General features: G+C 52.0%; 2 long non-coding RNA genes and 1 other non-coding gene across 4 annotated transcripts; 2 read left to right on the forward strand and 1 right to left on the reverse strand.

Moving 5' to 3' along the window:
- The first annotated feature begins 7,394 nt into the window (after positions 1 to 7,394).
- On the forward strand, positions 7,395 to 30,736 carry LOC149124460 (uncharacterized). Its single transcript, XR_016214433.1, has 3 exons — positions 7,395 to 7,538; positions 20,097 to 24,446; positions 24,834 to 30,736. It is a non-coding gene; the product is annotated as an uncharacterized LOC149124460 (long non-coding RNA).
- Positions 30,737 to 34,068: 3,332 nt separating this feature from the next.
- LOC127487226 (uncharacterized) lies at positions 34,069 to 56,376 on the forward strand. Of its 2 annotated transcripts, none has more exons than XR_016214434.1 (4): positions 34,069 to 34,259; positions 50,824 to 51,061; positions 52,266 to 52,316; positions 56,153 to 56,376. It is a non-coding gene; the product is annotated as an uncharacterized LOC127487226 (long non-coding RNA). The 2 variants fall into 2 exon arrangements; XR_016214435.1 differs by having other exon boundaries at positions 50,890 to 51,061.
- Positions 46,530 to 46,638, reverse strand: LOC127487229 (small nucleolar RNA SNORA72). The gene has a single exon (XR_007913836.3). It is a non-coding gene; the product is annotated as a small nucleolar RNA SNORA72 (small nucleolar RNA).
- Positions 56,377 to 70,234: the final 13,858 nt, after the last annotated feature.

Raw genomic sequence — 70,234 nt, forward strand, 5'->3', positions numbered from 1 at the left:
TCTGCGTGCTTCTTCTTCTTCTTCTTTTTTTTTTTTGACAGGCAGAGTGGACAGTGAGAGAGAGAGACAGAGAGAAAGAGAAAGGTCTTCCTTTGCCGTTGGTTCACCCTCCAATGGCCGCCGCGGCCGGTGCACTGCACTGATCCGATGGCAGGAGCCAGGTACTTATCCTGGTCTCCCATGGGGTGCAGGACCCAAGGACTTGGGCCATCCTCTACTGCACTCCCTGGCCACAGCAGAGAGCTGGCCTGGAAGAGGGGTAACTGGGACAGAATCTGGCGCCCCGACCGGGACTAGAACCTGGTGTGCCGGCACCGCAAGGCGGAGGATTAGCCTAGTGAGCCGCGGCGTCAGCCTGCATGCTTCTTGACAGCACGGTGTGTGTGCGTGTGCGTGTGCATGTGTGCACGCTCTTCCTCCTTATGGCCTAGTGCTGAGCATGGAGCCTTGAGCCTATATGGCGGAGGAGCCACCTTGTCCACGGGACCCTTCCCAGCTCCTCACCAGCCCTCTCCATTCTACTGCCTCCCTCTGAAGGCTGACCCCAGTGGGATCTTGTGTCCTTTGGAGCCCTGCTGGGTTTGTCCAATATACAGCTCTGGTCCAGAAATACAGGAAAACAAGAGGGAGATTGAAGGGCGAGATCCAGGTCTTCTTCCTTTGCCCCTTCCCTGTGAGTTGCTTTGGGCAACTCCTCCCTGGCAGTGGCCGTGGCTCATTCAACATTTGCCACTGTTGGACACCGTCCATCCAGGATTCGGGAGCTGTCCCCTCGCATGCCTCTGGCTTGGGGCACTAGTGGCCTCCTTGCTGCTGGTCCCAGAGCTGCCACTACCCATGTGGCTGCCTGATCCTGCTCCTGGTAACCAGCCCTCTGTGAGGGAATCCTCCAAGGAGTATTACTATAGACTGTGTCTTCTGTGTGCTGCTGAGACCCCAACTGATACACTCAACGCCTGACAAAGCAGAGTTCAGTACCCTTTCAGAAATGCTTTTTACCCAAAACAGGGCATATCCGTACTTTCTATTATATAAAATCCTCCAGTGATATGTTTCAAGATGGATGACTTAAACCCCTATTAAGCCTTGTCAAGAAAAATAAGAAATCGAGGGACACATCTGATGATTTATATTCTTGGTTTAGACCTTCATGGAGGGGGTAAGCGGGGGGTTTCCCCACTGGCATTCCTGGTGCGAACAACCCTAGCCCCATACAGAATCCCAGGGACATGTGTATTTGTGAAGAGGGGCAGTGGGTTAATTTATTTTCCAAGTAAATTTTTCAAAATTATAATGCCATAAATTAAAGGCACTGTGAGTTATATTGTGAGCCACATAAATTTGTTTCAGTCTTGACGCGTGTAAATTATACCCTGGTATTTAGAAAGAGAAATATTCCCTGTGGCCATTGATGGGCCCTCATCCTGCAGTTTATAAATCAAAGATACAATTTGAGAATAAAACACTTTTTATGAAATAGAATGTCAAGAGCTCCTTGTTAAATTTGCTGTAGCAATTAAGTTCTCAGGTGAGAAAATGCCTCTTTTGTAGTGTTTTATTAGCTGTGCCACTCGGTGCTCCATTTATAGGAGCCACTCTTCAAAGTAAGTACACATTAGGATGACTTTTCACCCCCATTTAAATGAAAAGCTGGGGACAAGAAATTGGTCGCTGTCCACTTGGCTGGATAGCAGTGGAGACGGGATCTTTGCCAGTTGGCAGAGAGGAAGGGGAGGGGAGGGGCGGGGAGGGAAGGGGAGAGGAGGGGAGGGGAGGGAAGAGGATGCTGGGAAGAGGCGAGGTGGCGTCCCCAGAGGCAGCGTGGCAGTGGGGGCAGTGGCATTTTCTCCTGCACTGTGATGCTGGCTCTTGCTTCCACCCAAGTTTCAGAATCTGATTCATTCTGGTCACCATTTAGGGGTAACGATGGGAAAGTCAGGTTTGGGTTTTTCAAAGCAGGATACAAGGTATGTGAGAGAGGAGAGAGACGGGCGGGGACCCAGCCGGGCTGCTGGGGGTGTGACTGCCTGTGGCTTCTGTCCTCACGCCCAGGAAATACTCCCACGGGCCAGGATGCTTTCCTCGGGAATAAGGAGCTCTAGAGGTGGAATCGGGCAGCTCGAAAGCCAGCGTCCGGCTGTGCACCCCGGTGACCTGTGGGCCGTCCTGTTTCTGCCTGTTGACTGGTGATGCTCAGATACGCAGGGTGAGTGTGAGGTTCGGGGGGTGGCCTTCCCAGTGAATATGTCCATGTCCTCCCACGCCTACCAGGAGCTCATGTCCAGTGGGACCCTTGGCTTCATTTCGGCTTCATTTCTCCCTGTAAGTCAAGAGAATGAGCCCAGCAGGAGCTGTGGGGCCTTTTTAACTTTTATTTAATGAACATAAATTTCCAAAGTACAGAATATGGATTACAGTGCCCCCCCATAACATCCCTCCCACCCGCAACCCTCCCCTTTCCCACTCCCTCTCCCCTTCCATTCACATCAAGATTCATTTTTGATTCTCTTTATATACAGAAGATCAGCTTAGCATACATTAAGTAAAGATTTCATCAGTTTGCACCCACACAGAAACATAAAGTGAAAAATACTGTTTGAGTACTAGTTATAGCATTAAATCTCAATGTACAGCACACTAAGGACAAAGATCCAAATGAGGAGTAAGTGCACAGTGACTCCTGTTGTTGACTTAACAAGTTGACACTCTTGTTGATGGCATCAGTAATCACCCTAGGCTCTTGTCATGAGTTGCCAAGGCTATGGAAGCCCCCTGAGTTCACCGACTCTGATCATATTTAGACAAGGCCATGGTCAAAGTGGAAGTTCTCTCCTCCCTTCAGAGAAAGGTACCTCCTTCTTTGATGACCTGTTCTTTCCACTGGGATCTCACTCGCGGAGATCTTTCATTTAGGGTTTTTTTTTTTTTTTTTTTTTTTTCCTGAGTGTCTTGGCTTTCCACGCCTGAAATACTCTCATGGGCTTTTCAGCTGGATCCGCATGCCTTAAGGGCTGATTCTGAGGCCAGAGTGCTGTTTAGGACATCTGCCATTCTATGGGTCTGCTGTATATTAACCACAGGCGTTCAGCAAGGACAGACAGGTGCGTTGGGCTCTGTCTGGTTGTTTGGGGAAGACAAGGGAAAGCAGGGCTTGGCTCTGGATCGCATGCTGTTGGGCAGGGGGCAACTCCAAGCATGGGCGTCTTTGTAAATCTGGTGTGGAAGGAGGAGAGACGAGAAGGAGCCTAAAGCTGCACAGGGTCACGACGCTGCAGTCACTCACGCTGGTCAGCAGGGGGCCGTCTGGGCATTTCTGTCCCGGACACTGTCCCTGAGTTGTCTGTGTGCAGAGGGGGCTCGTGTGCTCCGTCGTGGTCACGGAGAGGCCTCGACTGATGCTGCCGCTTTGGGACATGGCTCACATGCAGCAGGAGAACCTCCAGGCCCTGCAGGAGTGCCAGGCCGGGTGCTGGTGGCCTCCTTCCACTGCAACTTGGAGAAGCGGCTGCTTTGTATTTGTGACTGCAGACACAGCTGATGCTTCCTGGTGTGTGTGTTGTGTGTGCTTGGGCCTCCGTCGTGCAAGTGGCCACCATTCACCCATGAAAGCACATCTTTTAATCGAGACAGCATTGTGGATCCGTGGCCACACCAGAGATATCCCAGTGTCCTCAGAGAACTTCTCTGTTCCCTCAGGAAAGTGCCCACCCACACACCTGTTGGGAGAGATGCTGTTTGTGTGTGCTGGACTTCTCTGGTCATTTATGACAGCCGAGTGCTTCGGGGCTGGGCCCTGAACTCAGAGTCAGCCAATACACAGGCTAAAGGGCAACCTTGGGCCGTGTGGCTGGCTTGGACCCATCAGGTCACTCTCCCGGAATTGGACAACAAGAGCTGGAACTGGCTAATGATGAGACACATGAGACACTGGCATTGTTAGCTTCTTATAAGAAAGAGAAACAGGAGGCTGGTGCTGTTGCATAGTGGGTAAAGCCACTGCCATGCTGCAGACCTCCCATATGGGTGCCGGTTCGTGCTCTGGTTGCTCCACTTCTGACCCAGCTCCCTGCTAATGGCCTGGGAAAAATGGCAGAGGGTGGCCCAAGTGCTTGGCCCCCTGCCACCCATGTGGGAGACCCAGATGGAGCTCCTGACTCCTAGCTTCGTCCTGGCCCAGCCCTGGCCATTGTGGCCATCTGGGGAGTGAACCAGTGGATGGAAGATCTCTCTTTCTCTCTCCCCCTCCCTCTCTGTAACTCTGAATCTACAATAATAAATAATTCTTCAAGGAATAATAAAAAAGCAACAGATGAGAAGGGGAGAGCTCAATGGACAGAGTAGAATGGGAGCCTGGGGACAAACGGTGGCTTCCTAGCCGAAGGACTGCTGTGGGTGTAAGAGAAATGCAGTGCCCCCTACAGGCTGCCACGAGCTCCCAGGATGGGTGCAAGGTGGCACAGGAAGTGAGCCACATGACCAACTTCAGGGGGTGCCCTCGTGGACACACCCTATGCACGTTGGTCGCATTTGGGGCGAGGCCACCTTCCCAGACGATGTTCAAGCAGCTGGACTTGAGGAGCACTAGAAGGGTCCCCTAAGCTTCCCTGTTGCCTCACCCTACTCTCCTCCTTGCCTTCTGCCAAGCTCATATGAGTTTGCAGATGTTAAATGCTCACACAGCACTCGGTGCACCAACTAGACAGATGGTTCCTACAAAGACATGGAAAGACCCCTGGTTCTGACTCATTTATGCTGGGCTTCTACTCCAGTGGGAGTTGTGATTCATGGCACCCCTAGATTTAACTTAAAACAGCAACCAGAAGACATGAGTGACAGTCCTGGATTGATATTGCCTGGGCTGATACAAATGAAAAATATCTTATACTGGCTTGCAACATGCGTGAGTCCAGTTACCAGCCACAGCAGCTCCTGGCATGGATGCCAACACTGATGTTTTCCAGCCCCGTTTTCCAGATGTGGAACCCCAGACTCAGAGCAGCTGAAGGACACGCAGGGATTTTGGCCTGTAGGGGGCACTGTGAGGACCCGGCATTTCACCCCAGGGAGGAGAGTGTGCCAAGGTGGGGTCAGCTTTCCCAACATCCCCACGCCCAGGAACTGGCAGATGTATTAAGGACATTCTCTTCACTGGGCTAAGGGTGCCGTTCCTCTCTGTTCAGGCTTAACGTCACCACGGACTGCACCCCCACCTTTGCTGTGCACCTGTGTCTGCAGGTGCTGGGGAGGGTGGCGGTGTGAGCCTGGGAGCTCCTTCCTGTTATCAAAGCAGCCCCCACAGTGCAGAGACAGAGACAGGGGAAGGATGGTAGTGTGGTCGTGTGCACTGCAATAGGGTGGCTTGATGGGAAGAGTTTTCCGGAAAGCTTAGGAAATGTGAAGTCCTATATATTCCAGAGAGCCCTCAAAAGGCGTGGGTTCCAGTACATGGAGGCCCGTGGCTGCGGCTGAGCACAGCGAGGTGGTGCAGGGTTTGGGAGCAGGCTGCTTGCCGACCGTGGCCAGCAGCTGGTCCAGTCTCACCGCTGCCCGTTAGGTGGAAGGGGAGCAGCTTCTTTTTTTTTTATTTTTATTTTTATTTTTTTATTTTTTGACAGGCAGAGTGGGCAGTGAGAGAGAGAGAGACAGAGAGAAAGGTCTTCCTTTGCCGTTGGTTCACCCTCCAATGGCTGCCCTGGCTGGTGCACTGTGGCTGGCGCACCGCACTGATCCGAAGGCAGGAGCCAGGTACTTCTGGTCTCCCATGGGGTGCAGGGCCCAAGCACTTGGGCCGTCCTCCACTGCACTCCCTGGCCACAGCAGAGAGCTGGCCTGGAAGAGGGGCAACCAGGACAGAATGCAGCGCCCCGACTGGGACTAGAACCCGGTGTGCCGGCGCCGCTAGGCGGAGGATTAGCCTAGCAAAATGTGGCGCGGGCCGGGAGCAGCTTCTAACAGAATGTCTCTTCAATAAACTTCAAGTGCAGTGAGCACTCTCACTTTCTAAGCTCTCTCATGTTCTGAATCCAACCTCAGGCAGACTCCTAAAGCCGTCCTACTCAAGGCATGTGTTTTTATCAAAGTATTTTCACTCCCATTAAGAGAAGTCCATTACTACTTGGATTTTTGTGCATTTTTCCACTTAAGGCCTCAAGAACTTAAGTGTAAGATAAATTTTTGATTGCTTCTTTATGAACCCAATGCCCAGTTCTTGTATACTCGTTGTTGTATTTAAGCACACACACACACACACACACAGAATTTCTATTAGAATAGAATATGTATTATATTTTAACATTCATAAGGCACATGAAGCATGGCCTTATACCTAGTCTGGTTGGAACTACAGAGCATCCGATGGCTGCCTGTCTGTTAAGGGCCTGTCTTTGTATCGGTGGGACGTGAATTTTAAGTCATGGGGTGTGGCTACTAAGAAAACATTTCTGAGGATATTTTTTTCCTAGAAAAAGTTATTTGAAAATTTCCAAATTTTGCCTGATATATTAATTTCCTCCTGTTTTTGTGGTGCCACAAACCAAGACTTTGCTGTTTCCTTGTGTGTGTGATGCGTGACCTTGCTCGTATCCGTCAGGGTAGAGAGGAACCTGCCCAAGTATTTTTGACTGACTTCACAGTAATGTCAGAACCTGGGCTGCATTTACCTAAGTATCCATTTACGTGCGTGAGTTGCCCCTTCTAGCCTGGTTTATAATCTTTTTTTTTTTTTAAGGTTTTATTTATTTATTTGAAAGAGTTACAGAGAGGCAGAGACAGAGACAGAGACAGAGAGAGAGGTCTTCTGTCTGCTGCTTCACTCCCTAGTTGGCTGCAACAATCGGAGCTGCACCCATCCAAAGCCAGGAGTCAGGAGCTTCCTCCAGGTCTCCCACACGGGTACAGGGGCCCAAAGACTTGGGCCACCTTCTATAGCTTCCACAGACCATAGCAGAGAGCTGGATCAGAAGTGGAGCAGCTGGGACTCAAACCAGCACCCATATGGGATGCCGGCGCTGCAGACGGCGGCTTTACCCGCTATGCCACAGCATCGGCCCCAGTCATTCATCTTTATTTCATGAAATCAAGCCAGGGAGTTAAATGGCACCTCTGTGATATTAACAGTGTAGATTCAGTTCCATTGATCGCTGTGGTCTTTTTTTTTTTTTTTTTTTATAAGCGTGTCTTTATCTGGCCACCGTGACCTTCTGTTCAGCCTGCTATCTTCGGAGGAACAGCCTGTGTTCGTCTTTGGAACTTTCCCTCTCTGTGGCCCACCGTGAATTGCTCATTGTTCAGGCCTTCACTTTGCTGCCGTAGACGTGTAGAAGGTTTTTTTTTTTTGCTAGTCTCAGTGCACTTGCAGAACACAATAGCCATTGTTAGCTCCTCGCTGTTGCGTGTGGAGCAGACAGAAGCTCTCGGGCAGTGTGTGCTCTGTCCCCCAGCCGTCACTCAGGGGACCCCTTTCCTGTGGTTTCACAACAGCGAGGGAGGCTGGAGCTGGACGGAAGCTTCCAAGGAGAGATCAGCAAAACTGAGCTTTGGTGAGACCCTCTGCCCTGGTGGAATGAGCATGAGGCTTGGCAAAAGTCTGCCCTGATGGCCGGTGTCTGGTTGGACATGGCTGCAGTGGGCTGTGCGTTGTGGACAGCATCAGTGTGCGGTGTGGACGGTCTTGGTGTTGTGTGGCCCTGCTTTGGAGAACTTCCCATGATGTGGATCTGCTCTGTCCAAGATGGGAGGCGGACACTCGCTTTCCCAGTGTGCCTTGCTGCTAGGTGCAGTCACGTGAGTTGGGCTTCACCATTAAGATGTGAGCACGGGGGAGATTCTGATGTGGAGGCACAGGAGGGAGCAGCTGGGGTGCAAGGGGTGTTTCTGGTGATGGTGGTGGTGGAGGCGCCTGCGTCTGGGGGACAGTTGATGGGGGAGTGGCTGCCCTTGAACAGCGCCTGATGTTGAACGGACCTGCAGGGTCTGTGTCCAGGAGCAGTGGAAGCTCTGCTGGGGCAGTTCTCCAGTGTGGCTTGGAGTCGTCCAGTGCTGCTCAGCCACCCTGGACGTCTCGACCTGCCAAGTGTCCTCCCCTACGCTCTGCTGTTTCCAAATGATGCTCAGTCCAGCATGGATGGGAGTTCTTTCGTCACTGGCTGAGTGTGATTCTGTAATGGAAAAACGCGTAACGCTGTTGATGTGAGAAGAGTCTAAGCAAGCTCCCGTGGAGTTATCAAGTCATGAACTTGGACATATGTCCAACCGATGATACCAATTCTAACGAAGTCTTTTCACCTGGAGCCAGCACTTTTAAAAATATTGTAGAGACAGAGATAACAGACAGGTAGAGAGGTCCCATCTGCTTGTTCACTTCCCAAATGCCTGTAACTGCTGGGGCTGGGCCATGCGGAAGCCAGGAGTAGGAATTCTGCCCAGGTGTCCCGTGCACGTGGCAGGGGCCCAACTCCTTAAGCTATGGTTGCTGTCTCCCGCGGTCTGCATTAGCAGGAAGCTTGAGTGAGAATCTGGAGACAGGGACTCAGCTCAGCTACTCTGATACTGGGGTGCTGGTGCCTTAATCAGAGTTTCAGGCTCTGGGCTGATGCCTCCCCCTGGGCACAGCCCTTTCACCTTTAGTCTGACTGTGGACTCTTGGGGACCAGGCTTTTCCTGGGTTCTGTCCTGGATCTGCCAGGTTTTTGATTGCTACTGGCCGTCCATGCCTAGAGACAGACAAGTTAGGCGAGGACACTGGGCCATGCTGCCTCTGTGCAAAGTTCGTTTTTCTGGACGATGAGACTTCCTGACTCTCACCACCGGTGCTGCTGCTGTCACCGTGTTTGTCCCCTTGGCTCAAGGCTCTGGAATCTTGGAACACCTGCGGTGTGTCAGTGGCAGATGGAGCCTCAGGCTGCACCGCTCGGCTGTGCTGGGATCTGTGACCCGGTGCTGACTGGCGACGCCGCGTGCCGACCTGCGCTCTGTCTCTGAGCCGCCCACGGGCCGCCTTCCTGGGCCTCTTTCTTTGGTGCATTTTCTGCCGGTGTGTGATTACCAGCACCTGGAAGGCGGGAGCTCTGCCTTGGCCCTTGTTTGGTTTGCAGGTCAAGAACGGTTGTGGCCACCGTCTTGGGACTGAGGGAGGTGTCCCAGGCCCTGCTGCCCCCAGGGGTCCTGGTCTTGGCTGCACGGACTCAGACATTCTGGCATTGTCTGCCACCTCTCTGCTCTTGCTTGTTTCTTGGCCACATTGTTCAGGAACCAGACCTACTGGTCTCTGAGTGAGGCCAGGTTGTATGTCCAGTGTCACATCTGCTCTATGAGAAATCCCGCTCATGGATGGCCTTTTGGCTAAAGGTTCTTTGTGTGTTTAGATGGCTCCTTTGTCCTTGTGGGACATGTATCCTTGTGTGGGTCCCTAAAGAACAACAGGCTCTTTGTATAAATGATTTTTCCCCAATTTCCTCCTTTTCCAAATAGATCCCATTTCTTCTCTGGCTGTGAGGCACTGGACACAGCCGCTGCTCTTAGTAGAATAAAGTCACACTGCATTTTAAACAGTTGCAGTCCCGACAAGCAACATAATTAAACCCAAGGCTTTAAGTCCTGTGAATTTCACCTGTCTGTTCTGAGAGGCTGCATCTGAGTAAAGTGCAGAGAATTGCATGGAAAGTAAAATATCAATTCCGCTGCTCACCTCTGCAAGTACAAGTGTCTGAGTAGTCAGGACGATGCCCAAACCCGGGTATTAAAATGTGAGGGCGAGAAAGGACCTTAAGACTTTTCTCCCAAAGGACTTGTGTCCTGGATTCATAAAGAACTCATGCAACTTAAAAATCAGGAGCGATATTACTGGGTAGAAATGCATTAAACATTCAAACAGATGCTTCAGGACGAAGATAAGCCCAGTGGAATGAGGGCAGACGTGAACAAATGGCCAGGATAATTATTCATTAGGGAAATGCAAGCTAAACTATAGTTTGGTAACAACATACGCATTAAAATGGCCTGAAGTAAGTAGACTGGGCGTGCTTGGCTGTGCTCAGTGGCGAGAGGGCTGCAAGGGAGCTAGAACTCCCAGCGACTCCTAGGAGGGCACAGAAGGAGTGGCCACTTGAGCGAATGTTTGCCACTGCTTTATAACAAAAAGAGTTAAGTGCACACCTGCCATGTGACCCAGCCATTCCACTCCTGGGTGCTAAACCAGGAGCAGTGGAAACTTAGGTCCACACAGACACTTAGACCCATGTTGTCCTGGCATCTTTGTTTCTGATAGCCTGGGTGGTGATGATCGGGTCATCCATTAGCCCATGGTGGTAACACTTACTCATACAGTGCAAAACTACTTGGCAGTAAGTGGATGGCTTTGGAAATCAGTGAGCTGAGTGAAAGGAGGCAGACCAGAGGCTGTGCAAGGTGTGATTTCTTAGAAGCAAAACTCTGGGGACGTGCAGGTCAATCTGTCACTACAGAAGAGAGACTGGTGGTTGCCTGGGGACAGTGGCAGGTGGAGAGAAGAGGTGCAAGAGTGCCCAGGGAAGCTTCTATTATTATTTTCTTTACTGTTTGTATTAGTCTCATGCAGATCACATTTAGCGTCTTTTCCTCTAAGTAGATAATTTCTGAAAATCCACTTCCTGTCTACATTATCCTTGTGTGAGAGAATTACTTGGGCGTTTACTTTTCTTCATGTTTATTGAGTTACTTCTGCCACCCACGCTCAGTAGAGGAGCGACTTGTGTGTGTTTCCTTTCACTCAACCACACTCTGTGTGCCCATTTACTCTGGGTATACTTCATATATATATATATATATATATATATATATATATATATATATAGTATATTTCCTTATAAATGACCCAGAAATTCAATAAAAGTGATGTAGTGAAGAAAAACAGCTTTGTCTGCCCCACAGGAGTCCCCCAATAAAATTATAGCTTTAATTTCCAGCCTGACCTTTCCTCTAATTTGTTTGAAATTTCATGATTTCAAAGGAAATGAATTGCTCACTGAGGAATGAACCGACTCCGTTCCCATGGGGGATTTTGAAAACTGAAGCCCTGAGTCCAATAATCAGGTGGCAGAAGCAACGATGTTGTTTGCTGTCCCTTTCTGTCCCCCTAGAGCTTGGGGCCGGTCATGTGGTCCAACAGTCGTCATTTTCATGCCACTCTGATTGTAAAGGGGACTTGGTACTGCTCAGTGTTTCCTCACGCTTTGCTATATTTATAGATCACGGTGGGGTCTTTTACCAGGCAGGTTCTGCTTTGACTGGCCTGGCATGGGGCCTGAGGTCGGCACTGCTCAGCCACTCAACAGTTGATGCCCGGTGCTGGCCACAAGGGCCTTGCTATCGCCCACATAGACAGAGACCTTGTACCAGTTGAGTTTGCTCTTAAGATAAATCCGTCTCTGTCAAGGACAAGGTAGAAACTCACCTTCAGAGATACTTAAGTTGGAACATGGGAAAGACCGGCCATTCCTCTAGTCTTTCTTGTCCAGAGGTGACCGTGCCCCGTGCTGTCTGATGAAGAGCAAGGCAGTGGAGAGGGGGCGCTGGAGCCTGCACCCTGAGCTGGGTGTGAGCCCTAGGAGTGTGCTGAGTAGCAGAGGGAACAATAGCCCCAGGTTTCCAACCCTCCCTGCAGTACCTCTGCAGCGAAGCACAGTGATCCCATCGGTAGCCTCTGGGCTCGGCTGTGTGACTGGACCGCCTTTAGAAAGTGGGATGGAGGTGGATAGCACACACAGAGGTTCCCTTTGGGCTTGTGTGCCTTGGGCGCAAGGTGCTCAGCTGGACCCCCTGTTCAGGAAGTAGTGACAGGAACACCCCGTGTAGGTCGGCTCACCCACGTCCAGTCTCAGCCAATCAAGAAAAATAAGAAAGATGTTACTTAAGTTTGTACCAGTTTGTTACATAGAAAGAGCTGCATGACTCACTGGAGTAGGATGGCTGATGCTAGCAGTACATGTGAGATTCTGGGCTGGCTCAAGAGGTGGGCATCAGAAAAGTCAAGGACAGATAGAGGAGGTCAAAGCAGGAGCTGGGGGAGGCAGCCCAGGCCAAGGCCGCCGTGGGCTTTAAAATGTTTCTGGTGCACACTTGACGGCTGGGGGAGAAGTCATGAAGCTGAGCTGTGCGTGGACAGAAGGGCTTTGCTTCGTGCCACACGAGACCAGGTCTCCCACAGCTGATTCTGCCATGGGAGGTGGGGAAGAGAACAAGGCTGAGCAATATTTGTCTTTGTTTCAGTGCGCTCGGGGGGCAGGGCTGGCACTGTGGCGTAGTGGGTTAAGCCACCACCTGCGACACTGGCATCCTGGTGGGTGCCACTTTGAGTGCCTGTCATTCCACTTCCCATCCAGCTTCCTGCTAATGTGCCTGGGAAAGCAGCAGAAGACAGCCCAAGTGTTAGGCCCCCTGCACCCATGTGGGAGACCCAGATGAAGCTCCTGGCTCTTGGCTGCAGCCTGGCGCAACCCTGGCCATTGCAGCCATTTGGGGAGTGAACCAGCAGATGGAAGATCTCTCTCTCTCTCTCTCTCTCTATATATATATATATGTGTGTGTGTGTGTGTGTATGTATATGTATATGTATATATTAAACCCTGTCTTTCAAATCAGTCAATAAATTTTGCAAGAACACTCAGCGCTCCTGACCCGTGTGACTGTGAGGAACTCAGGCTGGATGTTTCCCAATAGCCGACGGCAAGGATGTTCTACTGCTCTGGAAGCCATGCCATTTGGAACGAGCTCGGAATGACTTAGACAAGTGCCGGCTGCAATTCTGCTTCCAGGAAACCTTGGGTAAATAGCAAGCAGGGGGAGAACGGCAAAGCCACATTGTTTGCGTTTTCTGCAACACCCTCACTCTTACCGGCAGCCAGAGGCAGTGTGCCCTGAATGTGAGCAGGCGTGGAAGGTACCTGTGCTGCCCCAGTGGGCTCCACCCCTCTCCCCAGGGCCTTCCTCAGTGGGAGAGAGCTTGGCTTTAGCTGTAACAAGCACTCTCACGTATCCCTTTTGCATTGCTTTCTCATCACTAGGGGAAATGTGAATTCTGCCTCCTTGTGCAGTGGAAATTGCAAAGCCTCCCAACTGTTGGTTTTCTCCGAGCCTCTTCCGTCTCAGGGTCTCCGTGGAGCTCATAAGCTGAAAGTGTTCTTTCCAAATGAGCTAGTTGGTAATCACCCTCCACATGACTGTTTCAGATGATTATTATTGTTTCACCTTAATCTAAAGTGATTTATTTGCCAGCAGAAGACAGTCTGCCCAGGAAAGCGCGTGTTAACTGCCTCGTGGCTCATTAGGGTCCATGGGCAACTGGAGACTGGGAAATGCCAGCGCTCACCTCCGGTTCTGCACATTTTAAGCAAACGAGGAGGAGCTGAATTTCCGTTCTTGGAGAGAAAGGGGGCTGCTGGCGCTGAGTGCTTGGAGTGGGCTGTGTCCTGTGCGTTTTGGGAAGATAAGGAATAGGAGGCGAGAGTGAGACCTGAGTGTGTGTCTCCCCCCTCCCCCTGCTCCAGGCTTCAGGGTTAGGACTGGCTTCCCACGGGCTGGGAGCTCTCTCCTGAGTTCCCTCCGCATCCCCGGCACCAGCTTTTGTTCCGATCCGGCTTTTGTTGGAGCAGGCAGCATCTTGCTGAAGAGACCAGGCCACCAGCTCCCTCTGGTGCCTCACTTCACAGCCTGACTCACGCCTGGGACTCCGTAAGCCCTGCCCGCCACCGTCAGCCTCTCCTCACACACAGTGTCTGGTGACGTGGTGCGTTGAGGCCGCCGTCTCCTCGTCTCTGTGCACACTCGTTCTAGCAGTGCGCCTCGGTGTCGGTCAGAGCTTGTTTGCCACCAGCCACAGTTCCCATCCTGAAGTCACGTCCACCTCGTCATAGAGATGACGCGCCCCGTCAGAGTAAGCATACTCTTCAAGAAAGAGGCTGAGAGAGGCTTTGTGGGTCATGTGGTCTGCAGCCACTCCCCTCTGTCATGGTTCCTGCACCTGCTTTCTTTGTAAAATACAGGAACAGGCGTACATCTGCCTCCATCTCCCATTTATTTTGTCATTCTGTTTGGTTGCAAATGCAAAGCTGGAGGGGTGGAAGAGATAGGTGGGGCTGCAGCCAGGTGAGTGGCGGCAGGAGGGCTGCAGGAGAGAAAGGACGTGGCGGCACCCAGGGCCCAGGCGTCTGCGCTGTGGACAGGGTGCTACAGCGTCTGCCACCACTGCTCCTGCCGCTGGTGCTCAAGAGCCCAGAGACACTTGCCCCTGCTGTCACCCCTGCCAGAGACATTGGGTGCTGTGTGGCTGCTGCTGCTGCTGCTGGTGGCCTGGTCTGAGCAGTCCCAGGAGCCCCACGCTCTGCCATGGTAGCCACAGTTTATGGAGGAAGCACGAGACAGTGAAAGAATGTGGCTTCCCAATTCTTGCTTCTGCCTGTCTCCTATCACTGCCTGTTATTGGCTGGATGTAGCCAGTTTTAGCTGCAAGAGAGTCTGGGAAATCCAGTTTGCAAACGTCAGCTCCTTGCTCTGGAGAGTTGAGCCTGCATGGAACAGGGAGGGGCAGAGACAGAGTGAGCTGGGAACCAGCAGGCCCTGTGCGGAGGGATGGCTCCCACCAGTTTTGCCTTTTCCTGGCGGCGTTTTCCCTGTAGCCTGTGTCACCACATCACCGCCTGTGCTCTGTCTGCACGTTCGGTTGTTCCATATCCGTTGTCGCCACCACTTGGGCGGGAAGGCCACGAGGGCAGTGACTGCTCTCACGGTTGTGCTCCTGTGTGTACACAGAGGACAGTCAGTCAGCACTCGTAGGACAGCGGAAGCATCCTTGCACAGGGACCGCTTCTGAAAGGAGTGTGGCTCACTGAGCTGAGACTGACACTTTGCACATCACAGAAAACAAGGGGTGGAAGAGAGCTGGTCAAGCTCCCTTCCCCTCCCCTCCCCTCCCCTCCCCTCCCCTCCCCTCCCCTCCCCTCCCCTCCCCTCCCCTCCCCTCCCTTCCCCTCTCCTAAGTGTGCCTTGTTTGTACCTTCCCCACCAGAAAGCATGTGTTTCCAACACCATTTTCAGCAGGTTTGCTTTCCTGAGACCCCTGCCCTTGGCTTGTCCGTGGCTGTCTTCTCCCAGGGTCTTTACAAGGTTGTCCGTCTGCACCAGTGCCTGTCTGAATCCCTCCTTTGAAGGACACTGGCCATAGCAGGTTAGGATCCATCCTGATGGCTCCATTGCAATTGCATTGTGGCTGTGCGAGTCCTCGCTCCAGTTACCGTCACTCTCCGAGGTGTGGATGCCTGGAACTTCCCAGCAGGAATCTTCGGGGGGACACATGAAACCCAAAGCAGCCCCTCCCCCTTTGGTGCATCGCCACCAGGGTTTCATTTTCACAATTTTTGAGCCAGTGCTTGCACATTTGAAATGGAAACTTTCCCCATTTGCAGCCCGTGTTTATTTTTCTAGCTCCCATCCGAATCATTAGGGCGATAGGGTGTTTACTGCGTTGCTTTTCTGAAGGAGGAGACTTCTCCCCCTGTTTCCAAGGCAGAGGCTGAACAGATTCTTCCTCTGTATGCATTGCACAGGGCTGGCTGGGCAGGCAGGGGCACCCGTGAAGAGGCTGGACTTCAGCCATTGCCTCCAAAGTGTGAGGATTCTGTTGGCAGGGAAGGGAGCTCTCTGCCCCGTCCCACTCTGTGTCCAGTGACAAATGCTGGAACTGCCTGATAAAGCGGGAATGCATAGCCAGGGACACGTGGGCTCACCAGATTACCCAGCACCTCTCGCTGGCAGGGCTGGTCTCCTGTCTCTAAGCCAGCGCTCCATTAGGGAGGACCCTGACTCCAGACCTGATGGACAACCTGCAGCTTCGAGGTGGGGAAGCTCTGGGAAGCAAACATACCCTCTCTGACCTTGACATAAATCGAATCTGTCACGGAACGCGTGGTTGGGCTTTCATCTTGCATGGTCGCAGCCTTGCTCTATGAACAGCCCACTGTTCTCTCCCCGAATATTGAGTGACCTTGGAAACAGCCTGATCTGTCTTGGCAGATTGAAGATAGAGAAAACAAGGGGGTAGCCGGGACTTGCTGCTTCCTGCTATCGATCAGTGGCTTGAATGAGAAGCTCATTATGAGCTGGAGAGATGTGTCTGGCATGGGAGTCAAGGGTGGAAAAACTCAAAATGGAGGCTGGCAGCAGGGAGGAGTGTTTAAAACAACACATGTGTACACACACTCATGCACACGCACACGCATGCCTTTGTTTCCTGCGGGAGTTACATCAGTCCTGGTCCTTTGCTCGCTCGCTCTCACATCACACAGCTCTGGAGTCTGCAAGAAGTGGCAAGGTCTCCCCGGACATCCGCCATCCAGTCTGGTGCACCTGCTCCCTGTAAAGACCGTAAACGGAGGTGCACGGTGGTGGAAGGACTGCCCCGGGCCCCTGCAGGGAGGCGGCCACACAGCTGGGGCTGCTCACGCAGCGCCGATGCAGTGGAAAGCCCAGTTCTTTCTGCCACATTCTTCCTGCCTGACCCCTGAATCTCAGGATGCCAGCGTCAGGCCCTGGGATATCAAGTTCCCGGTTCCAGATGATCAGTACAACACCCAGGAGGGAGCCCAGCCCTGGGGACACGCACTGCTGGATCCAAATCCTGACTCTGGACTTAGTAGACGTGGGGGTGTGGGCCGTGCTGCTCTCCCTCACCAGCCTTCCCGCTGGGGCTCGCTCTCCTTGCTAGTCTGGGTGGGTGCTGGTTTGCACTCAGCCAGCGAACACCCCATAGGCCCTTGCTGCGGGCTGAGTCCCCCCTCACTGGTCACTGGCAGGACTGCTGTGGCCAGAAAGAGCCCATCACGTTGTCCTGGGGGCCGGGCCCCGAGCTGCACCTGTGCGATTTGGAGGAGGGGCAGGGTGTGAGTCACACACCTCCAGTGACCCCGCGCAGTGAGACACACGTCTGAGAGCTCGCAGAAAGTCTGTAGAATGATGGAATGATGAGGCTTATCTTGGTGCCGATTTTGAAATCTTTGATTCGTTTCTCATAATATGCATTTTCACCGTCCTGTCGAAGACCTCTTTCTGGCCTGGGTTTCCAGAAGTTTCTGCTCCAGAATAAAGTTAGCTTTCTGTTCCAATTTCTACCGACATTTGAAGTATCCTTGGGTGTGTCCGTGTCCCTGCATCTGTATCATCTAAGTAGACATATGTAGAAAGGGGACTTATTTTAGGAATTGGCTCACCGTCGCGGGAGCCGGTGGGCCTGAAATCTGTAAGACAGGCCGCTGTCTGTAGCAGAGCTGGGGCCGTAGCTCAAGTCCACAGGCACCTGGAAGGCACAGCTTCCTCCTCCTTGGGGGACCTCAGTCTGAGAAGACCCAGCCCTGGCTGGCTAAGGCCCGCCCGCGTGCCTCTGTGTCAACCTCTGCACTCCACATCTGCTGATTTAAGTGCTGACCTCATGGCGACAACCAGACCGATGTTTGCCCAAAGGCTGGGTCCCACGGCCTTCCCGAGTTGACGGATGGAAGCAGCCACCACAAGGTGCAAACTCCAGCAGGCCGGAGGGGATGGGAGATGGGGGCCAGGCTGCCGAGCCAGGGGAAGTAGGGGGAGGCAGTGAGGAATGCCAGGGGGCGGGGCAAGTGAGTGTCCTTCCCAGGACGCCAGGCCCCCGTATCGTTGAAAGAGAGATTTGTCTGTGCAGCTCTGGACTAAGCCAGGGTCCTTCCTCCCCATCGCTGACCAGAGGAAATGGGAAGAACAAGAGGGACAAAGTGACCCAAGTATACTTGCGGCTTCTGCTCTGCTCCAGGCCTGGTTCTGGTTCACTCTGACCACCACTGCCCCCTGCCAAGCGCTGCACCCCCCACGAAGGCCCTCTCTGTTCTGCACAGGGAAGGAGGCCTGAGTCAGTGTCCCCCCAGGAGAAAGATCCATCGCCCGCCAGGGTGCAGGCAGGCGTTGGTCATGCTCTCGCACCTGCCCTTGGTCTCTGTCCTTCCATCAGTATTAACTGAGTGCTGCTGTGTGCCAGGGTAGTGTGCAATGCAGTGAAGAAAAACTGAGGTGGGTATGGAGGCAGAGAACCAAGAGAAGCTCATTGCCAGCCCTGGGCTGCAGCCCCACCCCCTTCCTGCAGGCCACAGCTGCAGGGACTTTGCCACTTTGAACTGGTGCCAGTATGGCTGCAGGTGTGTCTCCATGGTGACCTTTAGGTCATTGCAGTATCTTTGTAATAGAACATCCATGGCTGACACTCCTGTTCCCATCATGCACCTGCCTTCTCCGCCCACATCAGTCTTTGTTGTCCATGGCGTCTGTGTCCTGGTCGTCTGTTTATGACATTAATGAATGCTAAAAATCAAGACTCTAGTCTGCTTCAGGGAGCTGATGGGAGATTGCTGGACACCAGGAAGCGATTCAGCCCTGAAGAGGAGGAGGTTTTAGTCTTAGCAGTTTCTTGGGCAGCCAGAGAGTGAGGCATCAAACCAGCCCCAGTGCGTGCCCGCTGGGTGGTCGCCTCGCTCAGGCCTGTTAGCTCGTGTCTCCAATGGGAAACCATGTGGGGAAGGCGTGTGGCAGCCATGTGCACAGAGCCTCAGCGTGTGACGTGACGCGCCACTGGCCCTCCGTGAGTGTAAGTGCATTGTGTTATTAATAATAAATCCTGCTGATGCAGTTCACATTAGTCAGACACACTTGTTTTACAATCTCTGTCATTTCGTTCCACTCATTTCGTCCTGTGAGAATTGAGCCAGTGTATCCGTCTCTATCATACGACACATCTGGAAGTAAGAAAAAAAGCAGTTTTCCACCACATTCCCCTCTGGTGCAGTGCTACCAGCATCACACGTGCTTGATAAGGTGCTGCCACATTAGTGACCAGCGAGACATCCGGATGCGGGGCCCTGTGTGTCCTCTGCCTCCAGATGTTGGCCGTTACATAGACAGAGCAGGTGCGCTACGCGCCGGCTCCATGCGACTCAGAATGACGCGGCCAGCCGGGAAATCTCTGCCCAGGTCAGCTGTCATAGTAGCAGCCAGGACGCTGGCCGACCCCAGGCCTGCTGACCTGTGGCATTCAGCATGGCTCACCGCCGAGCTGGCTTGCCCATGTGCTCAGTCCACAGGGGCCGGCCCGCTCGTGTCTCTGCGTGTGACATCACCTTTTGTTCTGAGAAAACGCGCAATGCTTTTCTTACCAAATGATCCCTTCTGGGACCCTGTGGAAATGTGTTAAGGAAGAAACCATAGAGGAAACCCACATGTGACCCCCATGTCCCCGCCCCCACCATGCTGTGTCTGCCAGCCTGGCCAGGAGTAGCAGGACTCGGGGCAGGGGGGCGGTGCGGCCAGGCTGTGTCTGAGGCTCTGTGTTGGGCAGGTGGCCTGGCCTAGAGATGTTTCAGATGTCAGGCAAGCAAATCACATGCAGGAAGAAGAGTGGAAGCTTCCAGATTTGGTGTGAAGCATGCTTGCCGTGTCCCGGCAACTGAGTGACTTAGAACCTCTGTGCTTTGTTTTCTGGGGTACCGTCCACGAAGTCCTTTCCCTTTGCTGAGTGGGGGAGCAAGAGAGGAGGCAGTAAGGGTGCCCTTCCTTTCCTGTGGGGCTTGTGAGCCCCTCGCCTGTGTCCCCCTGAGTGCCGAGGACAAGAGCCGGCTCCCCACCGGGGCCGTACTCACTCCTCGGCCTCTACTCATTTCTGCTCCAAGGTTCAGCCAGGACCTGCAGGGAATGTCCTCTCAGAACTAAACCCCCAACTAGGACTCGTTGGCCAGGCGTGTGAGGGGCTGCACGGGCATCCGAGCGTGCTCAGGTGGAGACCAGTGTGGCTCCTCTGCTGGTACCCGGGTCATTCACTGAAGCCCGAAGCCACCAGGCAGTGGGGGATGGGGCGGAGAAGGAGGTTTAGACGGAGCAAAGGGGATGGGGCCTTGATCATGGGGTTAGTGACCTTGTAAGAGGAGACGCCAGAGCACAGACACAAGACACATTCTCTCTCTCTCTCTCCCTCTCTCTCTCCCTCCCTCCCTCTCTCCCTCCCTCCCTCCCCTTCTCTCCCTCCCCTGTCTTTCTCCCTCCCTCTCTCCCTCTTCCAGGTAAGGACCCAGTGAGAAGACATTCAGGAAGAGGGCCCTCACCAGAAACCAACCCTGCATGGACCTGGACCTTGACCTGGACCTGGACCTTGACCTTGACCTTGACCTTTCCATCTGCAGAACTGGGAGCGGATCAGAGCCCGTGGTCTGTGACGGCTGCCTGAACACGGCGTCTCGTGTTTGCGCGCAGTCAGAGTAGATACCCAGGCTCCTGCGGTGCTGCGCGGGCTGGGCTGCCCCTCCCGAAGCGGCGAGCTGCTCACTGCGGTCCGTGGTTGTCTCAGCCGGCAGCTCAGACCCAGCATCGCAGGGTCTAGAATCCGCCTTCGTCCGTTGGGGTTATGGTGGTTCTGTTTGGGGCATCATTTCCCTTTATTTGTAAACTTGGAGTCGAAAAGTGAGCTCTTTCGTTAGTTAGCTCTAAGACATCACAAATGGGTGGACAGCAAAATAATCCCTCGCTGTCACTGTGAGTCCTACAATCTCTTTTCCTTCCCCAGAATCAAGGGTGGTTTGTGTGCTTTGTGCATTTTTTCTCTTGTATTATATAGCAGTATTAAGGGGACATCAGGAAGTTTGGAAGATAGGAATTAAATCTAAGTGCAAAGGTCCGGCGCTGTGGCGGAGCAGGTAAAGCCACTGCCTGCAGTGCTGGCATCCCCTATGATCGCCGGTTCAGGTCCCGGCTGCTCCACTTCCATTCCAGCTCTCTTCTGATTCACCTGGAAGGAGCAGGGGAAGATGGCCAGGTGCTTGGGCCCCTGCACCCACGTGGGCGACCCAGAGGAAGCTCCTGGCTTCAGCCTGGCCCAGCTCCACCCACTCGGTCCATGTGGGGAGTGAAGCAGTGGATGGAAGACCTCTCTGTCTCTCCTTCCTCTTTCTCTCTAACTCTGCCTTTCAAATAAATAAAATAAATTTTAAAAATATAAGCACAAAAACATTGAGACACATGCAGTGTTTTCATAGTATGCATTTCACATGACCTTTATGGAGCCCCTTCTTTGCTTGGATTTCAATATTTTTTGCACTAAAACAGACGCGTCTGTTAATCTCATTGCCACCACCTTTGTGACACCTGTCGCGTAGCAGCCCCCCCTTTCCTGACACACACACACACACACACACGTGTGTGCTGAGTCACTCTGCTGAGTCACTCTGTGGAGTCGCTCTTCCTGATGCTGTTTAGAAGTGCAGGGGTGTGCAGGAACCCCCCGGTGATGAACACACTCCGTCTCCAGTGTGTCGCACGGCTGCTCCTCCCCTGTCAGTCTAGCAGGTGCCAGGGGTCAAAAGAAGCTTGAAGGTGAATGGGAACGGAGTCGGGCAGGAAACTCAGCCTCCTCCCAAGCCTTGGCCAAAACGCCCCGCGGGGATGCTGGGGAAATTCTATGGAGACAGCACTGTTCTGTATCCTCACAGGCACCCGACATCCCTTTTCTGATCTTTTGTGTCTCACCTTACACATCACTTCCTCCAGGAAGCCTTCCCTGACTGCTTTTTCTAAAACACTGTCTCTCAGAGCTCTTGACCTTCAGTTTCTGTTAGAGAAACTAGAGTGACTTCTTCTTATCTTTTGAATGGGGCTGTCCCCTTTCCTCGCCATCAGAGACCTCGGTGTTTGCTGGGTGGATCCCGAGGCCCAGGAAGTTGGTGACTGGCTCTCGCATGTTTTGCATCTCCAGTGCCTGGCCCTGGACCTCCATCACCAGCTGTGGACGGTGCAGGAGGATGCAGCCCGGGCTGGGGAAGAAGCTTCGGGATGCCCGGCGTGTGACCCTTCCCAGGTCCAGGTCTGTCCCCCTGGAGCACACCTCCCACGTGGGCCGCTGGGGAAGCTGAGGGGTGCACGCTGTGCCCTCGTCTCTCTCCGCGACCTTATCTGAGCGCCTTGTCGCCGTGGCCGATGTGACACCTGACTCAGCCTTTGCTTGGGATCCCAAGGGTGCGAGGGAGGAACGGTCAGTGCCCTGAGGACGGCCTGCCGCTCGTGCGGCTGCTCACCCTGGCAGGGTCTGCGTGCAGAGCGCGGCCCCCTGTGGTCCCGGGAGGGGGACGTTTCCTTTTCAGGGGGCGAGGAGGGTCTTCTCGGGGCTTCCCTCTGATCCTTTTCTGGTAAGTGCTCCGAGCCCAGTCCTGGGAGAGGGGGCTCCTGTGGGCACGGCGCCCTCCTGTCTCACGGCCTGTCCCAGCCATGTTGCCGCTTTTCCTCTCTCTCCTCGTCATGCTCTCTTTCCAATACTGGGAAAGTATTCTTTGCGAATTTCTCCGTGTCGTATCACTCCTAGCCTTCGCATTCTGTGAAACCCTGAAATTACTGGAGAGGGATTTGGAACCTGCGTGAACCGTGACAAATCAAATACCTTCGAAGGCTCCAACGTGAGATGGGTGAGAGAGATGGGGTCCACCTTGCAGAAATGACATTTTGTCGACTACGTTTTAACAGCAGGCTTTTTGCGAAGCTTCCGCCGCAGAGAGGTTTTCTCATAACCTTCTGGTCTCTTCCACAGCCTTTCTGTCTTGTGATTCGGGTAACTGAGCGTCACCTCCCCAGCGCTGGGGACAGAGCCATCACCATCCTTAATGTGTGGCCTCTGAGAGAGAGGGAGACACATCGCAGAATACGTATTTAATTCTCTTCTTGTCTTCAATTCTGCGGGAATAAACAAATGGAGTGAAGCAATTTCTGCACTGCTATGATATTATATGATCCTAAATTATTCCCATCCGCACTGTTGGGAGGAGAGACTATATTATGTTAATTCATTAAGATGTTTATAGTTGGGAGTCTGTCCTCGCAGGAAATGAAGCAATTCAGAAATTACAAAATCCGAGGCAAATAAGGCAGCAGCGATGACATCAGAGCGCTCCCATCTTGGTCCCTGTTCCGAGAGCCTCTGGCCGTGGACACGGTCGCTCCAGCAACCCGGGACTGGCCCCTGCCTGGAATGGGAGCACGTTCGGCTGTCTGTCTTACACGTGAACTTCTTAAGACAGCTGGGCTCTGAAGGCTGCCAGGGCTTCGGCAGGCAGGCAGCAGCAGGGGCATGGGGTGCTCAGGGCTCTGACCCCCACCTGCCCCAAACACACGGGAACCTTGTGCTGCGGTCAGGGGGCCAGGATTCCCTGTAAGGAGGAAGGAGTTGGGGGCAGAGGGGGATCTAGAAGGTTTCTGGGGCAGCCCTGCCCCTCCCAACCTCACCTGTGGTCTCCGCAGCCCCTCTGGCACATTTGGTGTCCGTGGTGATGGGGCCTGGCAGCCCATGACCGGGACCCCGGATTCCCTTGTGGCTGGGTCTTTTCCCTAGTGGCAGGTGGCACGTCTTCTGCAGTGGGCACAAAGGCAGCGTCATCTCATCTCTTCTTGCGTTGACGAGGGCACAATCTTGTCTGCATTTTAGAATCCTTACGTCTCCAACAGACGTGGTAAGGCAGGGCACGAGGCCAGGGGTCCTGAACACTGGCAGAGAGACGGAGTGTGCGAGTCCCGGGGTGGCACCCCTGTGGTTGCCACGGGAGTGAGGGAGCGAGGCCATGTGCGCTGCACCCAGCTGCCTGCTCTCGTCCTCGGCGCCTGATGAATTGGAGTGTGTCTTGCTGTTTTTCTGCGAGTCACGTCCTGTTTTAATGAGGACATTCCTTGTGCCCCACACTGCTCCAGCGCAAGCCGGTCCCCTCCCTGCTCTTCCTGGCCAGGATCCAGTTGCTGGGGGTGGCTCCTCCATGTTGTGGGCTCCGGCTGGGGGTTTGCTTGCATAGTGGAGACCATCACTCCCCATCCTCTCTCCCACAGTCACAGGCTCCCCAGTTGTGCCAGTGAGGCACCTGCACCAGCCGGGCAGCTGGATGCATTTGGACTCATTGCAAATCCATGTGCTTTCGGTCTGCACCGCGCTAGCCCCTGACTCAGAGAAGTGACTCGCGTGGCATCTCGCTGGTGGTTAGCTAAGGACAGAGAGCTGTGCCGCCGCCTGGGGGTGTGCACGTCACAGTGGCGTGGTGGACAGAAGCCATTCGATGCTGCAGGGTGGAGCCAGGAGATGGTCTGTGAGTTAGGACTTCAGAGGGGAGCGATGTTTCCGCGGAGGGAGCTTGGACAAAGGCCAGAGGCGCCACGGCTCTGGGGACAGTTGTGGCGCGTGGTGGTTTGCACTGATGAGAGAGCGTCAAGTGGAGACTTGACTGCGGTGGCCTGGCCTTGCACTTGGTCTTTCTGTCTGTCTGTCTGTCTGTCTTTCTTTCCAGGTGGGGGAGATGGAGTCGATCCTGGTTTCAGAAGTGCCTGACTGGGGAAAATGTGGCAGGGCACCAGAGACAAGGCTGCTGCCGGAACACAGAGAGTGTGTGAAGGTGAGCGGGGAGGGGCCGTGTCTCCAGTCAGCACCCCGTCCTGAGTTCCGGCCTCCCTGATGCAAGTGTTCCCTGGATGTGTCCCCTCCAGTGTGCACAGGTACCAGACTCAGCAGGTCCCCAACAGAGTGCCTGCACATGTTACCCCGGCCTTTTTCATGGCGGTTCATGGCAGCTCCACCCTTTCAGTCATTCAGAACAAACCTTGGAGTAGCCCTTGAGCGCCCCTGCCCCCGGGTCGGCTGGCCCAGTGCCCTTGTGGGCAGGCACCAGCCCCTGAACCAACCACAAACCCCATTTAACCCCATTTAACCGGGCTTCAAGTCCTGCCTCCCCCCACAACTCTCTCAACTCCTTCTCATCCTCACTCCAACCTCACCTTCTCAGGTGCACATGGCCCGCAGTGTCTATACCGCCTGCTGCCTTTCCCAGCACTGGATCCAAGGTTCCAGGGTGCGTCGTGTTTACCATCTTAGAGCACGTGATCCGCTGTGCTGCTTTGTGGTCACCTTTCGTACTGAAGCGTGGCTCTGCGGGGATGCAGATTGCTGTGTGTATAGTGTCTCCTGTGTCTCAAGTCGCCAAGAACCAAGTCTGGCTTAGAAGAGGGTCCCAGGACATACCGGATGAGGGGTGAATGAAGAATGGGCATTTTGCTGGAAAGAAAGCAGCTGGCCTTGGACAGAGTAGACGTGTCAGCTCCTGACCTCTTGGAAGGAGAAGGGTGGCTCTGAGATCCTCCGCTTTCTTAGCCGAGTGCTGAGATCTGACTTGGGGCAAGCAGGAGGAAAATATCCACGGGGAGTGAGTTCTGCCTGGTGGTGCAGAGTCTGAATGCTTGTGTGAGATCCAAGCTCACGCACTTGGTGTATGGATCTCGCTCAGCAGAGAGCTCGGGCGAGAATGAACGTTTCCATGGACTCCAGCCGTGGGGTTGATGACGCCTCCTGGGGAGAAGATGAGGGAGACACCCGGGGACGGGCACCTTTCCATGTGCGCACCAGAGAAGCCAGCTTGTGCCGGGGAAGATTTTTGGCTGTTCACTTTGGCGTTACTGGGTACGTCTTTGGAAGTGGATATTGAAGAAAGCAGACGAGCAGAAGGTCAGAGAAGCCTCTGTCCCCTGGTCTCCTGTGACTCTCGGTGACGCTTGCGTTGCCTCTTCGATGGCTGGGCCCCTCACCCCTCCGTGTGCCGTATTCTAAGGTCCTACCTGCAGCTTCTAACCCAAGTGTTGGGGGGATACCCTCGTCAGGATGGCAGACGACGCATTCCTAGCCCAGAGTGCTAATGTCACCAAGGCACCCAGCCTGTGTAATGTACCCTTTGCTGTGCAGGATCCCTGGGCACCCATGCGCTGTGAGGCTTCGACCCCAGGGATCCCTTAAGGGACTTTCGCACGTTGACCAGAGCCTCCAGCAAATGCCTCTTTAAGGAAATTCAAACAAAAAGCCATTTTCTTTTCCTTTGCTTTTTTACTCTTCAGCGACTCCTTAGAGAAAAGGCAGAGAAAATAAGGTGTTAGCTTCAGAAAGGAGTGCTGATTGGGGGGACCAGTTTGGACTTGCATTTGATTGTGCCCCCCGCCGGGAGCCAAGGGCCCTGATAAATGCCTCCCTTTGCCTTCTAATAGAATCCCAAGCTGTTGTGGCTGGGTTGTGCCTCTGTGAGGCCCTTTGGAAACAGTCACTTTAAAGAGGAGTTGGTTGACTTCCACGCTCCACACGCAAGGGCCAAGTGCATTTGCAAGAGTGTGCTCCTTCTTCCTCAGGAAAGATGGGCTTTTCCAGGCATGATGGCTGCTACCTTCAAGGTGGGCCCTCTGTGCTGGGGTGGGCTAGCAAGCAACGCCCCCGGGTCTCCCCCTTCTCCATCGTCTGCTTTCCTCCTTTGGTTGTTCTTCACCAAAGCACTAGGCTGCGTGGGGCCGTCTGTCTGTCCAGTGTACGCAGAGCTGCGGGAGGACAGTGTCCAGTCCTTGGGATCTGTCTCTTGGTCACAGCATTGAGCGCGAGAGTGGCAGTGCTGTTACCATTGCTGGTGGGAGTGGGTGTACGTGTCACTGCTGCAACACCGCTGCCTAACAAAGCTCCCCAGATCCAGGGGCTTAAAACAAGTTGTAAACTGGGGCTTGCCTGGGGGTTGGTTGTTGAGGCTGGGCTAGGCTGGGCAGCTCTGTTCCGTGGCACACCTGGGCCTGGACTTGGCTCTTTGCCGTGTGTGACTTGGATTTGCTGCTGGCCACGTGTTTTCATGCCAGCGGGACAGCAGCTGCCTGGGGAGAGTGACAGTTCTCACTCAGAGGGAAGGCCACGTCGCACAGGCCTCTGTCTACATCCTGTTGAACAGGCAAGTTCCATGGGCATGCCTCAACTCAAGGGGTGGGTGAGAATTATCTGTCCATTCCAAGAACAAGGAAAATGAGATGGCCAAGCTTGACACCTGTCAAACAGGTAAGCATGGATATTTGCCACAGGGTGGCCTATTCTGCCTGACCACCGGCTGCGTAAGGGGCCCGAGTCAGGGTCCAGCAAGTTCATTCACTCGGCTATGAATTCTGCTGACACTTTTGGATCCCCCGCTATGTGTCAGGCCCCTTGCTGATCACTGAGCTTGTAATGATAAAGACTTGGAGGCATCCAGGGGTCTGTGGACCCTGGGATGGTGCTTGCGAGTGTTGCCAAGGCTGATCTGACAGCCTGCAGAGAGGCTCAGAGAAGCTGAGCTGTGGGAGGGACGTTCTCTATCCTGGGTGCCGTGAACCTGAGCTCTTCTCCCAGCCAGTGGCTGTCTCAGCGATGCAGGGCAGGATTTTCCTGGTCCTGAGGGAGTGCTGTGTCTGGGGCCCTGAAAGACTCAGCCACGAGTGTGGCAGGGAGATGGGCTGTAGCAGGTGAAGATTAGAACCAGGACCTGGACAGAGCGAGGCATCAGCTCTGAGGACTGGGAGGCTCCCCCGGAGTCGACCGTCGTCCTTGAGAGAGCTCTAGAACTTGGCCGCACGTCGGGATGAGTGACCCCAGCAGAAGCTCCTGGAATCAGGGAGGCAGTGGGCAGGCTGGCTCAGCGGTGGAAGCGCTGAGTCGTCTGAATTTCCTGCAGTTGTGATTCATCCACGTCAACCTGGTCTTTAGTGTTCGTCAGCGATGCTCAAAGGTGTCTTTGAATCACTCCGCGTGTGGGTTCCTGGCAGCGAAACAAATGTCTCACCCCTTTGCGTCCGTGGGGCACAAAGTGCCAAGACCTACTGCAGGCTGGGAAGCGCTCTTACAGAATCAAGGCATGGAGGCAAAGAAGGAAAAAATGGGCTTGTAAGGAACATCTCATGAAGCTGCTGGCGAAAGGATAATAGAAGCTTGGAGGATCTCCCAGGGTGAGAGCCATCACGGCCAAAGACACAGCACGTGAGTGTGGCTGACCTGGTCAGCACTGAGCGGACAGGTCACTCCCCGAAAGTGTAGGCTCAGCAGTGACCCTGACATTTCATCCCCTAGACCCTGCAAGGGGAGCAGATGAGAGCAAGCCCTGTGTCATCCACCGAGCCCTGTCCACAGTGAAGCTTTGTCATCGACACATTGGCTTGACAATCAATCATTCCCTTACCCTCACAGACGGTGCACCTGCTGGAATTATCCGAAGGACCGCTTGAGTGGTCTTTTATGAACTCTGCTGTTTTGGCCCTCTGTAGAGCAGAGAGCCATAAGCCATAGTGTGAGTGCGAACTCTGCGCAACTTGTTTTTGCAAATGGCATTCTCCTGGCACATCACCCTGGGCGCCCACGTACCTGTGGGTGTGGGGAGCGCTTGTGAGACAGGGGATCCTAAAATAATGACTCCTTGGCTCCTTAGAGGATGCTCTTTCCGGGTCCTGCTGCACAGGGTGGGCTGGGCATGCCAGCAGTGTGTCGCCTGAGGGTGGGAGGCAGGAGGGACTCCTTTGATGTGAATGAGAGCATCCTTCCCGGAGTCTGGGGCTGGACACCTGCGTCAGGTGTAGATGGAGACTTGAGTTATGGCTGGGTCTGTGCACCCAAAGGTTGTGCCCAGGATTCCCCTGTTGCTTCTGGTTGCTGCTGTTTTTGGCTTCCTTGTTAGGCAGACCTGATCCTACTGGTAGAAAGAGGACCCGCAGCCTAGCTGGGCTCATTGGAGGCCCTTGGCTTTCCTATCTGCCGAAGCAGAGGTTCCCCATGTGCCAGCATCTATTGCAGCCCCTGTCCCCACTCCACAGGGCTGACTGGGTTTGGTGCTCCACCTGCAGCGCTTGCCATGCCCGGGAGGGTGGGAGGCTCCATAGCAAGCCCTTGGTGTTGCAGGTCCTTCTCCTGTCTCCCACGGCACAGGCGTTCCCAATAGGACCCAGAGGGTGAGGACGGCAGCGGCAGGGTTTGGGGGCAGGCGAGACTTGAGGCATCTGTTTCTGCTCTGTGGCCTCCACTGTGACTCCTCCAGACACTTGGTTGGTCACCTGTGCTCCGCCTCGTGTCCTGCGGCTGCTGTCCTCCTCTATGACCCCTTGGCTCCATCCCTTTCAGCACTGCTTCTCTTGCACTCCCTCCATGTAGTCATGCCGTGTTGGAGGGCAGAAATAACTGAGTGGAGTGGAGTGAGGACAACTCACACTTGAACTTGACGTTACTCCATGAGTCATTTCTCAGCACAGTGAACTCTGCTCACCTGTGTCCTGCTCAAGCCCAGCCCGGCACACTCTTCATGGTTGGTTCTCCCCCTTCAGGCTCTTCCTCTCACGAGGTCCCAAATTCCGACTTCCCCAACATGTACCACACTTTTCCTCGGAATGCTTTTACTTTCTCTGTCCTTCATGAGGTTGGGGCTCTCATGCAATGTGTACCCCAACCTTGCAAGGCTTATAATACCTTTATAATGCCTTTTTTTAAAAAAAGGATTTATTTATTTGAAAGGCAGAGTTACAGAGAAGCAGAGACAGAGAAACAGAGAGACAGACAGAGAGTCAGTCTTCCATCTGCTGGTTCACTCCTCAGGTGACCATAACAGACAGAGCTGTGCTGTTCCGAAGCCAGGAGACAGGAGCTTCCTCTGGGTTGCTCACATGGTCGCAGGGGCCCAAGGACTTGTGCCATCTTCTTCTGCTTTCCCAGGCCATAGCAGAGAGCTGGATCGGAAATGGAGCAGTGGGGACTAGAACCGGCCACCCATAGAGGATGGCAGCACTGCAGGCGGTGGCTTTACCAGCTATGCCAGAGTGCCAGCCCCTTATCATGCTGTACAGTCCCATCCCCGCAAAAGTGTTGGAAGTGCACCACTTGTCTCAGGGTTGTAGTAGTGATGCTAACATAGATTTTGCACAGGAGAACAAGCCCTTGGCGGGGTAGGGTGCTTGGAGGTTTTTAGTTGCTCTCACATGTGCATTACAAGGAGTCTTTCCCATAAGGAAACCTCTCCTTCATGGTCCACAATGTTCCCAAGGCTTAGACGGCCTGTGAGGGCCATGGGCCTCTCTTTTGCAGAGAGAGGAACTTGCCTCCTGCAGCTGCTGGCCAAGAAAATGAGGGAGGCAGAGAGTCCCCAGAACAGCTCGTGTTGCAGGCTCAAGTCCAGGAGCGCACGAAGAGCCCAGCCCAGGTCAGCTGAAGGCCCGTGTTCTGCAGACGGAGAGAAATGCTGGCGTGTTGCCAATGGCATCGCTCGTGCGCATGCGCGGTGTGCGTTTCACTGTGCTAACGGACCAGTGCATCGGCGTGAGTCTTAACCCAGTCCGTGTGCACAAATCTCCATCCGTGCTGCAGGGGAATCTTCACCACGCTAGGGGCCCTTGGTTTTGTCTTGGACATTCTTGCCTTTCCCTTCTTCATCCTGTTAGACTTGCAGGTCCGTATGGACGGGAAATTCACTTGTCTCATGCCTGCTTGGGCCCGGAATTCTTCGCTGTACCTTGTTGCCTTCCAGTAAGGATTTTGGACGAGCGGTCACCTGGAGCTTCGTGTTGGTCACAGCCACAGATGGGGACATTGTGTCCTGCTTACCTGCTGATCAGTGAACATCCGGGATTCCAGGTGAGACGCAGCGGTGAGCTGGCGCAGACCCCTCTGCCTGGCGGTGGCAACAGAAGTCAGGAGATGAGCCACACTCATTCCCCGGCAGCACCCGTGGCCTCACCCCTGCTTCAGCCTGGGCTGTGGTGAGCGCTGTTTTTGGGTTCATCTCCAGGGCTTTGCGAGGCTAATAGGAGTCCGTGTCAGAATGGGTAGAGCTGATGGATAGCACTCCCTGTCTTCCCACAAAAAGGCATTCTCGCTGCTGAGAAAATTGGACCATTCTCTCATCCCTGTGTTAGCTCCTTTCACTTCCAGTCACAGTGGCTTCCTTAAACCTGTGCCCAGAGCACGACGTGTCGATGGTGTGTAATACGCTGCCCTTCTTGGTTGTGCTATGATTTCTGGTGGCGTTTAACTACTGTTACAAAACTGCGCATCAAGGTCTAAACACAACAAGGACGTACAAGATACGCCTGCCGCACTTCACGTATGCTCAGAGCAACACAAGTTTGGAGCATTGTGCAGGTCAAGGTGAGAATATTACAGGTCTGAGACGGGTGCAGGTGGAGTGGCTTTAAAAAAGTCGACACATCCGGAACATCGTGTGGCAATTCTTTGTCTGGAGCCTGAGATGACTTTGGCTGTTTTTAGCCAAATGGCTGTAAAAATAGAGAAAGCGATTTCAGACCAAAAGGTGCCCATGTGTGGCTGTGACCATCTTTGGTTGTGTGGCTCCAGGGGGAGCAGTTAGGGGGCGCTCCTGTGTGTTTTACACTGCCTCTGTCTTGGCCAAACCAAAGGACCTGGTGCAACCTCAGAAGAGAGAGAGTGTGAGGTGGGCTCAGTGTTGACCCAGCTTGAAGGGGCGGATGGTTCCAGGAGCCTGGAACACCATCCGGGTCTCCCACATGGGTGCAGGGGCCCAGGGACTTAAGCCATCTTCCACTGCTTTCCCAAGGCATTAGCAGAGAGCTGGATCAGAAGTGGAGCAGCTGGGACTTGAACCTGTTCTCAGTAGGCCAACTCTGCAGCTAATGGCTTAGCTTGCTGTCCCACAACGCCGGCCCCCACCTGTGACCCTCGATGGTGTTGGGGTCCCTGGGGACCAGCTCTAAGCCTGCTCATAGTGTGATTAGGCGCTGGCCTGGGCGTCCCCTCTTTGTTTAAGCTAGTGCTGTTCCACTTTCTGTCATTTCCAGTGAGAGCGCTGATGAATGCACGGCTCAGACAGTGAAATGTGGGTTCCCGAGCTTGACATGCGGAGCGCCTCCCACTGCAGTCCTGGTTGGTGATGCAGCCGTAGTGAGCGGGGCCCTGCCCAGGCACCTTCTGCCCTGCCCACTCCTGGCCCTGGTGCTGCTCCTGTCCATCTCCCGTGCTTCCCTGTACAGGAGAGTAGTCGATTGTTTGCAGCCTTCCGTGGGGACCAGTTAGGGTGCAGCCCAGTGTCTCGCATTCCCTCTCCCCTGCCCCTTGGGACCGATGTCCACCTGTCAGTGTTGAAATTAGGCCTCAAAGCCCCGTTCACCCCTTCCCTCCCCCAGGAACAGGTTCCATAGCTGAGACGGCTCTCCCCCTCCTCATTGCAAATGCAGCCTCTGTCTCCACATTTAATAAAATTTGCCTTGCACTATAATTACGTATATGATGGGTCTAATTGCACTGTGAGAATATGAGTCCCTGAAGAAGGGAGTCTGTGTCTCTCTGAAGTTTTTGTAATCTCTGTGCTGTCCCCAGTGCTTGGCAGCACGCAATGCATTCTCTCTGTGACACGGCTGTGTTCTGGAAGTTGTAGAGTGTGGCGGAGGCAGGGATGGTACCAGCAGTCAGGGCACATGCTGTGTGCCTGCTGGGCGTCTTGCCTGTGCGCAGTGCCATAGCACAGCCTTGTTTGGGCTCAGGGAAGTTTGGCTGCTCCAACAGGCAAACCACGCAGTCTTGAGGGCCTGATGTGGTGTTTTATTTCTTACCGATTTAGGAGTCCCATGTGGGAACTGGTTTGCGGATCTCCTCCCAGGACAGGAAGGAAACAGCAGATGGCTCCGCCTCCTCAGGGCTGATGGCTCTTTGCCGGATCCGTGCACAGGTGCTTGGCTGCGTGAGGGAGTGTGGGATGGACATGGAGTCTCCCCTGCCTGGCCTAGAGGTGGTGGGTGTCGCTCCTGCGCAGTCTGTTGGTTGGAACTCAATCACGTGACGCCATCTGCGTGCAGAGAGGGCTGGGGAATGCGTGCCTGGCTGCGTGGTGCTCCCAGCGCACCTGTAGGCTGGGGGCCAGGGCACAGGCTTCAGTGCACAGTCGGCCGCTTCGGCTGCGAGTGTTATCACGCGCCTGTGAGACAGGCCTTTTAGAGACAAGAAACTCGGGAGAGGCTTCCTCAGGGAACCAGGGTCTGAGCCCCAGCGCTGGCTTACCGAGACCGCCTCAGGACCAACCCGTAAGAAGGCCTCGCACCTTTCTGCTCCTCATACTTCTGCGCTTCGTTGCAAAAACTGGCTCCGGTGGCTATGCCTGGGGTCTCTCTCCAAGCCTCCCAGGCTTCCTGGGTGTGGACCGTGTCTGAGGAGGAGCCCACACTCTCGTCTGAGGGCTGTCCGTCTCCTTCACTCAGCAGCACCTTTGGGGCCTGGTGCTCCCGGCCCGTGCTGAGTGCTTGGTGGTTTATGCTTGAGGCTCGAGGGGTCTAACAGTGGAGGCCAGCTTTTCCTGGTGCGCAGAGGCCGTGCAGTGTGCATGTGTGCGTGTGTGTGTGTGTGTGTGTGCAGGGCACATTTGTCTCCTCAAGGGAAAGGATTTGGGGAAGAGGGCAGAGGAAGAGTGGGAGAGGAGATCTCCCATCCTTTCCCACAATGCAACACAGCTCAGCCAGTACTGAGGAGTCCGCGTGAGGATCTGTGGGGCCAGCTCAGCACAGGGCCTGTGCTTGCATGGAGAGCGGCAGCCAGGAGCACTCGGGCTCTTACAGTGCACACAGCGAGCTGTCCCTGGAGCTGTTCCTCTGTTGGAGAGCAAGCACAGTGTCCCTGTGTTCCCTGCTGCGGGGGGCTCAGAGGGTTCTGGTGATTAAGGTCCCAGACCACCATCCCCTAGGGAGAGGAAGGCTCTGGGGTGATGCATGGGTGGTGGTCAGTGAGGGAGGGGTGTTGTGGTGAACACAGGCTGGGGAGATGGGATACAGTGAAGATAAGCCAGGAAGGAAGGGCCGGGAGAGGCATGTCAGAGTCTCTAGGGATTGGTGGAGGGGCGAGGAGACCCTGCTGGCTGCAGCTGGGGCTGATTCTGGGGATGGCAGCGAGGGTGGGAGGGTTGGAGGACCACGTGCTGGCACAGAGGTTACCCTGCAGCTGTGTCCTGCGAGGGGTCACTCCTCCCTGCAGGCCAGAGGTGGGAGCAAGATCCCAGAACCACCTGCAGGTTGTTGGACCTCTTGGCCAGCTGCCTCAGAACGCCTGGGAGTGCCTGGGAACTTACACCTAGCAGCAGCCTTTAGCTGACGGTCAGTACAAACACCCTGACTCCCATCACGCCCTTCAGGGCAGCTCTGGGAGTGCCCCACGCTGTCTCCAGGGCGCTCAGGGGACAGAGCCGTTTTTCCTTGCAGGGCTGAGCAGGAAGTAGGCACTGTGCACCGTGGTAACCATAGCTTCCACACCAACTGCCCGTCCATGACACCGGGGTGAGGCTGCGTCCGCGGTGAGCCTGCAGTCACTTCTCGTCATTGCTTCCTGCACAACACCATGCGACGATTATCTGCAGAGTGTTCATGTTGCGCTGGGCATGATGAGTCATCTAGAGGTGACTGGAAGCGGGTGGGAGGGTGTGCCCAAGTTCTATGCAAATATCCCAGAACTGTATGCAGGGGACCGGAGTGTGTGTGCATTTCCGTGTCCGTGGCATTCCTGCAATGTGTCCTTCCTGGATACTGAGGGACGATCCTGCTGACAAAAAGGAAGGGGTAGAGGAACAGGCAGTGCTGCAGAGAGTTGGCCCTTGGCTGGACGGGGGCGGGCTTGCAGTGCGCACAGTTGGACAAGCAGCTGTGGCTGCACCTCCTGCGCTGAGCTTGCCGTGGAAGCGTCGGCCCTAAGGGGAAGCGTTGGAGTGCTCCTCTGCTTCTCTGTTTTGAGTGTCCTGATCAGCTTCTCCCGGAAAAGCACCTCTTGAGCTAATTCAATTAGCTGGAGAGAAATCCTCGGCTCGTGTTCACGTGCCACTCAGGTGGAAGTGCCTGCTCTCTGAGGATGGAAATCTTGTCGACATTTCAACCTGGTTTTTTTTTTTTTGTAAGATTTGTTTATTTGTTTTGAAAGTTCTGAATGTCATAGTCAAAGAGAAAGAGAAAGAGAAAAAGAAGGAGAGGGAGAGGGAGAGGGAGAGGGAGGAGGGAAAGGGAGGAGGGTGAGGGAGGTGGGGGAGGGGGAGGGGGAGAGGGAGGGATATCCTCCATTCACTGGTTCACTCCCTAGATGGCCGCAATGGCCAGTGCTGGGCCAGGCAAAAGCCAGGAGCTTCATTGGAATCTCCCTTGTAGATGCAGGGACCCAAGAACTTGGACCATCTACTGCTGCTTTCTCAGGTGCATTGGCAGAGAGCTGGATCAGAAGCGGAGCAGTCACTGGTGCCCATGTGGGATGCTGGCATTATAGGCAGCGGCTTAACCTGCTACGCCACAGTGCCAGCCCTTCAACCATGGTTTTTGACTGGGGATCTTGGTGGCCAGGGCCTTCCCTTGGTGGGAAAGAAACAGAAGGGTTCCTTATTCCTGGGTCACCTCCACCCTGCACCCAGCTCTCTGATTGTCCATAGGCCATGCTCTGCCCACGTGGTGATTTATGGTGACAGGAGACACTCTTGGCTGGCCCTCTGTGGCAGCAGCCGGCGTGGCACAGAGACTAGCACCTGCCCCGGTGGAGTGTGGTTGATTGACGACAGCTGGAAAGGACCCGAGTGTGTTTTCCACCCTGCAGAGATGACTGGTGATGTCACCGTGGGTATAGACAGAAGATCAAGGCCTAGGTTTGCCAGCCTGGCCTGGGGGCCCGTGTTTCTGCAGAGATGTTGGATTCTCCTGGGTGAGAGCTTCCTACAACGTTTATGTGTTAGATTCAGGATGACTTATCTGTGTGTAGAACTTGGTATGTGTGTGTAACTACATATGCATTATATATTAGATTTATATTATATATAGATGTGTAATTTGGAATACACTAAAAAATATTTAAATTTATACAGGTGGTCCCCAACTTACCACGACTCAACTTCAAGATTTTCCAACTTGATTGCTGGTGTTACACCAGACACTGTGATGGAGATTACTCCTGGGGTTGTGGGTTTGTGTCTCCTCCCGGGCACGGGCCCTGTGCTCCGATCCTCCCTGGCGATCCTTGGCGTGCTGCCAGGCTCCGCTCCATGCTGGTCACGGGAATTCCTCACTCTTTTGAGTCCGATGTCTTCAGTTTGCGATGTGTTTGTGGAGGCAGCATCTGTCCAGAGTGCAGAAGCACCCGCGTGTGCGTCCAGGGACCCCACAAGAGGAGGAATGTGAGGGACATGGCCCGTCAGTGCCCGGACCCTCTGTCCTCAGGGCTTACCTGTGGGTCACCTGCAAACTGTGTAGCCTTCGACAACTCACGCGTGTTTCTGGGACTCACTTTCCTTGCCCGTTGGAGGAGGTGACGAGAGCCTTCTGTGGGCGGATGGAAGGAGTTGGGCCATCCAGTGCGCACACAGAGTCTCATGCGGGGCCAGACTGAGAGGTCTTGGCTGTTGTTTTTTTCTTTAAACTTTTTTTTTTGAAGGTTATCTATCTGAAAGGCAGATCACATAGAAAGAGAGGAAGAGAGAGAGAGAGAGAGAGAAAGAGAAAGATCTTCCATCTGCTGGTTCACTCCCCTAGTGGCTGCAATGGCCAGAGCTTGGACCGGGCTGAAGCCAGGAACTTCTACTTCTCCCACGTGGGTGCAGGGGCCCAAGCACTTGGGCCATCTTCCCCTGCTTTCCCAGGTGCATTAGCAGGGAGTTGAATTGGAAGTGGAGCAGCCAGGACTTGAACCGTGCCCTTAAGGGATGCTGGTGTTAGCAGGTTGAGGCTTTACCTGCTGTGCCACAGCGCCAGCCCCAACAGTCTGTCCTGTTCACCTTCAGCCTGTGTCCTGCTCTTTGATCTCTGAGGTTGTCCGTGAAGCTCCATTTTCTACCAGCAGGGGGAAAGAGAGTTCACTTCCCCACCAGCCACGCTGACTTCCTGCTGAGGTTCTGGGTCGTGGGCACCTTGGGGAGGAGACTTGTTCTTCAGTTATGATGAGACCAATGAAAGTGCATACCGAGGCCCAGTCTCAGTGCTGTGACTGCAAAATTGAAGCCTCCATTCTTTGTCCCCATTCTCTTCGCATTGATGGAGCTTATTTCGTTTTAGGATTTATTCATTCATTTACTTACTTGAAAAGCAGAGTGACAGATAGACAGGGACGTACACACGCACACACACACAGTGAGAGATCTGCCATCAGTTGGTTCACTCCCTACATGGCCGCAGTGGCCGGGGCTGGGCCAGGCTGAAGCCAGGAGGAGTCTGTAAGTCCACTTAGGTCTTGCGCATGGGTGGTAGGGGCCCAGGTACTTGGATCATCCCCCACTGTTTTGCTAGGCACATCAGCAGGGAGCTGGACTGGAAGAGGAGCAGCTGGGACTCAGAACAGCAGTCTGATAGGGGATGCCAACGCTGGAGGCAACAGCTTAACCTGCTGCACCCAGCACAGGCCCCGTGTTGATAGATTTTAGATCTCTATATATCACCTCTGTTTTTAGCTCCTCGGCTTGAGAGCTAGAGACGACCAGGAGGGCAAATGGGATTATGGACAGAGCCAGGGTTTTGGTGACAGGCAGAGCTGGGGTGGTACCCAGGCTGCACCAGGAGCTGTCTGTGAAGTGCTGAGCTGAGGTCCTGGTGCACCAAGGCCCCTTTCCGTGGCTGTGGGGTGGAAGACTCGCTGGCCGCTGCCTGTCCCGCGTCTGCACAGTGGCTCAGTGGTGCACACTGTTGGGGTGGGATGGATGTGGGGCAGGTTTCCCTTCATAGTGGCAGTCCAGGGGTCCCGCAGATCTCTGAGGTGTCTTCTAAATCCTCCAAGAAGAAATGGTGTGGTCAGCCTCCATGGCAATGGGAGAGATTCTCCAAAGATAGGGGTGGGTGTTTGGGCAAAGGCGAGCATTGCAGTGGGATTATGGGGGCCCCGGAAATGGAGCACTTGCAAGGAAGTGGGGCAGGGGGTGTTTGTAAGGCAGAAAACGAGAGGAGGACACGGGGTACTCTCAAGCAGCAGTCACTGGCCGGTGCACAAGTGATGCGGTGGCTGCAGTCCGCGGTTGAACAGGCAGGCAGCTGGTGGGCGGGTGTCCCTGCAGAAGCACTGGCTACACGCGGCCGGCCGGACTCCGTACAGGCTGTGCTGCAGGCAGTCTTTAACGACAGCTATGGACAGGCAGCTGTGGGTGAACGCCCGTGGTTGACCGGCTTCCTTTTGTTAGGGTTGGCAGAAGCAGCTCCGCCTGGGTTCTGGCAGCTTTCATGGCATCCAGCATATGTCATGCAGAGAGCCTCTGGCGTTGAGCACCCGGGTGGGCGTGGCAGGTGGCTTTGCTGATTCCTGGGTGCTGGCCTGCCCAGGACAGGTCTCCCCTGCCCGTACAGTGCTCAGTTGCTGGGTAACTGAGCCCCTTGGCCCTCAGATGCCCCACAAGGCCTGGGTTGGCTGCCCAGTGCGACCCACACCTGGCTGCTCCACACGTCAGTCCCTGGAAGACGGCACAGTGGGTTGAGCCCGCGCTGGTGTGTCTGGACTTGATTCAGTCTCTGTCTCCAACTTTGGGATCCTGGCTTCTGCGAGCCCGTTTCCTCCTCGGAGAGATCACAGTGCCGATTCCTTGTTCACAGGTTGATGGGGAGCTTGGGTGATGCGTGAGGCAGCTCTCAGCGTGTCACGGTCCTGCCCCCCCCCCCCCCCGTCATCTGATTTGAACAAAATGCTCGGACATCGAATGAGATGCGACACGAGAGCGTCAGCCTTGGAGTTCGGGGCGCAGCTCCCTGCAGTGGTTGCTCCGTGAGCCGTGGGAAGACACGGCCCCTAGTTCTCGGGAAAAAGCAGTGAATACGCAGGTTTCTGGTGCCAACACCATTATGAGATCCATGTGCTTCTTTTTTGTTTTTTGTTTTTTTCATAATACACACTGTCCGTGGACTTTGTGACGACTTCTCGTGGCCTGCATTTCAAGTTTGGTTTTAGCAGAACGAATCTTTTAATCCTGATTTCGTGGAACTTGTGGAAGGAGGCCTGTGGTTCCCCAGGTCTCGGTTTGCGCTGGTGGCCACCACAATCTGGGACAGTGGCCCAGGGAGTTGAGTCTGGGGCAGCGAGGGGACAAAGCCCGGGGCTTCAGGGTGGTGGAGCTGCCGCTGAGCTGGCCAGGCAGTGAAACCACACAACCCCCGGGTTGCCTCCTCCCTCATGCCCCGTGAGGGTTTTTCTCCACCGGAGTCTTCGGAGAGGCCATCCGGGGGTCCCACCACTCTCCTGCTCCTCCTACCAGCTCGAAACTTACTCAAGTTTCCCTTCAATTGTCTTATTGTTTACTGGCTTTTTAAATAATTTATCTTGAATTGTACCTATGGTAAATTCACTTAGACAGGCAGTGAAATCGCTGTTGTATATGTTTGGATAAACGGTAGAGTTGTGCAGGTGCCACCACGGCCAGGGCCTGACCCTCACTCCTGGTGTTGGCCCACCACCAGCCTTTGGTGCTCCTTTGGTCTCGGGTGTTTCTGATGGGAGGAAGCTGCTGTCGGGCGGAAGAGAACCAAGTCCCTCTCCACTTTCCTCTCACTACTTTTTCACATAGAGCCACTTGAGAAACACTGAGGCCCTAAGAAGATGCCGATGGACCGCAGGGCCTTGTCATGTACCAGGGGACTTCAGAATGTCCATGGGACAATGGAAGCAGGAAGCAAGTTCACACTGATACAAAGAACAGAATTAGAAATGCGTGCATAGTTCTCTCCTAATGTGCGTTTTCCGTGAGCTTTCTCGAAGCCCCTGTGTATGCATCATGCTTTATAGGCTCTCCATGATCACTCAATAAAAATAATAATTAATAATAAATGATGTGTGGAAAGTACACCAGCTCCAGCCATCAAATTTGTTGGCAGAAATATTAAAAATGCAGGTAACATTTCGCGTTAGGACTCTGGCTGTCCGTGTTTCTGTGTTGAGTCGCTCGGTGTCACATCTGGCAGGAGTGCTGATGGCATTGAGTGGGCAGGTGGATGAGGGCTGAGGGAGGAGTAGGGATGCGTCGCCAGGCGTGGTTTTGAGCTGCGTGTGGTTCTCCTCGCTTGCTCCCGTGTCTCCTGCAGAGAAAGCAGCCTTGGGAGCAGAGTTCCCACGCACCAGTGCCCTTCACCCTGCAGCCGTAGCCCATAGGCTACGTGTTGGTCCAATGTCCCCAGACCTGCAACAGCCCCAACCATTGCAGCCATCTGGGGAGTGAACCAGCAGATGGAAGATCTCTCTCTCATCTCTCTCTCTCTCTCTGGCTCTGCCTCTTCCTCTAACTGTCTTTCAAATCAAACAATTTTTTTTTTTAGAAAAGAATTGTTATTATAATATATACACACAACCCAGTTTTCTAAAGATGCAGATTTCACAATTCTTGTGGAACTCTCTGACCATGTAGATGTTGGCATCTAAAAGTGACTTGGTACCCAGATCTTCTGAGTTGATTGGAGTGTGCTTGCCAGTAACGGAAAGTCAACACTTTTCTTCCGGTGTTCATAATCATGCTGACTTCCTTGCCCCTCTAGAGGGACGGTGCAGCTTAGAGGCCAGCCTTTGAGCTGGGTTCACATTTGTCCTTTTGCCACCTCCACTGTCCGTGTAGCCTCAGGAACAAGTCTAGGGAAAGCCACACTGCACAAGTCTCAGTTTTCCATTTTGGTATCAGAGAAAAGCCCTGCTTCCTCCGGTGGAGGATATAAGACAATGTGTGTGAGTAAAGTTTGCATGATGCAGAGTGGAGCGTTTGCTGAATGACCTGTCATCCCCTTTCTGTATTTCCTTGAAACTTTCAGGGAGTGAACCACTGTACATTAACAGATATTAATATAGATAGCTAGATATAGATACTACTATGGATAGCTAATAGATAATACAGATAGCTCTTCATGTAAAATGTTAAAAAGTGGACATAACCAAAAAGGGAGCCAAGCCCATGGTGACTGTCGCATTTGACTGCTTGCTATATACTCTTGGGTCCTTGCGTGCTGGGGAAGGATGGTATTCCTTTGTGTTACTTTAGGTTTGGTGTTGGCCTCATGCCAGTTTGGCCGCTGAATGTGTGAGAAGTCAAGTGAAAGAAGGTTCTAGAACACAGATGCAACATACATACATGTTCTCTCCTGTGGCTTCCGGGACTGTGGTAGCCTGGATCTAAGGTGACAGCAATGAACAGAGCCCCCCCCCCCCCCCCCCCCCGTGACTAGAGATGGAGCAAGGGAGAAACCTCTCTATCAAGTAACTGGGGGAGGGGCAGCATCCTGGTGCAGCTGGCCAAGTCACCGCCTGTGTCGCCAGCATCCCATATCGCAGCACTGGTTTGAGTCCTAGCTGCTCTGCTTCTGGCAGAGCTCCATGCTAATATACCTGGGAAAGTAGCGGAAAGTGGCCCAAAGACTTGGATCCATGCCACCCCACGAGAGACACAGTTTCTAGCTCCTTGCTTCAACCTGGCCCAGCCTTAGCCATTGAAGCTATTTGGGGAGTGAACCAATGGATGGAAGATCTCTCTCTCTCTCTCTCTCTCTCTCTCTCTTTCTCTCTTTCTTTCTCTGTTTCTGCCTCTGTCTCTATCTGCCTTTCAAATGAATAAAATACATATATTTTAGAAGTAACTCTTTTTAAAAAAAAAAGTTAATAGGATTTGGAGCTTGCTAAGGGCTGGCTTATCCTGTCTGATACAGCAATGAACCATTTGGTGAAATTCATTGATCTGATCCCTTCTCCCAGTGCAAGATCCTTGTAAAACAGGTGTTGGAAGCTTCATTATGCTAGATCCCATGACAGCAGTGATAGACAGTGATGAGGAATGATTATACTTTTCATTAACGACTACTGCTATTTAGGAAAACTTCTTGTTTCCCCAGTGAGTGTGTAAAGGGTGGAGCACTGGGTTGATTTAGTCCCTCACCTCTTCATCGGCCACACTCATCGTGACAGATCTGCCCTGGCTGTTATGGTTCCTAATGGCATCACACGGCTGTGACATGCAGACCAAACCTTCAGTTCCTTGTCACACTGGCTTTGCCTCAAGCATTTGGTAGCCTCACGTGGCTGGCACAAATGTGGAACATTGCAATCACTGCAAAACATTCCCTGACACAGGCAAATGAAATTCCCTCCATCGTATATAAGATTCTACACAATTGCAGCGTCTCTTCTAAATGGACTGTCACTGCTTATGCCCTGGACCATCGAAATCGATTGGTCACTGCGTCTTATCCTCAGGATGAACACCTGAAAAATGTAAACGAAGAGCCGACTGCCTTAGGCTGTTGAGAAAATGCACTCAGTACCTCCAAGGCTGGCAGTGCAGGTGATATTTTGAATGTTGCTGGTGGCACCTGATACTCCCGGGCTCCCTGGGGGTTTGCAGGCAGCAGGAGCTCCTGTGAAATAATGCTGAGGCTCCATCTTCTCATTGAAGAAATGGCCATTCCTATCTGGCAAGTGTTGCTCTCCATTTCTGTCAAGGCCGGCAAGGACTGTGGATGGAATAATCCCTGCCCCAGACAAAAGTGATGAGGGTAAAAGCCCCGCTTGGTTTGCAATGAGCTTGGATACTAAAAGCCCCGCTTGGTTCGCATTGAACTTGATGCTAATATGGGCATGTCGGTCAGGATACCCTACATGATGCTGCCGTGAAGAACAGCCTCTACGGCTCACCACCTAAGATGGCAAGAGTCAAGTTCACGTTCATGCAAGTCCTCTGGGGCCCACGTGAGTGTCCAGAGTTGTCTTTGTTTCCCACCATCTGGGATGCCTTCCATTGCAGCCTGAAACCACCTCGCCCATCACTGTAGCCAGTCACAGAAGATTTCTAGAATGCTCTACACCACCAGAAATGTGCTCCAGCTTGGAGGTGACACAGCCACCACTCCTCACAACCTGATGGCTGGCACTAGGCACAGTGCCCTTCCCGGATGAAAGTGGGGGTCAGGGGAGTGCTGTCCTCCTTTCTTGGTTAAAAATGCAATTCTCGCATGGTAGGCAAGGCAGCTGGCTTGAACTTGTTTCTTTAGGTCCTTGAGATGCACTGTTAAATCATTTATTGGTGCCTTTCCAGTTTCTTGATGTTGGCATTAATTGCTATAAATTTTCTTCTTAACGCTGCTTTTGCTGTATCCCCTATATTTTGATATGCTGTATCGTCATCTGCCTTTGTTTCTAGGGGTGTTTTATTTTCTTATGATTTCTTCTATGAAGAAACCATTCAGGTTTGTGTTGTTCAGTCTCCATGCGTTTGCACATTTTCTGGGGTTTCTTAAGTTGTTAATTTCTAGCTTCATTCCATGTGTGTTTTATAGCTGTGGGATGACGTGTTCTGTAGATACCACTTAGGTCCATTTGATCCATAGTGTAGATGAGTTCTCTTGTTTCTTTGCCATTTTTTTGTCTAGTTGATCTGTGCATTGACAAAAGTGGGGTGTTGAAGTCCTCCATTATTATTGCATTGGAGAATTTCTCTCCTTTTAGATCCACTAATATTTATTTGAATAGCCAGGCACCTTGGCATAGGGTACAAATACATTTACTATAGTCACGCATATTCCTATTGAACTGGTCCCCTAATCTTTACATAGTGCCCTTCTTTGTCCTTTTAACAGCTTTTTTTTTAAAGTCTATTTTGTCTGATATTAGGATGGCTGATTATTTTTGCTTTCTGTTAGCCTGGAATATTTTTTTCTATCCTTTTACTTTCAGTCTGTGTTGATGAGGAATTTCTTGAAGGCAGTAGGTAGACGGGTACAGGTTTGTAATACATTCAGTCAGTCTGTATCTCTTTTTTTTTTTTTTTTTTTGACAGGCAGAGTGGACAGTGAGAGAGAGACAGAGAGAAAGGTCTTCCTTTTTGCCGTTGGTTCACCCTCCAATGGCTGCCGCGGCCGGCGCACCGCACTGATCCGATGGCAGGAGCCAGGAGAGAGGAGCATTAGAATATTCGATTGTTTGGAGCATGGCAGGATTAGGAGAAGGGCGGCAGTGTTGGGCCCCAGCTGTGGGTTGATGCAGTCACACTAAGAAGCCTGAAGCCAGTCCTGGCCATAGGGACCGGGCAGGCTGCTGCACGTTGAGAAGCAGAGGGTTCCATGCCCACTGGGAGCAGCAGGCAGGGCACCAGTCGGGATAGAGCCCTCACGGTCTTGGCGTGGAGCTCCCATCCAGCTGACTCTCAGGAGACCTCTTGGAAGCTACTGTGCATTCCTGGACGCTCGGGGAGGCTCCCGCAGGTGCCTCATCCTGCAGCAGCTGCTCTCTGTATGTGGCCTCCCAGTGTGCAGTGTCGCTTTCTTCTGGGAGCTTGTTATACATGCATCGTCTCAGACCTCTAGAAGCTTCGTCAAGAGCTCCCTCAAATCTCAAGTCCAGCCATGCACCTGCACACAAATGCCTCCACCTTCCAAATCCCACACAAAGGCCTCTCACTGGCCAAGTCTACCTGGGAACCTTATGGAGAATGGAGCACAGGGAAAGGGGGTTCTCCTCTTCTGAAATTCAGAGGAGGCTCAAAGAGGGTGGAACTAACAGTAGGTGGTTGAAGAATGACTACGGACAGCCTGGAAATGCTCCAGAGGTGGCAGGGTCTTTTAGTCATGGGTGTTGGCCATTGATAACAGCAAGACTTCTGCAGGTGCTTCCAGCTCGAAGATCAGGTAATCACTTCGTTCCTTCCATTTGCCCACTTAGATAGTGCCTTATTGGATTTTGTCTAAATGGTCTTGGATTTGCAGGCAATAGATTTAGTGGCTGCTCTTGGTGATGTGCGATATTCAGTTACTGAGGCAATTACATTAGCTTATAGTCCTCAATAGGTTAAGTTGCAATTTCCGAGCTAGGGCAGGTCCCTTCCTGAAATGTGCAAAATTCATTTCCAACATGTCCGCGGTTTTTCTGCACGGTATTTTAAGCCACAGAGAAAGGTAAATAATATTTAAGGGACTTGTAAACCAAGTGTGTGACCATTCTGCCCAATTCCTGGTTTTATTTAATGAGCTTTGCACCGTGGGATAAGAGCTGTCCCCGAAGGGCTTCAATCAGCAAGTCGATTGAACAGAAACACAGACTGGAAATTGGTTTTTAACTGAAATCATACTGCCATTGCTTTTTATGGAACCCATAATTTCTGGTAGAGAGAAGGCATATAGAAAACTGTTATTATAGAAATGCCTTCCGGGATTTGACCAGCCACATTTGGATAGTGAATGAATACTTGCAGGGTTGATTTGTGTGCTAATGTTGGCCATGGAAGATGAAAAGCCTGCCCTGTGGTTCTTCCTGGCTTGGTTAGTTCCCTGTGCCACCTTTCCGATCCATCATGGCCTTATTTATCTATTTGTCATCTTGAAGTCAGAAGAAGATCTCATTTGTTTCATATGTATCCTCAGGGGTGAGCTTATCTTTGAAAATGACAGAGAGATCCAAGGGGTCCCCAAAAAGCTCAAGTACAGCGTATCACAGAAAAACTACACATGGTTCATAAAAACTTTTTGCAGTGAAATAAGCTTATCTTCACATTTCCCTTTCTCATGAACTGTAAAAATATTTATTGTAAAGGCATAGTTACACAGAGTGGGAGACACACACAGAGAGAGAGAGAGAGAGAGATGGAGAGATGGAGACTCTTATATACCCACTGATTCACTCCACAGGTGTCCTCAACAGCTGGGGCTGGGCCAGGACGAGGCCAGGAGCCTGGCACTCCACACAGGCCTCCCATGTGTGTGCAGGGGCCCAAGCACTCAGGCCATCTTTTGGTGCTTTCCCAGGTGCATTGGCAGGGAGCTGGATCAGAAGTGGAGCAGCTGGGACTGCAGGTGGTGCTCATGTGGGATGCTGGCATTGCAGACGGTGGCTTAACCCGCCACACCACAGGGCTGGCCCCTGTGCACTTTCTAAAGTTCTCTTTCCTGGGAAACAGGTCGAAAAGGAAGACTAACCACTGGCTGTTTTTCTCTGGGTGACTGAAATGAAACAATTATGTGCAGCTAGTTTTTCGGGCTGCAGGAGGCTTGGGAAGTCAAAGGGGGAAGGGGAACTGGGCCGGAGCATACACAGCTGATTTCACATGTCCCTGTGCACTGGTGACCCCAGCATTGCGAAGCTCTGGATGCAAGCTTCCGTCTTCCTGCCGCACATCTTCCAGAGATAACAGCCTTGGTCGGTGTCAGACCAAATTAGGTGGGCTGCCTGCTGCTGGCAGGGTGGCTTCCACCTTCTGGGGGTAGGAGCATCGTTTGAGGACAGCATCGGGGCTTAATGACGAAGCTCTTACAAGACCCTGAGTACAGAACACATTTAGCAAATGCTTGGTGGTTATAGAATCCTGGTGACAAATGCAGCCGACAGGGAGGAGCTGATGAGGGAGTGGAGAGTCGGATTTGTAGACTGTGGGTGGGAACGAGGACTCATTACCCAAAGCTGGTGGGAGCCAAGAGCCTGCAGTTGGAGAAGGAGAAAGCCTTGTGGTGCATTGGCAGGAAGTCTCGTGCTACCCACTGTGACTTCACACCCTGCCTCGGCCAAGTGGCAGTGATTGAACAACTTAACTCTCAGCTGGAACGTGAGGCTGATAGCACGTAACGTGGCAGGTTTCTGAGAGGCCTGACGCTGGTGAGCCTCTGGAGTGCCTGCAGGGAGGGCTGGGACTGAGAGCCCTGGCCGCGTGGTTGACATGCTCATTCTCTCCCCCTCTCTCCTTTCTCTCTCTCTTTCTTTTTCTAAATTTTAAAAACTGTTTGATCACCAGTGTTTATGAAAGCAGACATAGGGAGAGAACCAGGTCTGGGGACACACGCGTGGTCTTAATACAGCAAATGTCTATCCTGTCCTTACCATGTGCGCTTTTTTAATTCTTGTGCGCAATAAAGGGTTCTCCTGCTTTACTTCTCGGGTTCCTCGGGACAACTCTGGGGAGTTCGGGATAACTTTGAGCTCCAGTTTGCAAATAAGGAAACCAAGGCCAGAGGCCCTCCACTTGCAGGGAAGCTAGAAGTGGAAACTGGATTTTTTTTCTGGTGCCAAATCCTTTGCTAGTTCTTCCACTTCAGCAAGCCCTGTGCGAGAAAGCACCTGTGTTGTACACAGCCGAGGCACAAGCAAGTCCCATTTCCCCTCCTCTACTTGTAAAGCTCCTTAAAATTTTGTAAAACTTGAAATTTCCAATGCTGGAAAGCATAACTTCGAGACTGCCTGTGGGTTTAATTTCTTCAGTGATTCAGTTCTTTAAGCTAGGGCTGTATCTGATTCTCCTGGTGTGCCCAGTGTCTGGCACACAGGAGGTGCTCAGTACAGGTTTGTAGCCTTGTTGGAGGTGACAGTGTGAATGCAGCAGAGTCAAAAGCTTCCTTTAATTAAAGCAAAAGAGAACTAAAAGCATTGTTGGGCGTATTGTTTTGCAGCCAGCATGGGGGCTAACAAGACAGGAAGCACTCATCTGAGAGTAATCTGAGTTGCTCACCCCACTGAGAGTGTTAATTATGTTTTTAAAAGGAGGCAGGAGCCTGGCTGCTTTGGCACAAAGCCGGGAGGACAAGGAAGGCCCAGGGAAGGAAGGCCAAGTCCTTTCTCCCTCACACCCCTCTGTTGTGGGGATTGATGCTGCAGGTGCCCGCCCTGCTGAGGCCTGTTTTTTTTCATTGTTCATCTGACATTCAATTTTTTTTTCTAAAGAAACCTTTTATTTAATGAGTATAAATTTCATAAGTACAACTTGAGGAACATAGTGATTCGTCCCACCGTACCCACCCTCCCACCCCACCTCCTCCTCCCTCTCCCATTCCCAGTCCCATTCTCCATTAAGATTCATTTTGGTTTAACTTTATACACAGAAGACCAACTCTACACTAAATAAAGATTTCAATAACTTGCATACACACACACACAATATAAAAAACTGTTTAAGAAGTTTTGCAGTTAATTCAACTCATTGAGGACAGAGGTCCTGCATGGGGAGTTAGTACACAGTGAATCCTGTTGTCAATTTAACTATTAACACTATATATGATTAACACTATATATGATATTAACTATATATGATGTCAGTGATCACTGGAGGCTCTTGACATGAGCTGCCAAATCTACGGAATCTTTTGAGTCCACAAACTCCGTCAGTATTTAGACAAGGCCATAAGCAAAGTGGAAGTCCTCTTCTCCCTTCAGAGAAAAGTACCTCCTTCTTTGATGGTCCCTTCTTTCTATTGGGATCTCTCTCACAGAGATCCTTCACATAGCTACAGTATCTTGGCTTTCTGTGCCTGAAATGCTCTAATGAGCTTGTGTCTGATAATAACAACAGATAGAATTAAAAAGGAAAGAATGTTCCAACATGGGAAGCAGTCCACACAGCAGATGCACAGAATGACAATCGCTCTAAATAGAACTCTGACCTCAGAATCAGCCCTTAAGGAATTCTGGTCTGGCTGAAAAGCATCTTCTCACCTCTGCTTATGGGCTTGTCCAATCCTGCCCCAGCTGAAGTCTTCCACATTCTCTGAGTTTTGCTTTGTCCACAGCCTCTCACTACCCTCACACAATCTCTTTAGGAAATGCAGATCAATTCAATGTATTTCTAAGGTGAATTTTCAGAGGCACTGTGTCCATTATAATGTATTTAATCTTGGACTCAACAGCTGCACTTTGAGCAATCTTTCCTACAGAACTTCTCCTGTAAGAAAGTCAAATGTGTATGTTGTATAGATGTGTAGTCTCATGTATAGTATATATGTGAATAGGCTTATGTGTAGTAATAACAATTAGAAATAGCTCTACGCTTCATCAGTGAAAGATTGTTTAAGTCTCAGTATAGCCACTTAAATCGCTGTCAAAATGAGTAACACAGGTCTCTGCAGTGACACCCCTGGGTCGTGTTCAAAACGAACGGTGCAGAATAATGTATGTTGTAAGACCCAATTTTATGGATGGCAAAGCCTAGAAGGATGTGTGACATCCATCAACATTCATGTATTCAGTGTACATTACATGCTAGGAATTGCTTAAAGTTTGCAGAAGGGGAATGAACAATCCATGGGATAAATAGGAAAGCTACCTCATTTGCTAAAAGAAATTAAGCACTGGGGGGAAATAGCACAATGGGCAGTGATGGCCTTGGAGACTGAGAGTGACAGGTCCTGGAGGAAGGCACAGGGACTTTGCTTTCTATTTGATTAATTTCAGTGTTGCTCCGATGAGTAGCTCTGGTTTTCATTATTATTTTTAAAAAATTAATGTATTTATTTGAAAATCAGAGTTACATAGTGAGGGAAGAAGAGGCAGAGAGAGAGAGAGGTCTTCCATCTGCTAGTTCACTCTTCAATTGGCTTTGATGGCCGGAGCTGCACTGATCCAAAGCCAGGAACCAGGAGCTGCTTCTGGGTCTCCCACACGGATGCAGGGGCCCAAGCACTTGCTCCATCTTCTGCTGCTTTCCCAGGTGTGTTAGCAGGCAGCTGGATCAGAAGTGGAGCAGCTGGGACTCGAACCTGCACCCATGTAAGAGGCTGGCTCTGCAGGTGGGGGCTTAGCCTACTGTGCCACAGCGCTGGCCCCTCTCTTTCACTTTTAAATACTTGGGAATTTTTTTTCCAGCTTAAAAACAAAGTCTTCTTTTGTCTTCCTGTTGTGTCTGATTCCAGGCCAGTGTTACTCCTTCTCTTTGCACCAAGTCCTGTTCTGTAGAAGGCATTGTTAAGGGTCGGAAGAGATAAGGCACAGTCTAGGAGAAAATACATACAAGACACTTATGTGATAAAGAATTGGTAACTCAAGTACATAAAGAATTCTTAATACCCAACAATTACTAAGCAAACAACTCAATTTAAAATGGGCAAACGGTCTGAGCAGACCCCCACCAAAAGAAGGTATATATATAGAAAATGAGTGTATGAGCAGTTTCTCAATGTCACATATCATTAGGGGCTTGCAAAAGTAAATGTGTCTTAATCTAAAAAAAAAAAAAATTAATTAAAAGCCTGATCAAAAATGATGTCAGCCAAAATAGAATGAGAATGGCTGAGAGCTCTCTCTCATCTGACACACCCCAACATTAGCAAACAGTGCCAGAATCAATCTTATCAGGACTGTGAAAAAGACGTCCAAGGCTTACAGCAACCAAATAAATGCCTATGAAAGAGAAAAGGGGACAGCACAGGAGGTCTTTGTGTTTTGCCCCTCTCGTGTTTTCTCTCCCTCCATGGCACGGTGGACTGCCTTTTGACTTGTCTCCCTTGGAAGTAAACTCCATCTGGGTGGTGCAGCTGCCTGGCCCTAAAAAAACATCAGACGCTCCATGACCAAGCCATTGCTGTCTCCAGTAGTGGACACGCTGGGATCCTGGGGGGAAAAGCCATGATATCTTTGATAGAAAATAGGGGCTTTAAAAGCTACTGCATACACGGTGAGCACAGGAAGACACACACACACTCAGGACAGGATGCATGGTTAAAGAAGACCTGAGAAGACCCTGAGTATCCTCTGGCTGGTCGTCAGGGTCAGAGAAGCAGGACAAGAATGCTAAGGCAGAGCTGTAAGAAACCTGACCGTACTGCAGAGCAATGCACCATACAAAGTCAGTTTGCAAAGACCTGGAGTAGGCTTCCATTTTTTCCTCTTTTTTTTTTTTCCTTTATTTCCCTTGCCTTTTTCTTTCTCTTTGCACATGCAAATACCAAAACTGTGGAGGAAAAGTGAAAAATAGAATGAAGAAATATTGATCTAAAACTTCCCAAATTTGATTTAAAAATGTACACATCTAAGAAACTCAGTTAACTGCAAGTAGGGTGAATTCAAAGATGGCCGTTGTGAGATGCACCAAAGAGAGCCTGCACGGTACAGTAGAGAGTTGACTCCCAGCACGCACAGGGTCTTCTACAGGGTTAATGGCCAGTTTCTCAGCAGAAGTCATGAATGCCAGAGGCCGTGGGGTGACATGGGAACCTCAACGATTTATGGGAAATGGAATGAAAGGTGAGTTTATTTTGCTACAAACGTCTTTGGAAGCCTTTGCATAGTTTTCCGTAATGTGTGTTTTCCAGGCATTATTTGCAGAATTCTCATTTAAATTGCATAAAGGGAAAAAATAAAAATTCTCTCTCTGGAAGGAGGACCTTTCAAGGATGAAGGAGAAAGGAAGACATCCCCAGAAAAATACAAGACCAAGGAGTTCATCGCCTGCAGGCCCAGCTATGAGAAAGGCTCAAGAAATCTTTCTGGCAGGCAGTAGCTCAAAGCTGTCTGAAGAAATAAAGAGTAGTGGTGAAAGTGACTGCATTGGTAAGTATAAACTCTAGTATTTCATTGGTAGTTTGTGAATCCACTTTTTCCCTTTATCATTTAAAAGACAACTACAAAAACACAGTAATTATGAATGTATCTTAATGTATAAGCAATATATGAAAGGCAAAGTTACAGAGAGATAGGGAAAGCAAGACAGATCCTCCACCTGCTGGTCATTCACCAAAGGGCCGTAATGGTTGAGACTGGGCCAGGACGAAACCAGGAGCCAGGGACTCCATCCAGGTCTCCCGCTTCCGCTGCTTTCCCAGGCACAGGAGCCGGAAGGGGAGCAGCTGGGTCTGGACTCCTGCATCGCAGACTCTGGTTGATCTGTGCCACAGGGATGGCCCCAGGGTCAGAGCCTTCTCTCTGATAAAGGGGGTGGGACAGAGGAGTTCTGTGCCCCTGCGTGTCCCTTAGCATGCGTCAGGAGGCCACAGAGGTGCCTGTGACGGGGGAGTTCCCATGCCCTGCTGCGGTCCACAGAGGCACCCTCGGGTCTCCTGATCCTGAGATCCCTGCATTGGGATCTCCTGAAGCCTGGAGTGGGATGACGTCTCGGGGAGTGCAGAGACTCCTCCTCGGGGCTGGCTGGCTTCCAGGGCTCTGCCTTCAGATGCCTCTTGTTTCCCTTAGATTTTCTCCCCTGACATAAACCTCGCCCCAGACTCGCAGGCAGAGGCCATGGCATGGACATGCTTAGCTAGCATCTGAAGCAGCTCTACGAATCCGTAAATCCCTTCCGGCTCAAGCAACTCGCAATTTTTTTTTTTTTTTAAGTTAGAGAAAGCGCTCCTGCTTGCTGGTTCACTCCCCAGATGCCCCCAGTGGCCCATAGCAGCCAGCTGGGTTGGATCCAGGAGCCAGGAACTCAATCCAGGTCTCCCACGTGGGAGGCAGGTCCCAGTCACTTGAGCCGCCCCCTGCTGCCTTCAGGGTGCGCATGAGCAGGAAGCTGGACTCAAGGGTGAAGCGGGGAATTGAATCCAGGCTCTCTGATGGGGGATGTAGGTGTGTAGCCAGCATCTTAATTGCAGGGCAAAATGTCCCATCCCTCCAACAAAATTTTCCCAAGTTTCTACACATAAATATTAGTAATTGGTTCAGTCTGTATTTGTTATTTTGAAGTTTAACCTTTAGTTTGCATTACCTGTCAGTAGGTTGCAAAAATGCTAATTTTGTTCTTTTATTTTCTGACCAGAAGCCATCTATTACATTCTAGCTGGCGACAGAAAACGCTGAACAATAAAAGGTAAAGCTGCCGTTATCAAAGCAAGAATAATGGTTTTAAAATATGCATTATTGACTTCTATAGTTGACTGAAATTGGGTATCCCAGGCATGAAATCGCCAAATGAACAAAGCGTCCTTGACTTTCACTAAAATTAAAAAGCAGAAATTCCGACTGCTTTGTGCATTGTCCCTCCAATCCAATAATACATCTGCTTTATTCCTTTTGTTTGAAAAGCTGGAAGATACCTCAGCTGAGCATGCAACCCTGAAATTATTATTGTTCACTCCATATGTAATGATGCATAAAGTTAAAACACCCTGGGACTGGTGCTGTGGAGAGCAGGGTAAGCCACTGTCTGCAGCACCGGCATCCCATAGGGGTGCCGGTTTGAGTCCTGGCTGCTCCTCTTCCAGTCCTGCTCCCTGCTAATGCACCTTGGAAAGCAGTGGAAGATGCCTCTAAGTACTTGGGCCCCTGCATCCACATAGGAGACACGGTTGAAGCTTTTGGCTTCTGGCTTTGTCCTGGCCCAGCCCTGGCCATTGCAACCATTGGGGGGATGAACCAGCAAATGGAAGATCTATCCCTCTCTCTGTGTAACTCTGCCTTTCAAATAAACTAATAAATCTTTTACAAAGAAACAAGTGGAGACTTGGTTAAGGATGCTGTTGTGTGTCAAACGGTTATCAGACTGAAGTCCCGGGCTGCACAGCTGGATCCCTTTCTTAGAGGGACAGGTTGTAGTGTGTGGTCTTTGTTCACAGTTAGCTACGAAGGCAAGAGTGGTGTGCTCAACTGGTGACATTCCCTTTCTCCTTTGAAACTAATGTCAATAGCTAGCCAACATTTCTCGGTGCAGGTGTAGTGAATTCTATTCACAATTATTTTCTACTTTCTTCTCTGTAGCCTTGGTATGTTTCCTTGCCTCATCGACATTGAGGTTGGCCATGGACATTTCTTTGGTTGAAGGAATTCATTTGAGTGGGAAGCTTTAAGGCACCTGGTTCAGTATCTCTCCTTCTAGGCCTTCATCAAGAGTCTGGAATGTTCCAGGCTGTGGGTTTTTTCTTCACCCTGGGGTCTGGCCTGAGAAGCCACATGGAGCTGTGCCTTGCAGAGTCAGGACTGATGGCAGATGCCTTGGTTCCTGAGTAAGCAATGCGTGTTTATTCTGGAAATCAGAGATGTTGGCCTGTTTGTTTCTTGGCAAACGCTGATGATCACCGGCAGAGGAAGACTTCTCTTCTCCTTGCCAGTATTGCAGTGTTTACAGAACACAGTGCCTGAGAGGTGGGCTCACTCAGAGAGGTGAGTCCTTGGCCACAGGGCGTGGGGACTTCCTTTCATTCGGGCATCCCAGCATTTAGCCCAGGGTAAGACCAATGAATGCTTGATGAATAACCAGTTATCTTCTGCTGCACGTTGCATTTCCTGCCCCTCATAGGGACTGCTTTAACTCCCCATGGATTCTCCTCAGGGTCTCTCTTGATCTTTATATTCTGTAACATTTTTCAAAAGATTTATTTTATTTATTTGAGAGGTCTTGCATCTGTTGGTTCACTCCCCAAATGGCTGCAATGGCTGGAGCTGCACCAGATGAAGCCAGGAGCCTCTTCCAGGTCTCCCACGTGGGTGCAGGTGCTCAAGGATTTGGGCCGTCTTCCACTGCTTTCCCAGGTGCATTAGTAGGGAACAGGACTGGAAGTGGAGCAGCCGGGACTGGAACCGGTGTCCATATTGGATTCTGGTGCTGCAGGCTGTGGGTTAGCCTTCTTTGCAACAACGCTGGTTCCATTCTATAACATCTTAAAGTAGCACTTGTAAAAAAGGAAAGCGTATACAGAAATAATACTATGAAAAACAGTAGTAGCATATATACATGCAGTCATTTGAAGCTGACAGACCCTGGGCTACTGTGTCTCTCATTTAAATTTCACAAACAAAACCACGCACTATTTTTTCTTTGTTTTTGCACGGAAGGCAGACTAAGCTCTAAGGTCTGCAGCTGGTGGATAGTTAAATTCAGGGTTCTCAGTTCAGTTCTCTGATTAGAGAATTGAATTCTGAGACCATTGTCTCTTCATGTACTGTGCATCAGTTAAGTGGAATCGGAAGCCTAAAGGACTTGATGTTCCATGTTGTCCTTGGAGCAGCTGCCACGTATCGACCCGGGGACAGGGTCCAGTTCTATCACACTGCCCCGGGTTGGCCGGGTCTTGGTGCTGGAGACACAAAACATCAGACACCTTGTGTTTTTCCTCTTCTCTTGGGTTCACCCAGGCTAGAGATGATCTTTGAGGAGAGCTTTTCTCCCTGACAGTTTTTTTGTTTAACTCTGAAAAGTGCACAAGGATTAATGAGACAATTGACTACAAAGCGCTTTGATCCCTGGGGAGCCAGGAAGTGATTCAAGTGCCAGAAGTGATTCCCTTACTGAAGGCAGCCCTGGGCCTTTGAATAGAAGCCCTCTTGGAAATACCACACCGAGACTGTGCTGAAAAGTCAAACCAGTTCCAAGCAGCTGAGTGAGGCCGAGATGTCTCCCCCTGAAATGAGCTGTGAGAGGCTGGGAAAAGAATTTCAGATTGACAGTTTGAGCCAGGAAGGACCCCGACCATCCAGCCTATGACCATTGATCTGAACAAATGGGGGAACGTGGCCAGAGTGCAAAGCTGCCAGGTGAAGTGTCCTGCCCCAGGTCCCACGGTGCGCCGGGGTTACCAGAAAGCACGGGGAGCCTGGGTGCCACCCGGAGGTGCTAAGTTGGGTAAGTGGGCAGGATGTGACCCAGGCCTGAATGGGTGGCTGGCTCGGAGGAGGCACAGGGCTGAAGGAAGTAGGGTGCACATGGCTAATGCTGTGAGTTCCCAACTTTGAAGGTGGAAATATATACGGGGAGCAAGATTTCGGCACCTAATTCCATCATGTAGGCTCCACGGACCAGGCAGAACCTAGTATCTATTGATACTCTCACAGCCTCTTCTGTCACTCCAACCCTGACTTCCATCATTCTGCAAACAAACATGGTGTCTCACGTGAGGGGAGCCTTGGAACGAGTCCTAAGTTCTTGGCAAAGGAGAACAAGTAAAATCGAGAACATTATTTCCTACACCAAGGAGATAGGAAGCTAGCAAAAACAAGATCCATCATGGAGACTTATCTGTGTTCCTATCACAACTGTCCACACGCAACCAGCCTGCCTTCCTACCATCAACACGAGCCCTTGCTACTGGGTGGATCCTGAGAACGCGCAGGGGAGGGAGAAGGGCATGGTGGCTCATAGAAGGCAGAGCCTGATTCTAGCGAAGAGATGCTCATAGGAAATCTAACCGATGTCTTTATTGGGCTTCCTGTGCGTTAACTTCATGCAAGAGTTTGACACGTAGTAGCTTATTTAATCCTCACCACTGTCGGAGGTAGTAGTCTCCATGGCAACAGTCATCTCTCCTTACATCTCCTGGCTCTGTTTTCCTCTGTCTCAGCTGGATTCTTGGGGAACTCTTCAGAGTGGTTGCATTGATGATGTGCAGAGCCTACTGGAGCCCAAAGCAAGAGAACAAGTTAATCTAATCCTGATTGCCTACTGTAAAATGGTGACATATTGTCGATCGATCATGGGGTTTTTTCGTGTTAATTTTACTTTTCATTAAGAATTAAGTAATTATGGGTCTTGAATACTGGTTTTTTTTTTTATGGGGTGTGGGGTGTGGAGGTTACCCTTAGATTTTGCACCTGAGCAAATAAATGTCTCACTTTAACCAAGTTCCAGCCTTGAAGAACACCTTTAGTTGCAAAAGAGCTTTCTTGGGGGCTGGTGCTGTGGCGTAGCAGGTAAAGCTGCTGTCTGCAATGCAGGTATCCCATATGGACACCGGTTCGAGTCCCAGCTGTTCCTCTTCCAATCCAGCTCTCTGCTATGGCCTGGGAAAGCAGTAGAAGATGGCTCAAGTCCTTGGGCCCCCTGCATCTACGTGGGAGACCCAGAAGAAACTTCTGGGTTCGCATTGGCAACAGTTCCGGCTGTTGTGGCCAACTGGGGAGTGAACTAGTGGATGGAAGACCTCTCTTTCTGTCTCTGCCTCTCTGTAACTCTGCCTTTCAAATAAATAAATTTAAAAAAAAAAAAAAAGCTTCCTTCATAGGAGTTCCTTCTTCAGGGGTGTCATGGCCATCCCTGGACCTATCACCTACGCTCACGAGCAATGCAGCGCTTTGATTGGCCCTGGGGCTTGGGTGGGCTCAATCCCTTCTAATCTTTGTGAGAGTTGGGGAAGACACTTGCCTGAAATAGGGATATTCGTCTGATTGACTGATTGAGGGTGGTATGTGTGTGTGTTTGTAGGAGGTGGAGTCTGCACTCAGGAGCAAAGAAGGAGAAAGTGGGAAAATGACAGTTTCAGGTTTCAGTCGGTGGCCTGGTTAAGCAGCTCTCCCGGGCTGAGGTCACTGGAGAATAGCACAGCTGTGAGTTATTATCAGCCAAGGTGCACAGCGGCCAGGGATGGCAGCACAGGCCAGCAGAGGAGTCTGGCCAGGGCACCTGCAGTGCCATAGAAAGTGGGTGCAGGTCAGGTGTTGCCAGGCATCTCCTGTCCTTATCCTTTGCAAAGGGAACAGAATGTACTCTTCCTTAATGACATCCATTCCAACAAAAAGAGCTGGAATAGACTCATGCATTCACATAGCTGGTCAGGGCCTGTGCTGACTTCCTGCTGTGCGGCTCCTAGGGAAAAGATTTTAGCAGCGAGCAGGTGGTGCTGCTCATCTGAGCGCCCCACCCTGCTTTCATACGATCCACTTGAGCCACAGGCGGGCCCTGGCCAGGCCCAGCGCAACGTTCTGACGCAGAGAAGCCACTAGTGGAGACGCTGTGGCATTTGGAGGTTGCTTTTACCAAGCACGTTACTGGTGGAGGGAAGTCGAATCAGGAGGCATGCGGAGCGCCCCGTTGTCAGCTGCGGGCTGTGCTGTAGAGGCTGCACCTCTGCTGGGGCCGGGGGCCGTCACCCTTCCATTAGCTACAATTGGATGCCTAGAGAGGCAGTAATTACAAATCCCAGCCGGGCTTCACAGGCTCATCTGTCTTTGTTTATCATCAGGGCCGGGGTATTGATCATTGCCAGGAGCCCCCTTGCTTTGGCTCGGGACCGGGAAATTGGATTAATGAGGTCTGGCATGTGTGGTGGAACACACGCCTGTGTGGAAGGCAGACGAGCGGGACTGAGCAGTGGCGAGCCCTGGGTTTCCTGGGGGCTCCCGTGCGTGCTGGCCCTGCAGGATTTCCGTCATCCTGGGATTCTGGCGTTTGTTGGTGCCAACAGAACCTGTGTGTGCAAAGCAAACCGAGACCCTTTTGTTTCTGCAGGTACCCTCGAAGGAATGGCCTGTCTGGCAACCGCTCCTTCCAGAAGGGGGCGCTGTGTTTGATAGGAGTTGGCTACTGAGTGCACACAGGGGCTGGAACCCCAGCGTGCTGAACTAACGGTGCTGAGTGCAGAACCTTGATCTAATAATAGTGATTAGAGGTGGGCCCGGGGCGGCAGTCCTGAGGTCATGGGGCCGTGCCCTGGGAAGGTAGTGAGAGCTGGGAGCGGACTGGCTATAAAAGCGGGGTCAGGCCCTTCCTCCTTCCCTGCTGGCCCTGTGCGTCTCCTCTCCTGGCGCTCCAGGCTCTATTTAGCCATGTGCTGTTTGGCAGCGCTACGGGACCCTGCCAGCAAGAACGCTACTGCCAGACAATGACCCAGTGGAGCTGCTCAATCCTGAGAGTGGGAACCTCCAAATCCATGAGCTGGCGTAAGCCTTCCTGCTCCTAAGTGGTTTGTCTTAGGTGTTCTTATTAACAACAAGCTGAGTAGTACAGGTGGTAAGTGAAGGAAAGTGTTATGCATTTCGTTGGCTTTTGCTGTAGAAACTTTTGGGGTAGCAAGAGAGCTGGTTGAGGGGAGGTGTCTGTAGCTCAAGGAAGACAATGAGATGGTGGAACCACAGCCAGCTTCCTCTACACCTGCTGGGAGCCTTGTCAGGAACAGGTGCTGGCTCCAGCCCAGCGTTTCCACTTCGGCTGCCCCTGCCAGCCGGGTGCAGGCTGGGGAGTGCGTGTGTGAGTTCCGAGGTGCTGATCATGCAGATGAACTCCTCCAGACAAGTGAGGAAGATGGGGGTGGGAGTGGGGGGATGGATTCTGTGGGAGTGGGGTCCCTGGACCCCAGGGTTGGACCTCGTTGGATCCTGAGCTGTTCGAAGGAACTGTGATAAAAAGTGAGGCCAATGGGGACACTTGAGAGCTGACCAGTGAATGGTCAGCTGCCGTCACCATCCTCACTCTCCACGTGGCTTGGCTCCCTCTCAACTTCTCATTCTCAGTTGAAGCGTCGTCTTTGCAAACCCGTTTGCTTTGACCACCTTGCATTTAATATCTGCTGATCTATCATGTGGAACTGAGCAGGGGTCCAAGTAATTTTTTTTTTTTTTTTGCTTTTAGTGCTTTCCCAGGAGACTGCATACTTGTGCCCCCCTGAGCCTTGTCACTTCCCTGGTTACCAGGGACACCACCAGTAACCAAACATGGGCAATTCATGAATGTCCTCGTATTTTGCTAATTTGGAGGAGTGATCAAACACGTTGAGTGATTTGTTCAAGGTGATAGATGGTGCTGAATCGCAGGGCTCAGCAGTTTTTATTCAGAGGCGTCTGAGTGTCTAAAAGGAGTTAATCTAACAGGTGCACAATCACTGGGTGATCTTGGTGGGAGAGAGGGCGCCGGGTTTGTTGCACTTCGGGTGAGAGAAAGGATATGCGATCGACGGGACGGGGAGAAGTAGCGACTCCTGGAGCAGCTGTTGGGCCCTCCCAGCTTGAAGATCTCTGGGACAGGTGGCTGACTTCAATGGGGTCAGGTTGGCAGCTCATGGCCGTCAGCATCCCCGCCCCATCATCTCCATCTCTCAGTCATCTCTCGCCTTAGCTCTCTCTCTCTCTCCCATCTCTGTGTCTATCATCTGCAACTCTCTGAGCCTCGTGGCTCCCTTCAGCTTCTGCCACATTGTTCGCTGCTCCACCGACCATGAAATTTTAAGATTGTTTGCAAATGATGCTTTTCATCTCTCAGCCCCTGGATGTCCCTGCATCCCCAACCGCAACTTGGCTTCTTGTCCCAGGACTAACTGCAAGTGGCCGTGAGTCCCTGGTGGGCAGCTGCCCCACCTTGGCCGTAGGTGGAAAGGCAGGTGGGTGCCAGGTGGTGTGGGTGGGTGCTCAGATGCTCTCTGGAGATGGACCCTTTCCCAAGTCCCTGATGGAGACTTCATTGCGCTAACAGAACCCTGCACAGGAGGCACGTGTCTGATATGCCCACCTGTCCTGGGTTCCTGGTGCACTGCGGACTCTGGTGGACAATCCTTGGGTCCTAGAAGCACCCAGTGTTAGCCGACATTGTGCCAGAATGCCGCAGTTCTTTATGGATTCTGCAGAACACGGGTGGGCGTGATGAACTTCACTATGGGGATGCGGAAGTGTAAAATGCCCTCAGGACTCCCAGGAGCTCCGCCCATGAGCCTCTGCTTCCTGAGGAAGGTTTCCATGGCAGGTCTGCGTTTCTGTGCTCACAGGGGCTGGCTCTGAATCCCACGTCACGCACGTCCAGGGGTTAGTGAGGGCTCTGAGTGCTGGACATCAGGTCAGACAAGCCTGTTGCATAAGAGAGACCAACCCCTATTGCCCAACAAATGGGGCTGTGGATATCGTATCTAGAGGAGATAGCGTTTCTAGACTGTCCGTATCGGCTCTCTCTTGCAAGCACAGTTCACCCCAGAGAGGCTGCATGATCGGGAATGGTCCCAGCACAACGTCTGTTGTCTGTGCCTGAGATGGGGGGGGGGGGGCATGGCCATGCCTCTCGGAGCTCTGACAACAGGTCACTCCAGATCCCACCCAATGGCTGCGCTATAACATCGCAGAGAAGGCTGGGACAAACACTGCCCGAGGCTGCAGGCCACCTGGGTCCATCTCGGGCCAGGTTCTCCTTTGTGCAGAATAGCTCAATTGAACAAGTACCCTCTTGACTCTTGCTGTCCTGTGGCCAGTTACAGGAAACGAGGGATGGAAGCAACACTCGTGGCGGCACAGGGAGCATAGGATGCCCTTGGAGGGCTGAAGGTGTCGGCTCCAAGCTGTTGGGCCTGCTCCAAGGTGATGGCTCTGACAGCCCTGCCCTCCAAGAGGCACTGCCACACCTGCCTCACTGAAGCCACGCCCCCTTCCCGTGGCAGCCCGTACATAACAGTCGGCCTCCAGACTTCACCCTGCAGGGCCGTGCCAGCTTCACCCGGTCCCAGAGCTCTGACGAGCTGTCCGTGAGGACTTCGCAGCAGCTGGCTTGCCTCCCTCTGCCCCGTACTTGGTTGCGATCTTTAAAAAATCCTTCTCAGTGGTGTGCGGGGTTGCAAAGCTCTGTCTCGGTGTGTGCTCCCTGGCGAGCACATCCCCAGATGACTGGCTCCGGAGGGGCCCTGTGACAGAGGAGCTCAGAGTGTAGAGGTTTAGAAATAGCTCTGTGCATCAGTGGCTGGAATCCATCACCCCGCAGCTGTGCTGCAATCCAAACAGGAGCCAGTGCGGTGAGAACACTGGAGACGCAGAAGCAATGACACCTTCCCATGAAGGCAAGAACTGAGCCCTGCCCTAGGTGGGGGCGGGGTCGTGGGATAACCACCACCCTGCGGAGACAGGACGAGAGAAGCCCCCAGCAAGCCAGCTCCTCGCCACTGCTTTGTTAGTGTAATGCCTCGATTTCACGGCAGGTGGCGCCTCTGCTCGCAGCAACTCCCAAGTAGACACCAGGTCTACCTCGGCGCTGGGAGGCCGTCTCTAGCAATAGATGACATCATTAAACCTTTAATTATCCGGTGGCTTTGACTGCAGAAAATCAATGCAGGCTTCTCGCTCGTAGGAGACTGCAGAGTTACCATGTTTCTGAGCGAATGTTTACCTTTCTCTTTCCCCCCATTTTAGCGCATCGTTTCTTTGGTGCACTTCTATCAGCCTGATGTTCTTCTGAAAGTTTAAGACTGGAAACTTTGTTTTTACTGAAAATATGGTAACTACATGTGGAAAGAGATCATTTAGAAAAAAAGACTTAGAGATGAAATACACAAGCGTCACAGGAAGTTAGACGCTCAGGGCTTTGATTTTTTAAAAAAGTTATTTGCATGCCTGTGGGGTGTAAAAGCACTTTTACATGGATATAGTTCAGTTCGCGTTTGTCTCCTTGAGAGACAGGGTGGTCTGGGTGGATTATCCATTTCTGCAGGTGTTCCCCACGCAGCACCTTATGAGGCCTGGAAGGAGAGCTCCCCTCTGGCATCCGATTTATTGACACTGGCCTGTTGATGGCTTAGCTCTTACTTCGCAATTCTGCTCGCTGTTGCTGGGAACAGACTCATCTCTGGGTGTGTGTGTGTGTGTGTGTGTGTACCAGAGAGCAGTCCCCAGCACCGAGTTAAACCTGCCCCCACTAGGGGGCGCCTCCTCACTCTTTCCATCCCCATTGGTGGGCAGGGGTTTGGTGGGTATCTCAGGGGTCTGGCCATCACACACGTGCCTGCCTTTGGTTCCCGCCTTCCATGTAGCTTTCTGATTCCAGCCCTGAAAGTGCGGGAGGAACAGAGTCAGGGTTTATTCTAGGACAAAGGTGTTCCGGCTTGGCCTGGCAGAAATCCAGCAGAGTGGGTGTTGACGGTGTCATTGGAAGCCGTCACGGACCCCACAGACAGTGGGTCTCCAGCTGTTTTTCCTCGGGCCAGGGAGACTCGAAGGGCAACAGAGACCAGAGGAGGAGAGTGGGGCCGTCCCTCCTTGCCTGCTTTCTGGACTGCTGGAGTCTCAGGCCACCTCTGTAGCATCACCCCAGCATTCTGACCTCAGTGTCGCGAGGGTGAGGGTTTGCACGTGCGAACTGTGGCGTGATGCTTTTGTAACAAGAGCAGCCTTGACTCGGTAAGAGGACGCGGGATAGAACTGGGGGCACCTCCGTGATAATGATCGGCTTTTGTTCCAGAACGCGTGGCAGCAGAGGGTGGAGTGATCCAGCTGGGCGTGCTTCCTGCCTTGTTACGTGGCTGAATCCTGGGAGTGGCAGGTGCGCGACTCCGGCCCATGAGCACGAGGGCTCGGCTGCATTGTCGTCATTTTCACGGGTGGAGAGGAGATGCGGCAGCCGGCATTGGTCCCTCCCATGGGGAGCAGGGCTTCTCGCTGTCCGGCTGGCGAGCCAAGGGCAGGGCCGCCGTGCGGGAGGGGTGGCAGTGGACGGCACTGGTTCTCAACACTGAATGGAGCTGAGGTGTTGAAGTGACTTCCGGATGATGCTTTGGTTGTTGGACATTTTCTTCAGCAGTCCCCTCAGCCCGAGCTGGACCTTGGCGATGATGGCTCTGCTGGGGTCACAACAGTGGGGCTGCAGATGTCATGCCTGAGGGTTTGTATGTCGGCTCCTTAAAGCCTGAGTCGTGCCTCTGCTGTGTGTGTGTGTGTGCATGCGTGTGCGTGTGTGTCACACAGGGTAATGGCAGCACCTGGCGATGGAGAAAACAGAACCGGGACAGCCAAGCCCTGAGGCCGTCGGTTGGGGGAAGCTGATTTCATCTTGTTGCTTTCAGGGGCACTCTGTTATTCCCAGTGATGAATTCTGGGCTCCATGGCGGATGCTGCTGGCATCTGTAGGCATGGTGTTCACTCATGCTTCCGAGAGGAACTGGTCCACGTGCTAAGATCAGAATACCGAGTAGAATTAATCCAGGGAGAGGAGAAGGGTAAGAGGAGAGGAGACAGCACTAAGCAGGCTGAGTTAGAGACGGAGATACAGAGAGAGGGACAGAGAGACCCTCCATCCGCTGGTTCACTCCCCAAATGACCGCAGTAGCTAGGGCTGGGTCTGGCCAAAGCCAGGAGCCTGGAGCTTCTTCTGGGTCTCCCCTGTGGGGAGGACTTGGACCATCTTGCACTGCTTGACCAGGTGCATTAGCAGGGAGCTGGAGTGGAATTGGAGCAGCCGGGACTAGAACCAGTGCCCATGTGGGATGCCGGCACTACAGGTGGAGGGTTAACCTACTGCGCCACAGTGCTGGCCCCAGTGAACTGCATCTTAGGGGACCTTCCCGCCCCTCCTCTGTGGCAGAGGCAGGGAGCTGCTCCCAGCTTGCACTGGACCCTTCTGCATTAACAGAACGTAGGGAGACTTGGCTGAGTCCCTGGCCCTCTGGGATCCTGGCCGCATTTCCCACCTTCCTTGCAGGGGGAATGGATCCTCTGACTTGAGAGTGCTCTGGAGTGCAGTGGGCCTGCTGAGAGCAGTTTCTAGTGTTCCTTTTCCTTGCAGGCTTCTCCCTGCTGCGTCATGAAGTCGGACCCTTTGAGGATTACCCAGCAGGAAGCAGTATTCTGGATCTCCAGGGGAGAGCAGTCGGCTCTTCCTTGCACCTCCTGCCTTACATTTGAGAGAGATAACTGTGTCAAAAACATGTGCACCTGCTGCATGGACAACAGTTAGATTCCTGACTGTTGTTCATGAACTGGTCTTGTCCACTTGGCAATGAGCTAATGGGACGTCGGGGACAGGGGTGTGGTCCCTGGGGTGATCCCTCTTGGGTCACCTGGAGTTTTGTTGCAAACCTTGGCGGCGCCTGTCTCCACTGCCTTTGTTGGTTTTGGATAAAGGAAATGAGGCAGCTGGGGGTGCGGTGGTGTTTGAGCATGCTAGGTGAACGGGGGTCAGTTACCAACCGGGGGGGGGGGGCGCGTGAGGGTGCAGGGGTGCTGGGCATCTGACTGCTAGTGTTAGAATTTTTTAAAAAATCCTTTTATGTTAGCAGGGTTTATTATTAGCAGAAAGAAATTGATAGTGTGGAGTTCTTTTCTACCCCAACTCAGGTTTCTTTCTAACGAATGATGTGAGTGTGGAGCCTTGGGTGTAAGAGTTGGGTCCCAGTTGACTGAGTTTTGATAAAACCCATACTTGAAGCTCACTGTAGTGTGTGCCCCAGGCCCCCTCCGCCTTGCAGGAGCCCTGCCAGGGTGCACACAGCACCGAGTCACTGTCTCCCCAGCATCCTCTCGGCTGTGATGGTTTCCTTGTTGCTAGTGAAGCTGACAGCTTTGGAGAGTGGAGGCAAAGGAGTCTGTGCTCCTTGTGACACAGTGTGGACATGGAGGAAGGTCAGAGTTCAGGTAAGACTTGGAAGGACCCTTCGAGTGGCCCTGGAACCTTCTGTCCTCCAGCTCAGACCTGTGGGCTCCATGGCATTTGTGGCCATACCTCCTGTGTTCCAGCAGAACCATGCTGGCGCCATACCGTACCGGGTGCAGGCTTCCCCGGTGCCGATATTCCAGCTCGCTCTCCTGAGGAGGTACCAGACGTAGGTCAGTGCAGGCATCACCCCGCCTTCCGCATGGGCAGAAACGCTGTGATTGGTCACGTGTGCTGCTCTAACTTGCTGCTCTGCCTTGATGCACGACTGGCAGCTCTTCGGGACTGCCTGGCAGTGAGAGGCTGTCTGTCTGTCTGTCTGCAGCCCGGCGTGGGTGGCAGGGGAAGCGCAGGGCGTCTGCTTCCCCGAGGGCTGTAAACAGTAATTAAATAGACGTTTGCATCCAGATTCTGCTGTTTTATTTCCTTCTTTGCAAACACACGCAGGAGTTGCAGCTCTGGGTAATAAATGGCAAGAATCATAGCACTCTGCCTTTAAAGCAAATGAGCTCAATGAGAGGATACAATTCTTGCAATTACAATTTTACTGTTGGGCATCTATTCACCATAGAGTAAGAAAACAAGGAGGCACGGCTTTGTGGGATGCTGAGAGCTGGGAGCTCATAAAAAAAAAGCTTTGCGCAGCCATTGGCATTCTGACCTGTCTGTGCCTGTGTCTGGTTCTGTGGCTCTCAGTAAAGCCCTGGGGCCCTCTGCTGACAGTGAGTAAGTGCAGTAGGTGATGGCCGGGGTACAGTATGTGACCATAACAGATTCTTAACACAGATCCCAGTCCTTGTGCAAAACGAGAGAATTGTTGTCCGTCTTGTAGTGACTTCATTCTGCCACCAGGGGGCATCCAAGAACACCTCAACCTAGTAGCTCTGTGGGGAAATCTAATTTCCGTAAATTGAACCATTCTTTCCTGCTGACGTAACTCCCCAAGATGTGTTCCCTCGGGAAAACTGTGACTGCCCAAGTAAAAACAAAAAGCAAAAAAAGATGCTGAAAGGATGTAGGCGGTTTGAGTAGCAGGATTTAAAGGGAACATCCTTAATAAGTCTTGGATGCTCATTCACCTTCTAGCTAATGGAGTTGATGATATGGGATCAGTTTTATGAATGTGTGCAGAGAAGTTTGGCTTCTTTTGGCTAGGAATTTCTTATGCCTTGATTTTTGAGCAAATCAGGAGTGGTTTCCTTGTAATATCTCCTCCATCTGCCACAGGCATCTGCTCCTTCGCCCCACTGTTTAGCTTGGGGAAAGTGTGGGCTGTGCAGAGAATCTCAGAGTGACAGCAGCAGAGGAACCCTCGGAGGTCTGTGAGTCCAGACCTTTCCTTGTACCGATGAGGAAGCCCAAGTGAGACAGATGAAGCCACTCAAGGAATTGGATTGGGTCGACAGTACCACCCCTGGATATTCTCAGAGCTAGACATGAGGGGTGGCACGGTCCTCTGGATCAACTAACGAAGCGTGTTCATTGTGGTATGGGTCATTCAGTGCAATAAAGCGAAGTGTGGTATGTAAGCCCTTGGCAGGAGGACCAGGGAGTCTTCATCCGGAGGCCTGTGATGCTTACAAGATGAGCTAGAACAATGGCTGTAAGTTCGTAAGTGCAGACAGAATCCATTATAGGTGGATGGAAAGATTGTAAGGAGAAAATAACAGTTATGGGACAGCCCAGAGCTGAATGTGGACAGTGCCTGGCTAACACTTGGCAGTGGCAACATTGGCTCTTCCTTCCCATGAGAGCTACTCCATGAGTAACCGGGTCCCATTGAAGGGGCACACGGGATTTCCCACCTCTGGGCTCTGAAGACCTGCTTCTCAGGTGTGTGCATCTCGGCCTCCTGCTGAGCCGTGTGCTCTGATGGCTGCTTTTCTAGATTAGACGGATTCTTTGTGTTTATGGTGTTGCCCAGAGCGAACATAACAAAAGCAGACCGGAAGGAATTGCTCTTTGAACCCCAAGGGTCCCTGTCTGTGAGGGAATCAGCTGAAATGGGGCCCAGTTTGTAGTGGCTTCGGAGACCAGGGTCCAGCCAACATTGACCTCTCTCTGTGCTTACCTGCAGGTGGGTACAACGTGCAGTCTTCAGGATGCAGCAGGAGGAGGAAGTCCCATGCTGGGCTCTGATGCAGGGCGGTGAGGCCGCATCGCTGTGGTCCTTGGGTGGTTACACGGTTCCCTGTGCAGAGTTAAAGCTGACACTGATCCAGGTGACCCCTGTGTCCTTCCTCACTGGCCAGGCTGCTCCTGTAAATCTGTCCGTTTCTCATTGTTGGGGAGTGGGATGGGGAATGAAGTCAGCTACTCAAGTCCATTTTGCTGCAAATGACGGGATTTCATTCTTATTTATGGCTGGATAATAGTCACACACATACATGTATGTATACATGCATACATGAATACATGCAGGCATACTTACACATGAATGCACACAATTTCTTTATCCTCTCGTGTAACAGTGGACATACTGGTTGATTCCATGTCTGTCTCGCTCTCCTCATTTGTCAGTGGGCTGTGGTAGCTTTCTGACACAGGGTTGTTCTTTGCTCTGTGTGTGTCCACTCTGTTGGTGAGTTTTGTACGTGCAGTGTTGTTATGATTACCTCTGACGTAGGGCTCTCTCAAGGATATCTTGTAGGGCTGCTCCAGGGATGATGGTTTCTCTCCGTTTTTGTTTGGGAAGTGATTTATTTATTCTTCACTCCTAAAGGCTGGCTTTGCTGGGTGTAGTATTCTGGGTAAGAATTTTGTTTCCATGATGACCACACACTCTACCATCCCATTCTCTCCTGGCCTGTAGGACATCTGCTGAGAAGTCTGCTGCTAGGGTAATGGGTTTTACTTTATACTCAACCGAATATTTTTCTCTTGTTTTCTTGAGGATTCTCTCCTTGTGCTTAACATTTGTCAACTTGACTATAGTACGCTTTGGAGAAGGTCTTTTTGGTTGAGTCTGGTTGCAGTATTTTGAGCTTCCCGTTACTGGATGTCCATATCTCTTTCAAGACTCACAGAGTTTTCAACTATGACTTCATTAAATGGGTTCTCAGTGCGATTTTCCTTTAGCTTTCATTTTAACATGAATGTTTGTTAGGTTAATGGTATCCCCTATGTTTGCTAGAATTTATTCATTCTTTTAATTATTTTCTCTTTGGTTTTGTCGGACAAATTTATTTAAAAAGTTTTGTCCAAATATCAGAATTTTTTTCGTACTTGATCTGTTGTTGAGGTTCTCAAGTATATATTTTAAATTTCTTTTAATTTTTCAGCTGCAGAGTTTCTGATAGTGTCTTTTTAATGAATTCTATCTTCTGGCTGAATTTCTCATTTGTATCATACATTGTACTTTGAATTTTTTTTTTTTTTGAAGTGTCTGCCTGTGTTCTCTTGTATCTCCTTGAATTTCCTTAGGATCATTATCTTGAATTCCATAGATTGAATTGAATTCAAGTCCTAATTTGGAACAGCTAATACGTTCTCTTGAGGGTCTCATGCTCCCTGCTTCTTTGTTTCCTGTGTCCTTATACTGACACGTGTGACAGTTCCTGGTGCTTCATTTTGTAGCCTTCTTTGGAAAAGACTTCTATTGAGATAGAATACAATGGGTCAGTGAGTAGTCACTTTGGCTTTGGTTCTAGTTGATTCTAGAAGAGTTAACTCTGATTTCTTTGCTGCAGTCGGTGTCAGCCCTGTCTAAATGTCACATTTGTCCACGTTTGTCTAGTCGGCAACAGTGCACACAGGTATTAGCCTGATGCTAAGGTAGGCATGGGCTTCGTAAGGTGTGTGCCTTCAGGTCCCAGGGTTGGGTGCCGATGACACAGCCATGTTTCTGGTGCTTTGGAGAGGGACTGTCCCCCTTTGCCCACAGGACGTGCAAGGGTGACAGCAGGGCTAGTGCCCTGGCCATCTCAGAGCTGAGAAGTGACTTGGTCAGCGTTGGTCCTCTGGGCTTGTGTATTGGCCACAGCTAGTGGTGAGTTCCAGTAACTGGTGAGGGAATGGCCTTGGTAACGCAGAGGGAGCGAGCATGGCGCTGGTGCCCGTGCCCAGCCATACCACGGTTGTGGGATGAGAAGCCTGCTCTGTGCCCAGTGGAGTACCTGGCTCCAGCTCTGGAGGCTTCGGCTAGCCACACGGCTGCTGGCTGTCCTCCTAAGACACAACGGGTTTCAGAACATGGCGGTACCGCGGCGGCTCAGGCCTGGGGCTTTGGGTGGGACACAGTCTGGGCTCTATTTATGGAGCAAAGCAGACTTACAGAGCTCAGATTTCTGGACTGGATTGGCAGCCAGTAATGATGGCGGGCCTCTCCTGTGTTGCAGGCTGCAGGTCTGCGGCAGTGGGGGAGCTTGGAGAGTTCTCTGTTCCCAGCAGGCTGGCGTCCTGCAGGGTGGGGGCGTAGGAGCTGCAGTGCGCTTTCGTCCTCTCTGCTGCCTGCTGAGTCTCCGAGCTCTTGAGAGTTCCAGTCACTTCCTACTGGAGTTTTTCCTCCATCCGTTGCCTGGAAACCTGGTCCTGCCTTACCTTACTGTGTCTGTAGCAGAGAGGAGCGAAGGACCCCTCTGTGCGGCTACCTTGGGTCTCTCCCACCTGCTTGCTTTTTGAGAATAAATTTTTCTCGGTGGTAAAGTGTGCCCTTGTCACAGTGTATCTGTAGATCGGATCAGCACCTTACCTAGTGAACCTGTGTCTGGGGCTGTTTGCCTAAGGAGATAAAGGATGCATTGGAAAGTGCTAGGGAGGGTCTCAGGTTTAAAACAGTTCCCACCGGAGGAGACGTGGACTTGATCCAGGGATGGCGGAGGTGTGGCCGGAGCTGGCCTCAAAAGGAAATGTGTGTGTGTGTTCAAGGGACTTGTGAGTCTCAAATTTACCTTCGCCCAGGACAGCTTCGTGGTGTGCACGTCAATTTTCTGTGCTACTTGAACCAACTCTGAATCTTCAACTCAGCTTTGTGCTGCTTAAAACGAAACTTTGTAGCTTCTAACAGTAAATTAGACCTGTGGCCCCCAACCTGATACTCTCAGGAAGGTGCCAGTAATGAGGTAAAGGTTTCATCACAGCTGGAGTTGACAGTCTTATCTGGCTGTGAAGTGCACGATCCTACATTCCCACATTCATCCCTTTGGATGGGGAGAATGTTAGAGTCCCGGGTGTGTGTGTGTGTGTGTGTGTGTACGCCTGAGTGTGCGCAGTGCGAGAGAAAACGGATGTTGCTCATGTATTGAAATTCCTTCTCCATCCTTCAGTTTGGCCCAGAGAACTTTGTGGGGACCTCAGAGTTCCATCTCTTTAGCGGCCCTGTGTGTCCACTCAGAAACATGCATGTATGTTTGGGGAGGGTTTCGGCTTTCTCAGAAGATCTAGAAAATCCCTTCACATTTAACAAGAGCTGATATGTACTGTGGTCATGGAATCTGTCACTCAAACCGGGACAACTTTGTTATATTTTTGGAAAAATGGGATTAAACAAAAACTGTAGGGGATAAAAGACATATGGTGATCTGCAACAAACTGGTGATTTTGAACTGTGTCTAGTCTTTAACCGTGCTTTTTTTTTTTTTTTTAAAGAATTATTTTTATTTGGGAGCCAGCGCTGTGACATAGTGGTTAGAGCTGCTGCCTGCAATGCCGACATCCCATATGGGCGCCAATTCGAGTCCTGGCTGCTCCACTTC

This window comes from Oryctolagus cuniculus, chromosome 10 (assembly GCF_051225735.1).
Source record: "Oryctolagus cuniculus isolate XC-2025 breed Fujian yellow rabbit chromosome 10, ASM5122573v1, whole genome shotgun sequence".
NCBI lineage: Eukaryota > Metazoa > Chordata > Mammalia > Lagomorpha > Leporidae > Oryctolagus > Oryctolagus cuniculus.